Here is a 72089-nt window from a genome sequence, read left to right as displayed (position 1 = left end):
GCAGAAGCAGCACAAGAGCAGAAAGTAGCATTCAGCAAACACCGTGACCTAGTCCACTGTGCAAGCACATCTGCAGGACATCAATTAAAAAGTCAGCAGTGTTGGCAGACTCACACAGCAGCTCACCGCACTGGTCAAACAGAGTCACTGCATCACATGTGTGTTTACAGCACAAACAACTTTTTCCTACCTCAGAGAAGTGGAACAGGCCCCGGGAGTAAAAGCAGAGCCAAGCCACCTCCAGAAGAGTCCCGAGGGTCACAGAGCCTTCAGCCGGAGCAGCAGCGAGGACCGAGGCAGCAGTGATGGGTGTTTTTCTGTAAAGCAGTGCAACAGCTGGAGGAGTTAGGAGATCAGAGCAGAGTGATTGACAGGTTACATGCTCTGCCCTGCTGTTCATTTGATATGCTGTCCTGCGTTTTAAATTAATCATGTGTATATATTGCACAACAGTGCCATCAGAGTCCCAGGTGCCAGTGTACCTCAGAGAGAAAAAGACATGTTTGATTTATTCATACTGACCAGAAAGAAGAAATAAGGCAGTGGCTGCCTGGAAGGTGGGACACCAACCCTAAAATGTCTGGTCAGCACTGATGCAGATTAAAAGCAATTTCTAGTTAATGGGCTATAACGTGCAAAATTACTGCCGTTCTCCATTTTCTTATCATGTATAGGCATGTAATGTAGCCCACCAACATTTTCAAATGAATGGCCATATTTTTGGAAATTGACTTTTACTTGCACAGTGATAGTCTTAGAGGCACTGTTTCAATCAAAACAGACCGTCTGTAAGTGCCTTTTAGAGCCACATAAAAACGCAGGCCTGTCAGCTTGAAAACTCCTTCCTTTTTATGAATGAGCACCATATTTACACAGTCGGTGTGAAAAGGGCCCTCACAGCCGCCAAAGTTTGTCCAGCTCCTTACCTCTCTGCTGTCTCTCCCCATCAGTCATCCGAGCTGTCAGCACCACATCCAAGACACATAATGAACACGGAATCCTTTCCGCGAATTTGTCCAACTTCGCCAACCGCCATCTCTTAATCAGGAAGGAGCCTGTGGGGGTGTAATGTAGACATAAATCTTTCTCTAAACGTAGGCCGCAGGCTGACAGAGTAGGTCGCCTCTCCCTTCAATCAAAGACAGTCAACACACGTGAAGCACACGCACTCACATATGGGCATGAAAACTTATGGACGCACTTATGAGAAGATCCATTCTGCTTCCCATGCCTGTCTGTCATGACACTGGCATTTGGGAGCATTAAATAAAATGGCATGCCTATGTTCCTCTATGTAACTTAATATTATAATATACAAAGATATTGCACAGATGCACTCCAATTTAAGACTCTATAACCTATTGGACTGTTACTTTGGGTCACAGCAGGAATTTGGAAAGTTGTCTTCGGCTTCTGCTATATATATATACACACACACTGCAGTACATCCAACAGTATTCACAGTGTGTCGTGGTGTGTTTAAAAATTCTGCCTGACAGTACACTGGCCTAGTTTTCAACAAAGTTTGGACACACTAAATATGACCCCACAACGTAGCCATCATATGTTAAACGCATTTGCCCAAATGCTAAAATTAGCAACGAATAGAACAACTGATCACACGCCCTACTTGTGAAGTTATTACACTTCCTGCAAGTGCGCCGACATAATTTACCAGAGTGATATCGAACTCCAGTATGGGTTATGTCTTTGACTGTTTACTTAATGGGCTTGCTCTGCTTTTTCACCACCTATCTGTTATATATCACCCTGTCCCTGTCTCCTTGTGTCCCCGAGGATGTGATTAGAAGTGTCTGTGGTCCCGGTGGGAAATCACTAGTGTTGCTGCTGAAGTGTCTGTAGTGACAGTTCTGGCCCAGCACTCACAAGCAGCTAAATTACTTCACAGAGCTGACCGGTCCATGGAAAAGGCAAGACGAACAAGGAAGAAGGGAAGGAAGATAGATAAGAAGCCAGAGTAAATGGAAAAGGAACAGGAGACTGATGTGAGTAAAGAGGTGTCCACTCAACAGGGAGGGAGTAGTAGAAGAGCAAAAAAAAAAAAAAAAATCAAAAGGAAAGGCGAAGGGATAGCAAAAGAAGATAAGGATGCTGAGAAGAAGGGAAATATTTTACTTATTGAATACTTTGAGCCAGAAGGAGAAAAAGAACAGAAGAAGTGAAAAATGGGACAGTGGAGCTGAGCAGAGGAATTTGGCCATGGTGATAGAGAAGCATATTGATTTCAGAGAGGATCCGTCGCCAGGGCATATTAGCAGTTTACACAAAGATCAATTTTTCCACAGTTTAAAATGAATCGGACCTCTGACTTATAGCCGTTTGCATTCATCATGTTACTGTAATGCCATCTATAGGTAATAGGTTCATTTAAGTGTGCTGCGAGAAGTACTCATACTTTTTGAGCATAATGTCTTTTTAACTCTCGACCTTTAAGGAGTTCACTCAGCGTAAATTCACTCTCCACATTTTTGAGCAATTTGCGGGTTCCAACAGCGAGCAATTAATGCAAACATGCAGCTCCACTTGCCCTCTGACTGAAAAACAGGAACATTCATTCTGGAGACAGCTTCTGGTGTTAAGGTTTACTGTGCTGTTGGCACCGAATACACACACTATACTGTAGAGATCACACTGGAGGAATTTGAGTTAATAAACGTGTCAAAGTCTACCTTTTTTATTGTTGATGTGGCATGGGATGGAGGAAGGACTGGTCTGCATTCAATTTTATATTCATTTGTTTCCATCTCTAAATCATCTCTTTCTGCTCATGGAGAATGAGGTGATGGTCGCAGAGATCTCGAGATGCTTCGGTGTTTAAATGCTCAGTAACGCTGACAGCTGGTTTACTAGGCAGCTCACAGATTTAAAAGTGTGTTGCCGCTCAGGCTGAACAGAACCCCCCCTCCAGAAAAAAAGTTAAAAAAATAAAAATAAAAATAAAAACAAAAACTACTGATGTTTGTACAGTTTTAAAGTTGACTGAATGTAAAAATAGATATAGACTGCTGAACAGTGAAGCAAATGCTGAAGAACAGCAATCCTGAATTCTATCACATGCCCACCGTTCGACTACTCCACTGGTCTCATGTCTCCATTTAGGAAAAACAATAGACCGTAAGGCGGGGGATGGATTAGGGTGTGGCTAATGTGTGACTGACAGACTGTGCCACACGCAGTCTACCTCCACCTTAAACTTTGTCCTGCCTTAAGTCAGAACTAAACAAATGTTTTCACAAAGTGCCTCTGTTCTTGATTCAACACTTTGGGTTAGGGTTGTTGTTTATCTTATGGCCCTATGTTTGACTGTCGCTGTGTTTTTCTACTGTGCATTGTGTGTACTGGTCTTTTTGCGGAGCACTTTGAAACTTGTGTTTTGCAAGCTGTTATATGAATAAGTGTGAAAATGAAACAAAATGAAATATGGCTTCAAAGCAGCAGTTCATAAACCAGTGGGCGACATCATGGAAAACAAGCACATTTCCTGAACACTGGAGAATACGGTTTACAGACCAGGGATTTCCATAACACCAGCAATATCCATAACATTTGTATTACACGATCAGCGGCCCGGAGAGCTCACTGCACTGCAACATGAGCAAAGATCGAAAACATCTTCAACACCTGACAACAGAAAGAAAATGTTGCAGTGTAGTAATAGAAAAAGAAAGAAAATGGGAGCACTATACATTTTTGTGTGTTTTATCTGTATGGGTGCGAGTGCCTGCTAGGCGCTGTGTGTGTCTGCGGTCAGACATTGGGCAGTAGAAGAACTGTGGAGTAATCCAGTAAATCTTTTGTTTGAACATCGAGAGACTGAACTAAGAACCATCCAGTTTGCTAAGTCCTGTTCCACTGGATCAATTACTCCTCTCTCACTTTCTGGTCATGACACCATTTGCAGTTAAAAAAAAAACCACAAACAAACAAACAAACAAACAAACAAAGAAAACAAGAGTATGTTTGCTCCTCAATATTTCTTTCCCATTTCAGTTCCAGGAAGACAAAAACAGGGGTACGTTTCTAACCAAAGAGCTGATTTTGTGATTTGACAACTGCAGATTTGATCAGATGTAGCTAATGAAGTTAATGTGCATACTACTCTGTTATCTGATCACATTACTGTTAATCTCTACAGCCAGGCAGATTTAACTTCCCCAGAAAAATCACTTTGTTCCTTCACACACAAGAGCCCTTTCGGAAGTCTCCCACTGTTGTGTTTATTAAAAGGTAAAAGAGCTCCCACGGGTAAAATGATGAATAATTGCATCTCGTTGATACATGGCAGATTTCTGCTTCCTCAGCTTGTCACTTTAAGAGCTCCTGCTGATCTGTGATGTTTTTTGCAAGTACACGGTGAACGAGAAGGAGAGATAGAACGAGAGAGAGAGAGAGAGAGAGAGAGAGAGAGAGATGACTCAACACACGCAGTTTGTAACTTGCTACCTTCCTCGTATTTCCACTGATGAAGAGTAATGATTGTCGGACAAAAAGATGATGCTTCAGGAAGGACATCACTCCCATGAGGGTGTAAGTGAAGCACGTGATTGAAGCCCCACACACACACACACACACACACACACACATTTAAACTAAAGAATATTTTTCTCTAACTACCGTGCTGTGTGTGAGTGCTTTATTTAGCCAACAACACAAAACATACATCCTGGGATTGCATCACTCTGGTATGAACTCTTCCGTGACGGCCGCCTGTTCACTGTAGATTGAACTGTATTGACCATTATATTTTGCTGGATGAGTGAAACCTCTGTCTTGCTGTCCATTACTTGAGCATTTTTCACAGCTCAAAAATGGACAAAGTCACAAGGGAACGACAAAGCCTTTTGTCCTGAAGCCATAAAAGCAAACGACGGCGCAGTATTATTGAATAATGTACTAGTACTCACAGGGACCATAAAACACTTCTCTGATGTTTTATGTCTTTAATCTCAACTGTAATTAAACACCTTAGCCTGGTTCATTGTGAAAACACAAACCCCACAGTTAATATAATCATCATCCGCCTTTTTGCCTTATTTTTTTATATTTCATTTTTCATAATTTATTTTATTGTTTTTTTTATATGCAGCTTTTCAGGGGCATCTTTAATATCAGGTAAGTGCACAAATGTTGAATGAATAATCAAAGTTTATATCAAAATATAATAAAACATGAGTTTCAGGGTCATATTAATAGGACTCAGAGTTCTGTATTACCTCAGTAATTTGGGATTGACAGTGATAAACTGTGAGATTATTACAGATTAAGTAAATACCGTTGTTTCGTTGCTAGTTGTATGTGATGTGATTCAATCTGATGTGCTTCCATTGGAAACTCATACAGCAGGTCTGACATCCAGGTATCTTTTAAAGATTTGGAAAGTTTAGTTTCTGGGGGAGATATCTTTAATAGGTCAGGTGTTCATCACGGTCAATTTTTACTCCAGATCCCACATGAAAAACTTTCCCTTCCATAGCTCACACTCATCAGCAGTGAAGATTTAAAAGCCTTGTCTGTAGCCCCCCCAAGGGACTTCAACCATGATACCAATTTTTTATAATAAAAGTTGCGGAACATTTTTATGATTTTCAAAGTGTTACTTCTTTACATCCTGGGAAACTTTTTCCAAGTATAAATTGTATGAACTGCAGCTGTTCATTTAGCCAGAATCTTTGTTTTGCTGCCACAATGTGGCAAAATAAAATTCATACAGACTGTTCCCTCTACAGCAGACACATCCATCATTAAAATCCTTCCCAAGGCGTTGATTGGCAGTTTGCTGGCCCACAGATGGAGCGAGAATAGCACTGGAAAAAGAGTGGGTCAAAGTAAAACCTAAATCTTACCCTGATCTTGTTGAATATGGCAGGTGAGTTTCATTTGATGAGCTGACAGGCTTGTGACCCTGAAGAGGCTTTGGTTTGGCTTTACACCAAGTGGCAGATAATAGCCTACCAATTACAGGTAAATCACAGCATTACACAGCTCTTGGTGAGTAAAGGAACAGAGTTGGATCCTGAACTTGTAACGTTTCTTTCTTTCTTTCTTTCTGTCTATAAATGGTGGTTCATGCGAACAACATGAAGCAACAACAAAACTTACTAATAGTTCCTTCAAGCATTATACTATGAATTGTCACCTGTTGGCTCAGTGGATGTTACTGTCTTGGTTTCATACAAAATCACAAAATCATAGGCATGGTGGTGAGTAATGACCTTCAGAAACAATGCCTTACATTTTTGCAATAATAATTGCAGGGTGAGAATGGAAGCGGATGTTCCTCGCTTATGTATTTTGTTATGTTTGTATGTGTTCTCAAGATGTCATGTCACTTTAGCGTGCACCATGAAGGGCTCTTCATGTTCCAGGATAATTCTGATTTTCCTGTTATTTCTACACCAAGTGCACTATCGATAGATGCATATGTGGATCACTCATGGCTTAGCAGTATTATGTGAAATGTCAAAAAGTGCTGCTATAGAGAAAAGTAGACTGGAGCCTAAATATGTATTTGGAACAAAGCATCACTGAAGTCTTAAAATGCTGCCAACATCTGACTAGTAGTTTCTCAGTTTCTCGTTCAAACCAGACACTACTGGTGTCTGGTTTGAAATTGTGTCATACGGTTATCTGACTGCTCAAAAAAAAAAAAAAAAAAAAAAGGGCAGTGAAAATAAACATCTTTTTGACAAAGCGTGAAAATAGGTTTCCCTGCAATTACCACTGAAAGCACTTTTAGCTCTCACTCCCTCTCACCCACCCTTATTTTATCGGGCAGCTCCTGACCTGAAAAGGCGCTCAGCTGACAAAAGATTTATGAGACACTCCACAACAGTGATCTCTATAAAGCTTTTAATGATCAGTGGACAAACAGAAAAACTTCATGTGCTGCTTCTGGGGTTAATAATGAAACGGCTGTAATGAAGACACTTTAAGCACAGATTTCTGGAGAAGGGAGAAAACCCTTTGAAAAACTGCAGTCTTCAAACTTCCCTGGAGAGCTTGGGAAGCATAATGTCTGATATTTAAGAGCTCCCATCACACCTCCACATAATGCATTTGTATGGAGTCAATCTGAATTTCTAGCATTATACAAGTACTTTGATACGAATGATAAGATAAGATAATTCTTTATTAGTCCCTAAATGGGGGAATTTGCAAAATGAAAGTTTTCAGTTTCCGGGTCGTGGGGGTGCTGGAGCCAAACCCAGCTCACATTGGCCGGGGGCAGGTACACCCTGGGCAGGTCGAGACGAACAACCACTTAATTAACCTAAACATTCATGTCTTTGGACGGCAGCAGGAAACCCACACATTCATACAAGCACATTAAAACCCCACACAGAAAGGCCCCAGGCCGGGAACTGAACCTGCAACCTTGCTGTGAGCGTGCTAACCAATATGCCGCCGTGCTGCCCACATTCACAGTTATCACAGGCAATAATTTCACTTCAACCAACATTGACTCTACAGATTTATCATTCAGCAAGACAATGACTCCAAATCACTTGTCAGATTTCCTTATCTTCTAGGCACTCAACCCCCGATTCGCTTTGTGAGGGAATCCAACAGAAATATTAATGCTATGTGACTTCCCCGACCAACACTTTTATCACAGAAATGAGTGGATGTGCTTCATAGCTTATAATATGATTTCTCATGAGTATGCCTCTTGTTTCTATATTACAGGGAGGTTTTTGTAAAGCCCTTTCTAGCCCTCCATCGGACGTTAAGACTGACATGTTACTCCCCCTTTTCCTTCAGTCAGGCCAATTTAAAATTGAAAGAGCTTGTAATTTTCAATGGAAAAGTGACTTTCTTTTGCCAAGAGCGATATACTCTGGGCTCAGCCCTGAATTGGGGCTGGTAATGGAAAAACAGTCTGCAGCAGAGGACTCAGCCATGGTGTCATGGTGAAAATAGGTTATAATGTGTTTTAAATCGGGAATACTTTGTTAATCCCCGGAGAGTAATTTTGCTCTTTGGTAGCTTATCTTCCAATAATTAAGGAGTTAAACTCCCCGACAGCAGAAATGGCAAGGAAATGAAATTAAGATAACTCTTATTAGCTATTTAGTGAATGTGGGTTAGGTCCTGTTCTTGCTTGCACGTGAATGTTAGGACAGTCCATGCTTCCCTGACACTACACGCCGGCGAGAGACTCCTTCATCTAAACTCAGTGGCACACTAACAAATCAGCAAAAAACAGTGCAGGACTGGAGCATTAGTGTGGCATTGTATTCATTCAGAAATAGCGCTAATATTCAGTATCATAGTGTCTGCCAGTTCTCCAAATGCTGTTATTTTTTCTTGCTTTTTTTCTTTTTTAAGTAATTCTGATTATTTTTGCTTTTTCTATGGAATTATCAGTTTAGAGGGAGACAGAACTTGCTCACTCACTTACTCACTTGTTAAAATCAAACCCTGTGTGTTATACGCTGATCTGTCAGGGCACCCGCTTACACTTACCCTCATGCCTACTTTGCAGGTTGTCACAGCTCTTCTCAACACTCCAACCTCCTCCTTCAGTGTTTTTGACTTACAAAGATTTAATGCTTGATTACTGTATATTTACAATTCTCTCATTGTGTATCGCGTTTCAGGGAAATAATAAAATCCTTGTTGATGCTCAAATTGGCACTTTAAAGATTTGTATGACTGAACTATATTAAGCTGTTACTTTCTAGATATGCCTCAGACTTACATGACCGTCTGGTGTCTCATTTATAAATATATCAAGAGGTTTGCAGCAGGAAAAAAAAAAATGGATCCCTTTTCCTTAGGTCCTGTATATTTGCATTTGCTGAGCTTTGCAGTCATTTGTACTAAACTGGAGAAAGTGAGACCCTGGAGAGAGGGAAAACATGCTGGTTTGACTCATTTTCACCTCGGGAGTTCCATTGAGATCAGAAAAATAAAAAGATTTACAGCTGATTAAATCCAAGCTCCTTTCAGTCTTTTGTGATTTGGGCAATTAAATTAAAGAACTACATGTAAACATGAAAATAAAACATGGAGCCAAGAGAAACAAGACGAGTTATAAACGTGGTAGATGGCTCGTTTGTGTACGGGTGGGCAACCCCCAACCCTCAAATATGTAATCAACCACCAATTTTGTTCCCATGGGGGCTAAAATTAACTGAGCAGATGCAGGCATACATAGGCCTAAGAAGGATAAACTCTGGGAGTGTGTCCTATAATCCAATTGCCTTTTAAGTACAATTTTAATTTCTACTACTTGAATTGAATAAATTCAACTATATAAACACATGAAACACACACGATTGCTAAAGGAGGTGTAAAAATAGCTGTCCGGAAAAAAAGAATTGCTGCCGACTGAAATAATCCTAATTTAAAATCATTACAGGAAGAGTTGCGGTTTTATGAAAGCCTACTGTAGTAACTTTGACTGGGCTAATAGGAGTGAATCATTTTACTAAACTACCAATATGAACTGCTCTATAAATGCATCTGAAAAAATGTGAGTATAATGTCATATTTGAGGCCATTTCATTATCTGGTGTTTGTCCAGAGCGTTTTACTAAGTTCAACGCAGAGTCTACCAGGAGATTTCAGAGGATTTCATGCTTCTGTCTGTTATCAGGTTTTATGAAGATGTTGAGCACCTGCCCGCAGGGCCACAACTGCTGCTAGTTGGTTTGCTGACCATGATATTACTGTTATTAGTGTGCTTGACTGGCCAATGAACCTGCCTGACCTGAACCCTAATGGGAATCTCTGGGATATTGTCAAGAGGAAGAAGAGGAACACAATACAAAGGACAATCTGGGCGACAGCAACACCTCAGCAGAGCCACGGCCCCACATGACATGCAATGGCAACACACTTGAGCATTTGTGTTTTGTGTATCACATTTCGATTGTTCTTAGGAAATGTTCTAATATTTTGCGACACTAGATCTTAGTTTTAATGAGCTGAAAAGGGTTAATTATTTAAGTTAAAACAAAGACAAAAGCTTGAACTATTTCGATCAATGTGTAATTAGTCAAGAATATATTAAAGTTTCACCAAAAAAACAAAACAAAACATAACTTTTCCATGATTTTTGAGATGCACCGGTACACGCCAAACTGATGGCAGGAATTTTAATAAAGGCTGCCACAAATAAATGTCTGTTACCTTCTGCAGTAGAAGTAAAGGGCCTTGTCATTATTCTAGGAAATGCTTCCGTAAACACCTCATGATGATGTAACAGAAACTGGTCATGGAAAAACACAAAAGCCCTGCTTACTGCCGTGGCACTGCTCTCGTTTTAGTCTGACACTTTTAAGTCAGTGGTAACACAGCAGGAGTTGGCCGACACAACTGTGACATCGCTGATGGGGTTGGAGTCTCACATACTTAACCTGAGTGCAGTGCAGCAGTGCTGATGCTTTACTGCCCTCGCAGCCAAAATCATGCAACGTGATTGTCAAGCCGAGCTCTCATAGCAGCTCGTATTTCAACCAAGAAAAAAAAAAAAAAAAAAAACAGAACAAAGAAGCTGTATCGCCTAAGGGACACGCCCCCTCCCACAGCGAACTCCACACATGTGTATACGATTGATAAAGGCTTTTGCAGGTGCAACTGCTGATATAAAATTTGGTATGTTTTCACCCAGAGCAGACAGAGTCGAAGCCACTTGTTTGCACCGCCTGACTAACAGCCTTTGGGCTGCACCTCAAGGGGTTTGCGCCTCTGGCAGGTGTCACCATGCACAAACAATTTTCACACCAGGAAGTCAGATACGTTTCATCGGCAGGAGGAAAGAGGGTCAAAATTCTGTTTAACTTCTATTTTTCTACATTTATGTGTCACATGTCGCCTTGTCCTTCTGCATGTGCTCTGTGGAGCGGGCTGAGTAACTGCACTGGAAAATCTGTAAGTCAAAAGTAAAAGTAATAAAGCAAAAGGCTTATGTGCTGTATGCCAAAGTCCTGAGGCACGTGAGGTTGTAATGGAGCATAGGCTATCATTTGCTATTGATCTGAACAAATATCAATCAACCGCCAGAGGTTTAAAGTAGCATTTCAATGTCGTTTCCCTGGTGAACAAACAATTGGGTTTGTCTTTGAACATACACTAATCGTTATTATTTATACTAGATATTAGAGAGAATGAATATTGACCTTACACCCGTGAACCGGACACAAACACAACTCCAAACTAATGATTACGTTGCGTCATACGTGCAGGATGAGGGGCAGTTTGCGGTATTCACTTAAAAGGTAATTATATATAGAAGTGACAAAATATGTTCCTGCAGCTTTAAAGGCCAAACAACAAGCTGACATGTCGATTGCTTCTCCTGTCTAAAAACAAGATCTGCCGTGTTTTTATCCTTTTCTTCAGGTACACTAACAGGATTGAAAGGCATAAATCAGAGATGCCGGCTCCTGTCCCACCGATCATTCATGTTCATTTTTCATTACTTTATACCACCATACACAAAGAAATTGAAGATATATATATAAAACCAGAACTCAACCACCACAAATTAGCTTGGTCAAATGTACTTTCTCACACATTCCATTTACTATGGAAGAATCAGTATTCAAAAAAGGCTCAAATTCCTCATTCTGCAGTGTTTGTACCTGAACGGTTCAAGTTGTAAACCTGGAGTTGGGATGCAAGGATGTACACTTGATTTGACATCTGTCACTCAGTGCTGTGCTGCATCATGAACTGCCTGATTGCGTGTATTCTTGGACAGCTTCTCCTCGCTGCCCCTCCCCACCTGTCATCCAGGATCTATCCTGCCCACCGGTATCATATCATGACAGACAGTGTGTCACACATTTAAAGCATGGGGCTGGAGTGACACGTGTGTCCAGATAAACTAAGGGCTGTGGATAACTCATGTATGAGCTATGTGGACACTAAATCTATATGATCCATGGTAGCTGCCTCATCTTTCCTCAAAGCTGTGGGCATAAGAAATTGCAGAGCAGTAGTGGCCATGCTCCCAAGGTCAATGTCAGAGAAAAGGGCAGTAGTGAGGGAGGATGGAAGGGTGCTGAAGTGGGAAGGAAAGAGGAGCAGAACAAAACAGCAATGTGATGTGGGTTTACAAAATTAATGTGGAACAAATGATTGTGTAGCCATTGCAGTACACACTTTGACACAGCAGTAAGCCCCTTATGTTTGTCGACATTTCGTTTCTCTCCCCTACGCTCGCTCTTGTTACACTCTCTGCCCATTTCCTGTCCTTAACTCTGTGAGATGGCATGTTTTCTGTCTCTAACTAAATGTGGCAGTTCCTGTGTAACTTACAGACACAAATTTATTTATATTCCACTTATGGATTATTTGAATGTAGGCATCATGTCAACGTAAAGTAAGCATCCAAGCCGCCGTCATCTTTCTGTGGGGCAGGATAAACAAACCATATGTTCCGATTCCAGAACTGATAGCGAAACAGTGACAACTGGAACGGAGGAAGTACAAAGATTTATAGAAACAGTCCACTTCCACATAACTTAACGACCATCAGAAACAAGATATGATCATTATATTATTCATTCATTCATCTTCAACCGCTTAACTGTTTCCGGATCACGGGGGGTATTATATTAAGTTGCCGGAATTTCTCTTAAGCTGTTGTATCATGTCTGCAACTTCCCTGCCATCACTGCTATTTCCGGCTCGCTTACCTAATCAACAGTACCAAGGAAGGTTATGTGACGCTGTGAGAGGATGACAACTTCATAGATTATAGGTACGTAAAAAGGAGTTCCAGTGTATATGCAGGACACTGATTTTCAACTAACTAACTAACTAATCTTAGCAGAATGCTGTTGATGGATCTTGTTAAATCTGATTGGAGCTGTACTACACATGGTTACCTTGGATTTATATTTTCCATAAATGTTGGGTGAGAAATACATTTCAGTCAGGGCCACTGAATCCAAAAGTATTTTGTTTCAATAATTCCAAATCCTTGATTAGTTATATTTGACAGCAAGGTTCTGCTGTGGTGGGGGGAAACGCCTCTTACCATGAAGAGGAGAGCAGGCGCCAGTGACAATAGAGATGACATGAGCATGAGATGCAGTGTGAAGAGGAGGTGCTGCGATGGAGGCAGGCTGTGAAAGCCTTTGCAGGGGAAGCAGGATGGGTGGACAAGCTGCAGCAGCTTAAACAGAACAGCCTTGATCAGATTAGCATTATTGAAAACATCGAGTCGTCAGCTGATGTGGGCGGCATAGAGATCTGCTGCCATCAGCTGATGCACTGGGACTGTGGGCTGAGCTTGATGTGATGGCCTTTCTCCATGAAAGTTAGGTTCAATTAGTTTCTGGGTTGGAACTGCTACTGGACATATTCTTTGAACAAATACTACAAAGACATCTTTTAGCTTTGCCTGGGATCCTATTAACACGTCGGCCGGGGAACAGGGCAGTCTAGCCACTAACGCAGAGCTGCAGCTTTAATAATTTTTTCTCAACTCTGATTAAAAAAAAAAAGTATAAAACTCTCTGCCAACACTAAATATACCCAGCAGACACAAACATTTTTGTCAAACTGGCAGCATAGTTACCGAAATGTTAATGTCAGTTTTCACTGGTTTGCAATGAAATTCAGCCTTCGACCTTCAACTGTCCCCTGAGGATGAATGTGACTGATTTAAGGAAATCCTCTGACTTTAATAACCACCAGCAGGAAGCTCTCACTTATGCTGCAACATGTCTTGAGGCACAATGTTATAGAGATATTCATGTTTCCTAGGTGATAAATACTAGATGATATGCAGACCAGCCTCTTGGGGTTTTGTTGTTGCTGTGGTTATTTTTTGGACAGCTGTTTTTTGTTTTGTTTTGTCTTTTCTTTTAAATGAGGAGGACAACGACAGTGTGGTGTAAAAAGAAAGGGGGACGAGAGGCAACGAAGGGCCCTCAATCTGGACTCAAACCCGTGGTGCCATTTGTTAGCATTTGTTTAAAAATGGTTTGGACATTTTCAATGAGTCTTCATCCTTCATGTGATTTTGAACATGCTTGTAGTTATATTAGTATTTAGGTTGCTCTGCCACAATGTTAATTTATTCATTCATCTTCTACCACTTGTCCATTTCCTGGCAGAAGGGGTTGCTGGAGCCAATCCCAGCTCGCCCTGGACAGGTCACCAGTCAATCACAAGGCCAACACACAGACACAGACAGAGACCAACAACCATTCACGCTCAGACCTACGCACAATTCAGAGTCACCAATTAATCCAGACATGATGTCTTTGGATGGTGGGAGGAAACCCCCACTGGCGCAGGGAGAACATCCACACAGCGAGGCCCCAGGCCGGGAACCCAACCCGCAGCCTTCTTATTGTGGGGCAACAGCTCTAACTCCTCATCAGAGTGAACAGTAAGAACTGAATGATCTGTTGTCTTGCATCAATTCCAGGTGAAATGGTCAGCTTGTCTAATACTTGGACATTTTCATCAGCCTCAGCTGCGATGGGGACGTTATCAAATTTGAGTATGCCAACAACCTAAATTCAGATGGTGAACCCGGTTAACATTAGCCTATATAATAATGCATGGTGGCGATGATGAATCCTCAGCCCTGCGGTGACACAACAAAGCGGTGAGATGAGAAAGTTTCACTTGGAGCAATAACTTGATAATAATTATCTGTGTGTGTGTGTGTGTGTGTGTGTGTGTGTGTGGAGGGGGGGGGGGGGGGGGGTTAACTAAGTTTAATTGGCTGCTGGGTCCATAGTTTATGGTTTCTAACTGATTTTGGGTGTAGACCTTGCTCATTAATTGCAGAAGACACAGGAGACTTATCACTACACAGCAGTATCAAACGCAGAAACATAAGCCATCTTATTGGCACGACTGACCAACCAGCAGTCAGAAAGTTTATTTCATCGCTGATCGAATGAGAACTCAAGGAAATTGTAGTATTGCACTATTGCCACATTAATATATGACACTCACCCCTTAGTAGGCGACCAACGTCCAACAAATACTATGACCACATGCAGCCAGCAACTCCCTCCACTTAGTATTCATGCTCTGTCTAAATTTTACTACTAATGTTTTGGATTATCACATGAAGAGACGAGCAGGCTAAGAACCATAAAACAGCATTCTGGTAGCACCTCTTCTCTCATTTACACAAAACACAGATCTGCTGTGCTGACCTCCGAGCCCCTTTTGCATTTCATCTTTGTGGGCATCTCCCAAGAGTGCAGTCACTGAGTTGACCTAAAAATCCAACTAAATACCAACTGCCCAGTTCCACTGCAATGATTAAATGGGGATGGTATTCACTATACAACCAAATGTCTTAATTCAGCCCAATTAGGACTATATGGGGAGATGCTGTCAGAGGAAATGTCGCTGTATAGTTTTCACGGGCAATTACCTTGCTCCTGTGTGACAAGGGGGTTATTTGCTGGGAAGTCATTTGAACAAACCACGAGGAGAAAGAGGAAGTTTCCCCATCTCATTCTGTAATTTTCGCACCGTTGTACGAAGTCAAGTGTAGCAGAGTGCAGATTTTTAGCAGGCCATGCATAATTAAGGTCACTGTATTAACATGAAACGCAGGTATTTGACTACAAGGATTTCTCTTTAATTACCAAGTAACTTCTGACATTTTGGCCCGATGCTTGACTCCTTTTTCTGGCGGATCATATTTTGGGTGTCTCTGGTGTCTTGTGGAAGTATTGCAGCAGCATACTGTTAAACAGAAAGCAACCAGGAGACTCGTGCTTTACCTACTGCCAGATGCAAATGGTTCTCTTAGGAGGTCATTATAGCACCTTTGTATTTAGATGTTCTGCTTACTCTTACTTTAACTTTTAAGAAGTGAACACTCTCAACTTGAGACTGTCTAATGAAAATTAGAACAAACTGTTTCTTCCTCAAAATAAAAATAACTCATTTGGCATTTGGTACACTTTATCTGCCAGACGTGTAAATTCGGTAGCAGACGTTTAGGTGCACTGGCCATGGTTGGGCAACATTATGCTTGTTTGACTCACAGGGAAGCCAAGCTTTAGTTTCACAGGCTGTGCTTTCTGCAAAAGGCTTGCAGCTCTTTTCTGTCTGTGGACAGCATAAGGGAAAATGCCCGACACACATCAACTTTTAGCATTTTCGCAGTTCCTCATTATTCCAGTCTGAACTTGCTATTTTTTTCAGAGCTGTCAGAAGGGAAAAAATTATTACATTTTTACAGATAGAATCAACCAAAATGGACTAGGAAAAAAAAAGAAACTATTGGACAATGGAAAATCTACTTAGATTAATTTCCCTTGTGGGAAATCAAAAGACATTTGGTATATGCCAAATGTCCAAACATCTGGATTTCAATGACAGCCCAGAGTCATGCCAAGTTTAGATCTGGCTACAATGAGAGTTATGCAATCCCTCCAACGTGACCTCTTCACCATGTTCTTATGCAAAGTGACACCAAATTGAGTTCCTTGGAAATTTCATCTTTAACATGGGAGTGACTCAGCCTCCAGTGTGTGGCTTAATCCAGACCGTGAATCAGTGCCTCGCCGCTTTGTGTCAGATTTCCAAACACAGCAGAGCCTTCTTGACATGCCCCTCTGTATCAGGTAATGAACAAAGGATAAAATATAAGTTTGACCTATGAGTATCATTAGCTCAGCTAGAGCACCTTTCCCGTTATGCCTAGTTCCCATTTGTATGGTGAATGATCGAGAGTTTATATTTACAGTTTTGGTGAAGGAAATGAATGCTCAAAGTTTTAACCTCTTAAATCATTTTTAATTATAACAAATAATTAAAACAATAATTAAAATGCACAACACGCCAGAATAAACAGTTAATCAGCGAAGCTGCCACTGCACCACACATCAACACGAGTCAGACAAGGCGGTGAGTCTGAATTGTGTCAATGAGATTAAATTAGACTTAAACATAAATGAACTTCACTTATAGAGCACTTTCTAATTTTATCGACCACTACAAACACTTTATACTACAAGCCACACTCTCCCAGTCACACACACTACACACACTACACACACACCACACACACAATGATGCAGCAACCATCAGAGGCAATTTGGAATTCAGCACCTTGCCCTAGAACAAACAGCAGTATTCTGAGAAGTGAATGTCCCACTCCACCTTCTACTGTAAGCCAAAGCCCAAAAGTTAAAATGAAAATATAAAATATAAATTACTTGAAATCCAGATACATCACAATGTCAGCAGTGCCACAAATTCCCATAGCTAATACATCAGTATCTGTGACAGACAGACCCTGAGAAATGAACATTTTTATTTTACATTCCTCATTGGACACGCCAATGTGGAACAGTCTTATATGTTTTCTGGTGTTTTGGTTTTTAGGGACAGATTTTATTTCATTCTCTTCCTGTTCAATTGTAATTTCACTGTAAAAGAACTTAAAGCGTCCGTTTACTGTCTTCACCAGAGCAAAATGTATCACTAAGGCTTTAGGGGAATTTCATCACATCTGGTATGGCGTCCCTCTGGACTCTAGGCTGAACCAAACACCACAGTTTAGCCATAACTCAGTTAATATGCTTATGAAATGTGATCACATTCCATGAGACTATTGGTCAATGCAGACATTGATTCAACAACTGCAACAAAGTTGCTGGAGGAAAGAAAAACAAATCTGAAGTGGTTTTCCACTGAAATCCAAATGAATGGGTTGTTACATTGTTAATCACATAGGCTGTTCCGTTGCGGCTAATTTTGATCACCTCACTTGTTTGTGACTTGTGCCAGCAGGAGCAAGTACGAGGAGAGCTCTTGCAGAGGCTTCAATCACAATTTAACTTGATTCTAAGAAATTAAGGCCTAGATGTGGACATTGTTCAGCAGGAGCTTTACTTGGCAACAATAGCTTTCGCACCTAAACATCCCACTGGAACTCATTAAGAGACAACAGGAGTTGATCCACACTTTTCTCTAGTCAATCGACTGGAGAAGAATCAGTTAATGTGCCAGATACTGCAACAGCCACCGCCAGCTAATTTGTAAGGTGTTTCAAGGATCAGACTAAACAGCCTCTCTGTTGGTGTACTTTCTTCCCCTATTTGACTGATTTGGCAGCAGTTTTTATACCGGATGCCCGTCCTACAACCCTCCATGTTTCTCCGGGCTCGGGACCTGCACAAGCCTAACACTGCTTTGCTCTGTGGCTGGGGTTTGAACCCAGGGCCTATGAATGCAAACCATGTGCTCTACCGCTGAGCTACGTCCCCCACAAACAGCCTCCCTGTTTGTGGATGCAACTCTAAAATCTCAGATGATGAATTTCATCATGTTGAGAGGCCAATAAACTGAAGAATGCTCCACTGTGGGAAAGGGGAGCCGTCAGCCCGAGGCTGCTGCCAGCCGTGGCATAGGGTGAAGGCTACTATACAGCAGGGTGGGAGCTGGATGGGGGCGTAGGGTTCAACTTGAATTTGTAGCTGGCAGAAGCTACTGTGTTCCTTTACCACAGTCCTTGGTTCTTATAAACACTGACCATAAATTTTTCAGTTGAGTGGCTCCGTCTGATTCTCTCTCTCTCACACACACAAAAAAAAAAACACAAAGAGATAATTTCTTCTCTCCCACCTACACATGTATCTACCTCCACAAAAACAGAAATACAAGGAACAACAGCGTTATTCTTTGGGATTGCTCAGCAGTTTTATAACTGTCAGTTATAGTAGCATACAAAGATTTAGTTGTATTATTGCAGCCGTTTTACTACAACGCCAAGATTCTAGGTCACGTCTTAGCAGACTCGTGCTCCATAGAAATAATCCAAACTTAGTGTGAAAGCACAAAGAACTCACACTCAGCTGTTTCCAAATGCTAAAGCCGGAGTGGTTGATACAAACGTTTTCATTTGCTTCACGTTGTGATCAAAACTTGGGTCGACCCAAATCTCAAGTGTCTCTACACTGTCTGGTTAGAGCTGCCTCAAAGAACTAAAACTGCTTTGCATCACAATCACTTGTTGCAAACTACAAATACGTACAGCATATGTTTGCAGTAAAATGTAGACACGTTACAACAAAAAAAAAGGAAGCATTTTATCAAACCTTATCAATGTATCATATTTAACAGATATATTAAGATTATTGCACATACTTTAAGGTCAATCTGTCTATATAAAATAAATAAAGCTATGTACTTCACTGGCTCAAACACATACCAACTCATTAAAGAAAAGTATCTACATCAGAGTATTTCGAGAATCACTGCACGAGTTCCCGTTCTCCCCTCACAATTAAACTACGACACATTTATTATTCAAATTTCAACCGAGGGGAAAAATATCAAACTGAGGTTGCCATGCACATTTTTGCACCACTGTAGAATAGAGGAGGAAAACGTATCGACTACACATCGAACGGCTCCTTGGCAAAGATTCTGCAAGTCTCATAATTTGACTGACAACAGAGACTCCTGTGGTCTGTGTTTTGATGATGGTGGTGGAGAATTTTCTATAAAACGTCGATCCAAGATCTCCCATAGGTGTTCATTTGTGCTGAGATCTGATGACTGAACGCTATTGCCTATGATTTACATCATTTTCATCCTCATCAAACCATTCAGTGAGCCCTCATGCCATTTTTTCCAACACTCGGCATACTTTCTTGTTTTTTGTCCTGTGCCAATCACACGTCTCATAGATGTTTTATGCATTTTCTTCTCCTCAGAATTATCATCCTGAAATTCAGTCGTATGTCAAATCCCTGTCTTCATTAAAAAAAAAGAAACTAATGTAAATGTCACAGTGATGAGACAAACATTCAGGATTCTGTCACTTAATTTTGTATGCTAAATGGTACTCTTATTCTCGGCTCAAAAGCTGAATATTTTTACTTTTTTTTTCCAGCCCTTGACGACTTTGAGGATCGGACAAAAATAAAAATACAACCACAGGCGCAGCATATCATTATGACGATTATTACTGTATCCATGGATATAAAGCATTGCAGTTGGTACAACCCACATATTTATCATTGCAACCATGACAACTGAGGTCTAATACACCTGCCATGATAAGGGTGCTCTGCCAGGAGACACCCTTCTGGTTGGTATCAGTGTTTTATTTGTTGAACATCTTCACAGTGACCATGAGCAGGAATGAGGTAACCATAGGGAGATTTCTTATTGATTGATGTTTTCTTTTTTCTGAATGTGTGATGGCTGGGGTGTAAGATATTGCTTCTTGATGCTTAGATTCTTTTTTGGTGTGTTGGTGGCCGATGGGTTCATTTTGTGAAGAATGGATAGTGCTGTAAACATACATCCATCCTCAGTAACATGAAATGTGAAAGTGAGAGTCCTAAAGCTGCACCAATCACAGAACCTACTCCCTCTCTCAGAGGCAAATACCTCAGTTATCCAACTCATCTCAAAAGCAAAACAAAGTTACATTTTGAATAGGTCCTCTGTGTACCACATTTTGGGTTTTCACTTTATTTCACATGGAGGGACAGATGCTTCAGGAGCGCAACCATAAACCAAATCTTGCACTCGGGCTTGAACATGAGTGCAATTCTCAGGCATCACGGGGAATAGGTGTTAAATCAAACTCTTCCTGTAGGGGAACAATGTGCAGCGTGGTTTCCTCCTCCACAGCTACTTCTGATCATATCCCGCTATTTCAGGGGGTGCTGCAGATAAATCTCTTTCATTTCCGCCAGCAAAAACGCATTCCAAAGTTTTTCACAGCAGGTTCAAAATATAATTCCATTACAACGTGCAGAGGAGTTGCTTTGTACAGATGCCAGTGATGTGCACTTTTAAACAAGCTGGAGACCTAAAATTTACATCTGAATTATGAATTTTGAATGGTTTTTATAATGATGTCCTCGACAACGACAGCCGCTTGATGAGTGTGTGTGCCAGAGAAAGGAAGATAGGCCACCCCTGCATGAATCACGTCTTCAGGCATGGAAAGCCTTCTCTCCCCCAGACCCGCCTGCTTGTGCTATAGGTCCTAAACTGGTGCGGGGGTTGTGTCATCATTTTTATTATTTATTTTTATTTTTTTGTGAAAAAGAAAAACAAGATTATATGGCTCCCACTGTTTGGCTATTATTGCTGGCTTATTAAAAATTATTATTGACCCCTTCTTCGCCCATTGCCTGCAAGAAAATATGAAGAAGAAGAAAAAAAAAAGAAAGCAATCTGCAAATAATATCTCAAAGTAAACAAACAGAATTTCACTTAATCTTGCTTTTAAATGTTAGACCTCACCAGTTCTCAGCTCAGGGACCAACCTCGTAGTCACTGTATTCACAGCTTCTGTATTGTAAAAGTTCACCCCTGACCTCAAAGATCAGCACCAACCAAAGCACCCTATCTTTCAATATCATTTACTGTAGTTTTGCTTGTCAAACACCTACTGAGCTGCACCTGATGTTGGTGAGACGAGTCTGAAGACAGGTGTCACTCTTATCCACTACTGGTGCTGACACTCAACTCTAAGTAAAGCTAAAATGTGATGGTTTGGACAAATCAACTCCTAAAACTACGCCAGGGAGCGCATTATCCATCAGTTTCACTTCTGCTCAGCTCTCAGCCGGAAAGTTAAAGCCTTGGTGACGTTGCGATGTATTAGCCAGACCATAATTTGTTACAACAGTCCACTTACTGGCCTGTCCAGAGCTGTTTGTGGGACACCGAGTCCGACTCCTGAACTCATTAGCCAAAAGGGACACACCTCTGGTAAGTTCTGCTCTGGTGTTTATCAAGTGTTATTACATTATACTGACACAGAAGTGATTCCAGAAGAGTAAGAGGGGGCAGACCCTGAAATGCTTAAGGTGGACTTTTTCTTGTTGTTGGCTTTAGAGCATGGACAGTCTGATTGGTCTGCCTCAAGATCTCCATGCGACTCCATGCCCCCACCTTACAACCAGAGTGTGCCCCCCACCCCACCACACACACACACACACACACACACAACATCCCCCTCCCAATGCTGAGACGTCAGCTGAGAGGGGGCAACAGAGCTTTAAACAGGGACAGACAGGGAAGGTGTGGAGACAGGGGGAGTGCGCATTGTGGACTGTAGACTACCACACGGTGGAGCAAGGCCTGAACAAACTTTTTTTTTTTTGATACATATTATTTCCTGACTCCCCCTTCCTCTGGAGCTGAGACAAAGTTTAAACAACCCCATCAAACCAATTACTATCCCACATTCCTGCTCGGCTTTACTTTCTCACAACTTGGTCGCCGATTTCTTTCAAAGCACCAAGTGTTGCGGACTTCGGCATCAACTGTAAAGTCTCTCTCTCTCACCCAAACACACACACACACACACACACACAGATAAAAAGAAATGGCAACGACATATTAGCCGCTCTTCGTTGCACCTTGGCTGCCCACTGTGCCATGATCGTGTCCAACGTGAGCCTGAGCGGGTGCGCAGGGGTCAACAGCGCTCTGTGCGCCGGAGCCGGGGAAGGGCACCTCGGGGGCGGCTCACACCGGACCACCCTCAGCCCGACGGGGAACCTGGTGGTGGCGGTGTGCCTGGGCTTCATCGGCACTTTCGGACTTGTGAACAACCTGCTGGTGCTCGTGCTGTTCTGCCGCTACAAGATGCTGCGCTCCCCCATCAACCTGCTGCTGGTGAACATTTCCATCAGCGACCTGCTGGTGTGCGTGCTGGGGACTCCGTTCAGCTTCGCCGCCAGCACGCAGGGACGCTGGCTCATCGGGGCAGGAGGATGCGTGTGGTACGGCTTCGCCAACTCCCTCTTCGGTGAGTAGACATGAGAAGGGGGGGTCTCCATTTGGTTTGTGTGCTTGTGCATCTGCAGTCCTGTGTGATGTGGGTGTGAGTGCCGTCGCGCCGCACGCCAGGACTCCTCTCTGCGCCTCTCCTCTTAGACCTCACCAAGTTCAGCCTCGTTCCTGTGGATACTACAGCGCATTTCGACATTTGCGTGTCTGTGATGAGCTTCCTTAGAGCCACGTCAAAGTTTGACAGAGAAGCCTGACAGCGGGCCAGTAATGCAGCAGATTCGGTGAGTATTAACGGGACCGTTTCGTTAACTGTGGGTGTGATGGTGCTGCAGTCACGGCAGGCAGCACTCGCGTCTTCTTCAAGTGCGGACAATCCGTGTTAGTCGTCGTTGGAGCCGGAGCCCCGCGGCGCTGATGGAGGTGCCCGGGGACGCTTGGCCAGCAGGTCGCGCATGGGACCGCCCGGCTGTGCTGAGTGAGTTGTGGAGCCCGGCAGGTCGTGATCTGCTTTCGGGGCTGTCGGAACAGACTGTTCAAACACTTCCAGCCACTTGGCCAAGCTGCATGCGCAACATCGCTCCGGATATTTTCCAGAGGACGCACACACGGTGCCATTAGGACGCCCGACACGTCGTGGAGGCTGGCGCCGTGCAGCCTGCCGCTTAATGCCGCTTAATGCCGCTTAATGACCGCTAAAACGCTCGTCCGCGTAACAGCCCGAGGCGGAGAGCTCGGTCCGCCGCAGACGCATCGGCAGCAGTTTCAGAGTAAAAATCACCCCGGGGAAATTAGGAACGAGGGACGAGGCACTGCTGATATCGATGCAAATGTAGCACAATCATGCGGCTGACAATAAGGCGACCTGGAGTCGAACCGTGTTGGGATGCCTGGGGCAGCCCAGAAATAATTCCACAAAACAGAAAAAAAAAATGTTTGGACGGGAAAGGATTGATGATGAAGTTGTTAAATCAGGAGTTTTGCACAGAACTACGCGTCCAAACGCTGTCCCTTCAGCGTGGTTTGATTGAAATGATGTGATGCTGACCTGGAGGCTCATCAGTGCAATAAAGACAAATTACAAGTCCTTGGCCTTATGCCTCAGTGAAGGTTCTATAATGAACAGTCTCTGCTGCCATCCCATCAACCTTTGGAGACAGGCCAGTCTGAGATCTTGGGCTCTGAAATTTCTCACTAATTCACCTCACTGACAGGAACACAAAGTCATAACATTGGGAATTCTGCACGTTTAACATGTTCTCTCCTCTTGTCCAGTCAGAGTGGAGCAGAAACCGTCTTTAGAACCAGGCTATTTAACTAAAATGTTAAAAGCCATTCAGATGGTATGAAAGTAACTGAAGATATGAGCAGTAATACTCTATGCACGACTGAGCCTGAAATGGATATCCACATGCAGCTTATTTCAAATTCACTGCATTAAATATATGTACGGTATCTTCAAACATTAACAGACAACTCTCGCTGCTTTAGTCTCGTTTGAATAATTTATGTTTTTCATTGCTTTTCCACTTTGTTTTCACATTGTAAAATCTAAAATGTTGACTTTACTTAAAAAAAAAAAAGAAAAAAAGAACACAAACTCATTGCCTTAGAAAAAGTTCAATGAACTTAGTAATGGTAAATTACTGCAGTTTAATTATTATTAATGAGTAATACTCAAAATAATTACATACACAAATATCTTCTTGTAATTTAGGAGAAGCGCTTCAGGCATTACGACAGAGAATTCCCTTAAAATGAATGACGCGCACTTACAGTTGATAGTGAACCTCAAGTAGAAGTGAATCTGAGAAATGCATGACTCTCTGGAACTATCTGATTCACTAAAGAGTCATCTCCACAATGTTGCTGCAGTATTCTTTGAGCAGAGAATTGCAATAAGGGCTGTGACAGCAAGTACATTTGGTTCATCTGCTCTATAACATCTTGCAAGGCATTTTCAGCGGCATTACAAATCGATGACATTTTTAGAAATGGAGAAGCTACATTATGTTCTGGTTGGGGTTTTTGTGCGTGTGTGTGTGTCTGTCTGGATTTGTCCTCTCAGTTTGACACCACAGGGTGTGTCAACTCTTTATGAGAATGATGCACTTTTAGTCTTGCAGCTAAATATTTTATGATTTCAGTGTGTGTGACCATCACCAGCCCTCCCTGGAAGTTGGTTTGTGGATCTTTATTGAGCGGAATGACATTTGTGTGGCAGGGAGGGAATTGCTACACCTCAGTGAATACAGGGGGGAACAAAGGACAGAGAAGATGTGGAAGGGAAGCAGGTGGTGCTCGGAGGAACTAGTGGAGTGAAGGATGCTGTGCTTTTCCTGTCACCTCACTCACTAACTGTTTTTCTAAGTCATCCACATGTTCACAAGGCTCAGATCCCTCCAACTCAACACCGGCTTCATCCAAATCAACATTAACAGAAGGTTCACTGTCGGTAGTTTGAATTGCCTCTCAGTTTGATACATGCACTGAAGGTGGAATAAATTTTGCTTTGAAAGTGACAGTCTTTGTGTGAACATGCAACTACTTGCTTTAGCTTCAAATGAAAAAGTCATTTTCGCTGCAAGGCCCCAGAAAGTCACACAGCTGAAAATGAAATCCAGATATAACTACTTTCCAAGGATCTTTCTGTGTTTGTCATGTTGCTAAATGTACCTTGAGTGAATTGAAAGATTTAAACGTGCATAGTGATTTCTTATGAAGGCACGGGAGAGGTGATGTACGAGTGTGGGACCCATGTTTCAGTAACTGGCCTCTTTTCAGCACAAAAGGTGCAGTAGTTCCAGGTCTACTGCATTCAACAGTTTGGTCTTCTTGACGAACCTAGAAAGGGAGAAGGGATCATTTTAGCACAAAGCACAATTAAAATCAGTCAAAAGATAGTATACTCACACTTCCACAATTCCATACCTCTTGCAAGCAAAATAAATTGCGTTGATAGGAACTCCTGATTTAGTTCTCAGCAAATGACTTTCAGGAAATATTGCTGCAAATCATGTTTCAGGGTCATATGCCACGCTTTGCTGTGCTTAACATGCTGCACCAAGTCCTGATGTGTGAGTAATGTTAAGTGCTCTGCTAGCTTGTTAAAACGTTTGGGGCGCTCAGCTCACAGAGCTGCTAGTCAAACATAACGCTAGAATACTAAAATAATAATAAAATAACGTTACATTTCATTTCGTCCTTTCAAGCGAACAGACTGACCCTGTGGGAAATGTGTATCTAACTTAATGTTAGCTTTACCTAATGTGAGCTTATTAACATCCAAAAGAATAAGGACCCCCGTTAGCCTGATGTTAACAACAACCTCAAGCTGGTGTTGGAAAAAAATGAGAACTCAAGAAAGAAACACAAAATGCAAAAGTTAAAACAATTAGGGCACTCACCAAATCAACCTGTACAGTCACGGGACTCCAATGGCGGTAAAAATGTCGCTGCAGCTGAGGAGACGTCCGATCTGTGCTGCGCTGAAATGGGCTGTTCAGCATCTCGCGAGAGAAACAAGCAACTGGTTTTTGGAGACAAGCCCAAAAAAAGCCCAACCGGTGATCACATTGTGTCAGAGAGGCCATTTGATAACTATATATATATATATATATATAGTAACCACACCTTTCATCTCATGAGGTCTTTGAACATGCATGAGGCAAATGCATGATTACTGGATTTGGCATTTTTACTTCTTTATCAGTCGAGGTAGAGCCAATTGACTCACAAGATTATCCTCAGCACTGATGTGTGACAGCCTGTAAGTGGCTGTCTTCAGCTCACTTGTTTGCGCTGACTCATTTTGTTTTAAGACAGTGAAACCAGTGTCCGTAAGCCTCGCTGATGAAAAAGCTGCAGAGTTTTGTTTTGTTGTTGTTAGTTTTATGTTTGTTGTTGCACTTTTCTGTGCCGGTGCGTGGTAACCAATGAACCAGGGTTGTGGACAAACTACAGCATTTTGGCTTTACTGTGGAGAGCTGGGAGAGAATCAGGAGGAGTTCATACAGTCAGCAAAGCAAGCACGAATAAGCAGCTACACTTTACAAAACAAGCCCCAAAACCCGCAACCCGCAAATTACAATATTGGTAGGTGGCTTGACAGAACAACATTCCCTTATAGGAAGCAGACCTGCCACGCTGTTCCAGGCAGGCACCAGAGAGGCCTGCACATGCCAAAGTATTGAAATGGTGTTTTGTTAGTAATCTGAACCTAAAATGTCTTGATTGGTCCACATTTTTGATCCCAAGCTAGATGTTGCTCATATGAAAGTGTAAGTGTTCCTAACAGACTGATCAAAACTAAGTTAATCCCACGTACTATTTATTATTACATTAAATGTAAGTATTTACAGTGCAACAATACTTCCCACATCAATTAATCTTAGCCGCTGGACTTTAATGTAGGCTTCTTCTAAAAATGAGATCCTAAAGTTCACTGGCCACTAGAGTAAAAAATAAATAAATAAATAATAATAATAATTAAAAATATTTGATGAAGGGCAGCGTGCTGGCATAGTGGTTAGAGCTGTTGCCCCACAATAAGAACGTTGAAGGTTCGGTTGCCGGCCTGGGGCCTTTCTGTGTGGAGTTTGGATGTTCTCCCACCGTGCAAAGACATCATTTTTGAGTTAATTAGTGACTCTAAACTGTCTGAGTGTGAGTGTGAGTGGTTGTTGGTCTCTGTCTGTCTCTGTGTGTTGGCTCTGTGATGGACTGGTGACCCCGCCCTCACCCAGTGTGAGCTGGGATTGGCTCCAGAAACAGACAAGTGGTAGAAGATGGATGAATGAATGAATGTCTGATAAAATATTTTGAGCTGTTCAGAAACAGAGGAATCCAGCTCTTTTGAACATTGAATTCTGATTGTCTGCAGTCAGCAGCCATGACTTTCCTCTGATGAAGTTTGTAAAAAGGTCTCATAAATCTTGCACATAGAGTTCCCTCTTACTGACTTCAGCGCGTCCAATCTCCTGACGTATAAATCCATTACAACGCACAAGCCAAACATCAGGCCCTGTGGTATCCAGGGTAACTTTGGATTTCAAGCATTAGTTCCTATCAAGAGTATCACCTGCTTCAGAGTCCAGCTTTTTGTTTTTACTTCTTTAACATCTTTTGTCGCAGCTTTGTCTCTTCGTATTAATCTGTGGACATTTTATGGTCAAGTTATGTGCTTTTTTTTTCTTTTTTTTTTTAATGAATTTGTGGTCACTCTACATTTCTCTGTGCCTTTACTGCAATTTTCAGTCTGAGCAGTTTGCATCACTTTATGATGTCGATGTTGTTTTCTGTGCGCCTTTGTGGTTGCTTTGCATTTTGTGGTTGGTTTTGTATCTTTGTTGTGTCTTTGCGTCTAGCAGTTTTGCGAGTCTTTGCAGGACAAATCTCTTCACAGCCATTTTGTCTCTGCAGAACTTTTATGTCTTTATAGAAGAGTAGCTGTTTTGTACGTCATTGTAGTCATTGTGTGCCAGTTTGCGATTGTGGTGGTTTAAGGTTTGCAGGTGAAGCCGGGTTGCGGGATGGGAGGGCCCATTGGGCCCCTGGCTGTTAAAGGCATCCATGCAGCTGAGGAGAGAACTAGATTCATACACATCAGACTCAATGATTAAGATTCATGCTGCAGGCGAGTCTCGCAGGCTTTTCCTTCCCTGGCTTTTGTCACCAGACTGTCTCTTTGTTCGCCTTGGTCTACCAAACCATTTTCACACAGAATGTTCAACTTAACTAAATTCAATTTCCTGTTGCTTAACTGACTCTTGAATCCGTCAAACTTTTAAATTAAAAACAGACTGCTACTTCAGCTTCCTCTGGGATAAGTTGACAATTTCCAAAACAGAATTACCTCATTTCAGTCATATTGAGGAGGATAAAGTGAGCCTCCATGGCTCTCAATATCTGGATGTACTCTGTTCCCACTTTTCGCTTACTCCGGTTTTATTCTGAGATTAAACACGAACTGAAGATGTGTAACTGTAACATCCACAAGGAGCCAATTTATGAAAATCTAACATCTTTGGCTGTAAGAGAGACTTGGCTTCCAGACGTCATTAGAACACCCATTGGTTGTGGGTGAGTAATTCCTCAATGGGCTCATAAAGGCTGAGTGGAAGGCAGAGTGACGGAGGGTCAGAGAAAGGAAAGTGAAATTGATTGTTTGGATGAAAAATCCAGGCTGCATTTCTTTTGACAAAGCTGCAGTGTCTGCCTTCACCAAATCTTTATAAAGTTTTTCAGAGTGGTTAAAACACTGAGTTTTTGCTCAGATATTTCTGAGGGTATTCCTGCTTCGTCTCTCCACTGATTTCCCCTTTTTGCTCACAGTCTCTTACTTTTAGCGTCCAATGTCTTAAATTTCTAAAGACGCGCCACTTTGACTTAAAGTCAAGAGCACAAACTGAAGACAATTTGTGGCAACTTGCACAGACCTGTGTGTGCTCACATCTACACTGTATTTCTTCTCCTGTCATCAGCCCCTGGCACCCATTTAGCTGCTTCACTTCTCCTGCCCACCTCTTTGCACTTTGCATTTTCCTCTCCCTCTCACAGAGCTTTTATTGTCTTCCATTACATTGCGGAGAAACAGGAACAAATCTTTTTTTTTTTTTTTTTCCTTCCCTGTCTTTATTTGATACTAGGTCTGCGTGTCCCTGCATACTGTCAACTGCCTCCCTCTGCCTCAAGTGATCTTTGCACACAGTCACTGGATTAAGTTTGCACTGCTGGACCCACCTGCTGCATACTGAAGTCAGACTGCCCTCCTTCATACACACACACACACACACACACAAGCGCAGATATTGATAGACTTACAGAGGATGCATATGCATCACGGCGGCACAGGCAGCACCTGGCCTGAGTGATTCTAATTTGTTATGACGGTGAGGTAAAGAAGGTCTCAGCAGGGAGAAAGAAAGCAGAACAATGCTGCTCTGCATTAAAGGTCAGAGAGTGTGAGCCAGCTAATCTGTTGTGTAATAGATAACTAATTAAAGATCTGTGAAAACAGACAAAAATATGTTTTGTGTTTGTTTGTTTTGATAGGTGCCTATTCTAATATTTGAGTCATGCATTGATGTGAATAATATTTACTATTATAATATATTATTATTATTGTTATTATTATTATTATTATTATTATTATTATTATTATTATTATTATTATTACTACTACTACATTTGATGACTGAAGTCAACCTTTCCATCTCATAAAAGACTTCCTTCTTTTTTACTTCACAAAGACTGCAAAAGAAAAATGCTCTTTCCTCTCCATTTCAGACTTTATCAGATCATAAGATGTTTTATTTTAGAAAATAAGATTCCACAGCTGCCTTTGATCTTTCCTAATAACTGCTGGAAGATGGATGGAGTGTGAGTTGACTGATTTCACTTGGAGTTAAGTTACACCCAAAGTTGTGCATGTGTCTGTCATGCCGGCTCGTATGAAATTGTTAGTCACAGAGCATGTCACAATAGAAAAAGTAGTGGGCATGTGATAGGATGAGCTGGTATAACAGTTTTTAAAAGTGATAAAACTTAATCTACTATAACAGTTATGAGCAGCCAGCGGCTGGAGGCCTGATGTTGGTATATTTTCCTCTCTATGGGAGTCATACTGAGGAGGACAGTTGCTATTTAGCCCATTTTTGGAATGTGTGATTGGATTTGGTTCCTTGTTCAATGCTGGATGGGAACAATGTAGACATTTATAGATATTATCACTCTGTCCTCTCCAAGATGTGCTGCACACAGACTCCCAAGCCGGGTTTGGGGATTGAAGCCTTCAGATGATTCAGATTTATTAATGTTGTAGTATTACTTTCTTGCTCTGTTTTCTACTTCTATATCAGGAAATCTGGCTGGGACTGTGTGTTTTGCTGATTCTATTAGCAATGCACCGATTCAAAACCCTGGATTGGTATCAGACCCTATATTGACCTTATTAGGCATTTATTGTGCTGGTCAGATGTGACTGATCCACATTAAATACACTTGATTTCATTTTCAAATCTAGTTTTTAGTCTTCAAACCCTTATTGCACCCCAACCAGCAGGAACACGCTGTCAGTAATTTAAAAACCGGAACATGACCCTTGCAGAAGGATTCTTATGATTCTTATCAGTCAAGTCCTTTTGAGCTTGAAGCACAAATTCAATTCTAAATTCAAGAAAGGTTGTGGTTCATTCAGTAAACAAATTGCTTCGTTAAAGTTAATGCGGTGACGGTTCAAATAAAACCGCAGTCATTCTCAGAGGGAAATACTAAAAGTTTAGCAGTAAATATGGAAGTATAAAAGTCAAAGATTTATATTTATGCTGGGAAAGAATTCACATCATCTGAATTCATCTGAAGCATATTAAGAGTGAGGGACACCAGTGAAACTTCAAGACAGCAGGAAACCTTGGTGCAAGTCTTAAGCATTAAAACATTTTTTTGAAGCATGCTAATGTTGACGGTTTTCAAGATAGTCTTGAATATAGAAAGGAACGCCAATGCTCTAATAGCTTTTGGTAGCTTGTTCTGCCTCAGGGAAACAGCCAGAGATCAGTCTGCTTTGTACGAAGGGTTGGCAATGCTAGATGACATTACTCGGGGGAACACAGTGGCTGACAAGGAGCATTAAGCTGTATGATTGAGTTCCCAAAAGTTACTCTGAAATCAAACATTAGTGGCTTAAAATATGATAGAGGTGGCAGGTAGGCACTGCAAGCTGATGAGTAGTGGAGTGATGTATTAAAGTGCTCAGTCCGCAGCGTCGGAAGCCAGTCATGTGCTCATGTGAAGGCTTCCTATAGCATGTGTGGATTTGTTGGTGCTAGAGCACAACACCCGGCGATAAATGTGTGAAGCTCACACCATTCAGTACACGTTAAGAGAGCGCAGTCTTCCTGCTGTTTCATTTCCAACTGCAGACAGAGCGGCCTAGGAAGAACGACAGGCTGGACGAGATAGAGCGGTAATGAGAGCGGAGATGAAAACATCTTTTGTCAAAATACACAGTGAAGTTGTTTGGACTGCTATCAGAAGACTGCCCGCTTCAAACAGAAGCACGAGCATGATGTCATAAAGCTGCGTTGATTTTGTAAAATTGCAGTAAAAGAGGTAATAAAAGACCCGAGCTGAGAAGTCTGAGCAGCAAAAACAACATGACGACAATACCTGAGGGCAAAAGACAGGTATAAAACACTGCTCTAAACAGACTGCAGGCAGAGGGAATAAAGGCGCAGCACAAACAACTCCACATAGCTCAAAATACTGTCACTTTTATTCATTCATTGTGAATAGTCATAGCTCTGTTACCTTAAAGAAAGGACTGGACTATTTAAGAAACCCCCAGTTTAAGTCCACTTCATTGCCAAGTGAAGCTCGATGGCCATGGATGGATCACTGTGGCTTTACGAACCACCGCTAACATTATCTAAAGGCTGAGGGGTCAACATGAACACTGAGCTCGAGACTCCTGCTGCCCTGTCTCTGAAACACTGAAAAACATAAACAGAGAGACACAGTTTGAGAACCTTTATGTTGCATCCATCTGCATTGCTTCAAGTAGAGATGTTATTGGTAATGCCACTGTTTCTGATTTACAGCAGCGTGTATCTGCTGCAAGCTCTGGCATGTGAACTGAAATATTAGATGATTACCCCACTGTGCTTGCTAGAGTTTTATTACGCTGCACATTTCACTCAGGCAATCTCTTTTTTTTTGTTGTTGTTTAAATCATAACTAGGCCTCTTTTTGAAGCCATAAACCATAAAGCTCATTTCAGCTGTACTTGTGATTCCAGCGAAAGCTGTGGGGCTTAAAATCCCACTGACTGCACGTTTCCCCTCACCAGAGTAGATAAACATTTGGGAAGACTGCACATTGTGTGTATTTGATGGCCTCATTATATGTGATGTGCAATAGTCAATGAATTAAAAGGACAGGCCACACGGAGCTTGGTATGTAATGCTTACCTATGCATGTGTTTACCTTATTTTTCCTGCTCCAGGCATCGTGTCCCTCATCTCCCTAGCTGTCCTCTCCTATGAGCGCTACAGCACCATGATGGCCCCCACTGAGGCAGACCCTTCCAACTACCGTAAGACCTCCCTGGGGATAGCCCTGACCTGGGTCTACTCCTTTGTCTGGACCTTACCACCACTCTTGGGCTGGAGCCACTACGGTCCTGAAGGTCCCGGGACCACATGCTCTGTCGACTGGACAGCCAAGACAGCGAACAACGTCTCTTACATCATCTGTCTGTTTGTGTTCTGCCTCATCGTGCCGTTCCTGGTCATTGTCTTTTGTTATGGGAAGCTGCTGTGTGCCATCAGACAGGTGAGTCCATGGGGGAACGAGGAAGACTTCTACATTTGCATAATTGTCGAGCCTCATCACTGCAGGTTGAATACACAATGCACCTCACGCCTGCAGGAGTTCAAATTTTAAACCCATATATGTTCATAAACCTTGGTACTTAACAACACAAGGTAGTTAGTGCAAGAAAAAGCTTATATGTATTCTAACAGGGCAAGATAGTCAGAGCATAGATTTAGAAATATGGATGTAGGAATATTATACCTGCTCTGCAGTATCTTTTTCTAGGTGCAGCGTCTCACATATATTTTTTGTGGCTGCACAAACATGCAAGATCATCTTACACACACAACACAGGGAGTGTGGACCGGGCATGAGAGCAGCTATTTACAGAGTACAGAAGCTGGAGACCATTTTGTCTCTGGAGCAGATGCAAATAAAAACAGCTACTCTGGACTTAAATTTATCAGGTGGTAGCTGTATGTACTATCAATGCATGCATGGAAATAGAGAACTGGTTGTTTACAGATAGTCTATATATTGGTATTGTATTTACCACTTGTTGCCGCAGCCTCAAGTGGCCAAATAGAATGAATTAAATTTTCAGAAAAGGCTCACTGGACGGTGTTAACACTAAAGTACCAGATGATCCCTCAGATGTTGGTAATCCTGCTGTGAGAGCTTTAAATATTAGCTGCACTGCATCACATCTGAAGAGGAAGAAAAACTAAATCAGATCAAATCTGATGTATATGACTATAAATGAAATAAGCTAAATAAAAACAAGAAACATCTCAGAGCGTGCTTAAAATAGGATGGGAGACAGATTTTTTGTCTTTATTAGGACGTGCATTTCAGTCTGCTGCAGGAACAATGTGTGCTGGCACAGTTCAGAATTTGTATCCTGGGATATTACAAATCTTCATTTCGATCTAAACAGATGTAAAAAAGTAAAAAGGATAATACAGCCACGTAGCCAGTAAATTAAAAATGTAATAGAGGACTAATACCGTGCAGCGGACAGAGTGCTAACTGTTTATGTGTCATATAACCCTCGTATTTATTTGTCCTATTGAGAAGGAAACAGCTCACACATATAATATATTAAGAACTGAATGTGCATGAAAGTAACTACGAGTGTCCTCTAAAAGCTTGCAGAGCTTTGTCCACTTTAAGCAGCGGTTAAGCTGTGGTTTGGCTATTAAAATGTAATTTTTTTTATTTATTTTTTTTCCGGTTCAAACCACTGAACCAAAACCTACAGCTGCCTTACGGACACTTTACGCAGCTGATTTTGAAGCTAATTATATGTTTGCATTTTATATTTACAATCCATTCAAACAGCTGAACTAATTATGGTCATGAACCATAAACTGTAGTGGCATCACGCTGAAATTACCATAGCTGTTGTTGCTGTAGGTTCATAAAGTCGTTTTGATGTATTGGACCACATACAGACACTACTTAATTTGAGCAGAGTAGAACCTTTGTTTATGCAGCATCTCAGGAAAGGAAACTAATCATCCAGCCAGATTTTTTCAAAGCATTTGAAAAAGTATTTTGGATCCTTTCAGGGGTAGGAGTAAAAGTTATTTGTTGATGATCTTTAGTAACCTAACAGCCCCAAGAATAATGTTTTTTCACAGACCTCCCATGGTCAGAGATATATCTGACAAAGGTGACAAAGCTATAAAAGAAATGATATATGGCAGAGGTTGTACACGTGAAACTAATAAAATGGCCTGTGAGAGTACTGGACAGTATATTTCCCAACGCCAGGTAACATTACTGAACTAAACACGCTCCCTCTTCAATAACAATGTGCAAGTTACAGAGTGTGTTGTACAAAGTAAGGTTACAAAATTAAACTAAATGTAATCAGAATCTCAGAGTGGTAAGGGCAATATCCAAATTACACAAGCTGTTATTATTTGGGTGAAGGCAAAGTGTGTTAAAACACTGCTGTGCATTACTGGCACCGTGAGCCACGAAGGCATTCTGATCAAATCTTATTCTCCAAATGTATAAAGGAAAATTCTTGTTAGGTCGAACGCTCAACAAAAATCCCACCACCACAATGATGATGATGAGTCCAGTTGCTGCATGTGCAGTGTTAGACACGCACACTCTGCCCCACATTGACTACCTGAAAGGATATCAGGACAGACAACATGCAGGGCACGGTGTACTCTCTCTAGGAAAACCACACACACACAGCCGTGCAGCTTGCAGAAACAAATCCCACAGCAATTTTTCCAGGATTTCAACTCACTCAGACTCAGCGTCATGTCCTCTCAGACAAATAATGCATTATGTTTTGTGTGTGTGTGTGTGTGTGTGTTTATATGGGTTTGCGTGACTATGGCTGGGCTCTGTTGTCCCCGATGAATTGCACAGCAGCTGGGTGTGTGACAGTGACAAAACTGGGAGCAGAAAGTACCAATTAACCTAATCACAACAATACAGTCTCCTTTTAGTTTGGGTTTGATCCAAGGTGCTTTCAAATGATCTTATTCCAACTCTGTGAAACTACTGGAAACTGTCTCCATTATGTGAAAATCTGCTCTTTTTTCTGTGAAATTATGCTCCATCCTGTCCATCAGATACGAACCGAGAGAAGAAACACAGTAAGAGAGAAGACAGGCTGACAGATGCTCAGGCACAGCGCGTCTGTGCAGGCTTGTAAGTATCTGTCAGCATTGTCAGGGTTTTTTTAGTGCGCCTCCTCTCTGAGCAAATTGAAGCCTATATCAGTGCAGAGGACAGACGCTATGAGACGGGTGGATTTGTCCTTCCAAAGGCACTTTAGTCGGATAACATCTTAAAACAGACCCATGCTTTTATGGGCTACTTTTTATTATTGCTATTGGCCATTCAGAAGCCAAGGGCTTGACTATGCTGCCAGTTTCCATACCCAAACAGATCATTCTTCAGGGTCTGTAACACATGTATATCAGATCAAAAAATATTCTTGATGCAATAATACCAATACCACAGCTAAAGGTTAATTCAACTTATTATAGAAAACTAAAGGCTGTTTTAAATCAGCAGTGCAATCAAAAAAAAAAAAAAAAGGCAACCAGCTGCCTTTACTGTGAATTGTGTGTGTGTGTAGAGTTCAACAACACAATTTACAAATATGTCTTTCCCTTTTTTCTACAAATCGCTGCATGCGATTCTGTGTAAACAGAATAAAAATGAAAGTTTTGATTAGCCAGAACCAGCAAATTATGTGCAAATCACGAAGAGCACACTCACATAATCTGCTCCTGGGAAAGTGAAACTGTTCAAGCGTCACAAACAGGAATAAACCAAAACTTGAAATGGATCTTCATGCTCTTGCACTGACATTGAAGGTGCACTTTGAATATTGACTCACTGTTCTCATTATCTCATTATTGTAGCTTTTACAATCAGGTTGTGCAGGCTGATAAGGTTGTAAAACTGCATCTGTTGTCTAAATATATTCTGAGGGGCACTTTAACTGCAACATACAAATTTAATGTAACGAAACCACAAACACAATGAACTTTGGTTCACAGATTCTGCTAGCGCTACTTATTAGTGTGACAGCACTCAATAACAGTTGAAATGACCCCTTAAAGGCTAAACCTTCAATTCTTTCTATCTAGTGTTCTCCACTTGAGCACCAACTTTGGGATATGGTGACAGACTTTGCATTCTGGTGCAGCAAAAGCCACAAGCAACATACGGAGCAGTAATGGCCGTGGGAGTGATTGGGAGGACAAAATTACGTGTCCTAAAGTTATAATTGGAGCTTTCTGTAAAATGGCCACAGTTCTAAGCGGTTTTAGCCCATCAGCTCATTAAACAATCTAAAATCAGAAATCACACTTAAGTACACAAAGAATGCTCTGTTCAATCTGTGAATGTGCACATTGTAACTCTAGAGCTGCCGTGGTACACATCAAAGTGTGATGTGACTACATCACCTCATTATGACTAATCATTGGTGTGATTTTGCAGATGATTGTTCAGATGGAACATCCTCATCATGTCGGATACGCAGACTGTATGCTCCATCTTGTACTATGAGCTGATCATTGCGGTGGTCCGAACAGGTCCATGATGCTGATCACTGTCAATATTGTACACAAGAATTGCAGTGGCATGAATGAGGCTGAGTGTGCCTCTCCTCCCACACTGACACATTCACACAAATCACCAAAATAACTAAAGCCGGGGATGAGGTGGCAACATCATGGGGCCCCAAAATAGCAGGAAAATAGCAGCACTTTTCCACAGCAAAGCCACATTGTGCTGTACACTGTGCACTTCCATGAGAGTAAGGCCATTTTTGTAAAGCTTGACAACGCTGGAAAAAAAAAAGAAAAAAAAAAAGAAGATTGCTTTTACAATATAACATAATTTGGTGTCAGGATATTTCGAGTTGAACTAAGATATGAATCATTGAATGGGACCAAAATTTTGATTAGATAACTCCTAATTCCTTGCTTTGTGGCCTGAGGACAGTGGGAGCACAGTTGTGTGATGATTTGTGACCCAAACCAATGCAGTTCATCAAAGCTACTAAATTTCCTGATCCAAACAATCATTGCCCAGTAAATCTTTCTGTCAGTTTCTATTAGCAACAAAAGCATCGAAACAAACAGAAAGTAGCTTTTCATGGATTAAAGTGACATGGACACAGACCACTTGAAATTGATTGGGGAAAAAAAAAAGAGGATAAAATATGCACATGCACATATACAGACAGGTGAAGGAGTCTTTCGCTAGATAACAGGCAGTTCCTTCCCTTGTCTAAACATCTTTACCCTTGGTCTGAATTTATTATGTGACTCCCTGTGGATATCTAGCAACGCTCTCAAGTGCTACACTATTTCTCCAACGTCCTGTAGGACAAGTGGCAGCAAGTGGAGGCGGGGGTATGAACAAAACAAGAGGACGTCAAGGAGGTCAGGAGAGGAGGAGGAAGGGGGAGGCACGTCTAATCAAAATTTTGTGCTGGCTCAGTGACCTTGCACTGGTCATGTGGTAATTGTACTGACTTTTTTCCCCCCAGCTTTGGTCATAGGGTCATTTCTTGACCTGTTATCATGTTTCATAAGAACACTAGAGGGGAATCTAAATGTACATTAAGAGGTAAAGTTTAGATAAGGAAATTACACCCACCTCCCTCCACCTACATTGCTGCCACCCACAAAGGTGCAGTAAAAAAGAAAATTCCTATTGAACTTTAATAGGCAAAGCTATAGCTGTACTGCTGCCCATCAGACAGTGGAAAGACTGCCTTGAGGCAAAGGCTCATGTTTAAGAAGCTATATTACTCATTCTTCTACTGCTTCTATTGCTTTGAACATGATTAACATTGTGAACAAGCGACTGTAAGTGATACTGTTTACATATTTTTCAGAATTTCAGATTTGAAGAACCTCTGTTTTGCTTTCTTTTCCATCATTCCGAACTGAATTTCTGACTTAATTTAGCTAATATCGTTTAATATCATGCAAAATAGGTAAAATAATCAATTTGTTAATTTGTTAATTAATCAATAATAATAATCAATGTGCTTTCATCAAAAAGCTATGAAAAGTTCATCTGCATTTCTGTAAAATTAATATCAGAGATATGTTTACTGATGCATTTACAGATTTTGACTCCAATAAAGTGTAAAAAAAATATATATTTTTTTAAATTCATAAAACAAACAAACATAAGATATATTTTTATATATATATTTATATTGGTCGACCCACTTGGCTAAACAACACAAGAGCCCTGAACCAAATTAATTATGTAAAAATTAGCAAATTAAATTATATGATAATTAAGATAAAATTAAGTCGCAATCCTACAGTATATGGCTAACAGTATATAGCTAACAGTATAATGTGACAACAATAAGCACTATGTGCATAAATGCAGAAAACTGGTGAAAAATAAGGAAAACTTGCTATTATGAGTTGCACGTCTTCAACTGTAATAAAAAATAAACAGTGAAACAGCCTCCAAGATTTCTGAAGACTGGCTGAATGTGAAATGAATAACAGCTGCATCGTGAAAACTTAAAAATTGTTTTGCCAAACTTAACCGACATGCACTGCAACAGTTATACAAATAGCAAATGTATACCTGGCCAAATGTAGCCAAAAGAAGTTAGTGTAGTTTTTATTTCTTATCTTGGTAATAATGTTACTGTACGCTCCCTGAAGTCCAAAATGTCCCCAAAGGCACCATGGGAGATAGAGTCATCAATGATACCAGAACAAGCAAGGAACAAAAATTTAAATGTTACCCTCCAGGTACTCCAGCTTCCTCCAAGGACTAAACAGGTTCACATTAAGTTGAGTTGAGTTGTGTGCACGTGTGTGCGTCCACCCTTACCCAACTGGTCTAAGCCCCTCCCCTGACTTGCAATCCTGTAGGAATAACTGTTAGAAATGACGGACAAATGAATGAAAGCAAAGAAAGCAAAAAGAACAACTCTGCATATATAAATATAGAAAAATCTATCTACTTGCTAAAACTGTTTATTTCATGGGTGACTCAATACTCATCACACTCACAAGCATGACAGAAACAGAGAGAGGTAGCTGTGGAAATATTTGGAAAAGCACCTCTGCCTGATGTGAGCAGTAGGGGGAATGGCAGAATGCTGGAGTGTGCGGCTGCTGTGCTTTAGAGTAGCCGGCACACTTAAAACACAAATTAGTTCTCCATCAGGTTGGCCCCACAAAGGTCTTGTGCCCTTGTGTGTGGCCAGGGAGTGTCCTTGCTCATTGTGTTGCTGAGTCCTTTATGTTTTTTTAAATGCCTTTTTCAGATCTGTATTTCTTTGCCCTTTGAGAATTCACCTCAAAATCAATTTAAGTCTCTTGAGTCTGGACTGCTCTACCTATTTTGTGTGTGTTCTTCATTCACTCATCTCCATACATTCACACCATGATTCTCTGAATGTGAGCGCACACACACACACACACACACACACACACACTATTACCACAGCTCATTTCACTCGCTGCAGTCACTGCTTTAGCCCGCGCTTTCTCACTTGCTCTCATACTTTTCAAAACTCTCTTTCCTTATCTTTCACCTCCTAGTATGTCCTCGTTTCATAGTCTCTCCTTTTCAGTGTGCCATTATCATCTGTCTTCTTCACCTTGGTTGTCTAGTTTGCCATTATCATCCACATCCCATCTCCACCCCTCATCACCTCTCCAGAAAGCAATGCGATATGTGCAGCTTTTGTATAACAATGAGACAGATGTTGACATATGATAACACTTAATACTCACCACAAAGTATGACACAACGTGTGGATACAAAACACAACAAAGTGAGGTGGGATGGTTTTGTTTTGAATAATGTGCATATGCTCAAGTGCTCCGTTTTTCATATCTTCCCATTTAACAGAAACTTCTTTGGGAAAATTCATAGTTACATTTCGCAGGTTTTGCAGTAAATAAAACAAACCACAAAAGAGTGATAGCATTTCTTTTGCAAAACTTTTGGATGGAACGAAAGAGGTCAGCTTTACTTCCCAGATGTCAGACTGACCCCTCTGAAAGTGGCGCTCTAACCCGCTGTCAAGAAGCCTTGACCAGCTCATCAAGCAATTGTCCTGTTACCATTTATCATGGAGACACAGCAGTTTTATAGATGGCTTTTATGGATGGAAGATCCTCAGTCATGCTGCGAACATGGTTAAAATGTTGGGGTTTTGTATATTAATGTGGTGTCTTTTCTTAGTTCCAACAACTTGAATTAAATGTCAAACATTTGCTTCCAATCTTTAAAATAGCTTACTATAATGTTTTTCATTAAGTTCATTCTATCTGCCTCTGTTACCATGATCCATTGAAAAGCTAAAAAATAAAATGATTAATAACAAGCAGAACAAAAATACTAAACTACAAACACACAAGTAAAACAATATTCTAGTAAAAGGAAAGCAGAAGTACAGTCTTCAATTATCATGATGCCAGTAACTGCAGGCACAGAGCATCTTTTTACTTCAGCTTTGGGGCTCCTTGGCATCTGCTAATCCTGTGTTACCAATCTTGTGCACATGTGGAGAAAACATGCAGCTCTCACATCAAAACTAGATGGGAGACGCTATTAACTAGAGCCTGCTGATGCTTTCAGTGATAACCTCACTGAGGGAACACTTCTGCCAAATCACAGTCAGTGGCCTGCTAAAATCCCTCTTGAAAACTAAGAAGGTGAAGGTTAGGCTTCTTTGTATGTGTGTCCCACATTCATATATTTTATGTCATTCTGACACTGACCTTTGTCTGTGTAATCAGTTCATTGTTGATTCCAAGGGATTCCAAATGCTCAATTTTCTGTCATCTATCACACTGAGCCCTGTTCAGTGGAGGCTTATATCTTTGAATATAAGGATTGGTCTCTTGATGTGTCTTGTATAATGGTGTTCAACAGGCCATCTGCTGGATTGATTTTTGATATTGTCATAAGAGGAATCAGATCTTAACTATAAACTCTGAACTGATATTATATCATTTCCTGGTTTGATTCTGTGTCTATAATAATGTAAAGCTCCTAACAATAATTACAAATACATTGTCTATTAACAAGTGCATACCTTGAAACCATTCAATGTGTGTATTATAGCCACACAAAAAAAAAGGGGGGGGGGGGGGGGGTGCGGTTGCAGTATGCAGTAATCTTACAGACGAAAGATAGGTATGAAAACATCTATGTGTCAAATCTTTGCTAATCTTAAAAACAGCCTGGAGGTTGTTAACCTTTCCTGGCTCATGTCTTGACTGCGGATGGGAAACACGGTGGAGACTTAAATCTTAAGGAGCTGTAGCTTTTAAATTACTACCAAACAGCACCGCACATCCACAGCTACACTGCTAGCTGCTAACTAAACCCTCTGCTACCACCAGCAGCCTCTCTGTCTCTCCTGCTATGTGCTGAGCTATTCCTGGAAGGAGCTGCTCTGCTCATTTGACAGTATTCAGTTTCAAACTTCCTGCAGGTGCACTGAGAAGATAAATCAGCGTAATTTCCCTCGTCTCCTTATATCTGGGGTCAAATATAAAGAGATCACTTCCACCTCAGTATCCCTCCAACTGATGTCTGTAGTTTAGCCTTAACTAAGCACTGCTTGGCTTTCCCACCCTAACAGCAAAGGTACAAACCTCACACCATCCTCTATACATGAAGCTCATTTACATGCAAAGCACCGTCTATAAATCTACACTTGACATTCTTGTTGCTTCTATGGCCACACAATGACTGCGGTTCAAGCTCTCGTGGCTAAAAATTGCACACCTCTGTTTCAGATCTCAGGCTCTGAAAAGCAGCCTCATAGCCACTTATTCTACTCCAGAAGCTGAAGCTGAGCTTGATGCATTTAAAAGGTCTTATTGTTTTAAAGGCTGCCATGATAGTAGCTATTAATGTACTGAAATAGTATGTCTTTTCAGTAAGTAAGCCTTTTTCAACTCACTAACATGAATAGTACTCGTTCATTTCATCTGACAATCTTTTCATATATGATGTTGTCTGGGAAAACAATATGCAAGCCACAGCTACTACCCATGCGTAAAATAGGACCAACCAAAAGTTTGATCAGTAATTTGCCCCCATGGTTTTAATTTGACAGAAAAAGTTCCTTCAATTACCCACTAGTATCAAATGTCGATATGATCTGAGCAAAAACAAAGGCTTTACTGAAACCAACTCGAATTGCATCTGCCACATGGGCAAAAATGATTTAATTATACATTATTACCACATTAATTATTGACACTTGGCCATAGACTTTCGTGAGAGACAAAGTTTTGATGTCATCTGATGGCTATATACAGCAAGAGTGCTCCCGGTAATTCCCATTTGCCTCAAAAGCAAACTAGGACACATTGATCTGAAAATATCAACCAGGTTAGGGTTTTTGGTTTGGTTTCATTTGTTGGGGGGGGTTGGTTATTTATTTTTTTTTTTTTTCCCCCCACAATAATATGTTTTCGTGTGATTTCCAAAGAGGAAAACAAAATGTAGGCGCCAAAGTCACCATAAAGCAGGAAATCACCGTGTAAAAATAGACACTCTGCTTATTATGTCACGCAGCGCTAATTGCAGTTCTATTTGTGACGCAACACAGCTGGTTGTCACAAAATCAATGTGAAATTTGCCAGGATCACAATGCAGCACTTAAAAATTACAGGTCCTTGAAAACATGCAGGTTGTTATCTGTGGTACAATGTTCTTGGCTGAAAAGTTATACAGTGACTCTGCAGGACATGCAACACAATTGACACCAACGCAGTCACAGCAGGAAATGTCACTTGCTTTCGGTGCTCAGGAACACGTGTCCTGATACACGCAGGCCATCAGTCTTGGCATATTTGTGTATTGAGGGCTGATGATATATTTCCATATCTGTCTCATAAATCTACTCGGTGCAACCTCACACATACTGCAGTTTCTCTAGGGTAGTCTACTGAGACCGTTTCATCTATAGTGGCTTTTTCATTGCTCCTTTTAATGTGACATGAGGTGGATTTAAGATATGACTGACATATTAGTCTCATATTTTCATGTAAAAGCAGGTGAATAGGACTTCCTCTCACCCAGCAGGTCAACCCGACAGCAGTCTGTGCTCTTCACTGCTATTCTATTATTTGTCTTGTCTTATCTGGGGAGGAGTTAAAAACGTGGTGTGGGGTGCGAAGCCAAAGCTTCGGCGCAATGTGATTTGTGGCAAATGTCTGATCACTTCCCTTTCCCTCCATGCACGCAATTATAGATAACTAGAATTAAATTTAAACTGAATTAAATAAAACACAACCACTGTATAGTAATTAAGGGCAAAACAAGATAGAGACTGGCCTTTACACATTTATGAGTCTGAGGACTGACTGAATTTTGGAGCTGGGCTCTAGCGGTCATTTAAAGGACTGCAATATTTGGCACCTGGTTGGCTTCATTTCTCAGCCTCAAAATTGAATGGGGAAGCCTTGTCAACCCATGACAGAGTGTCCTGTCATCAGATCTGGACTTAGAAAGAGTAAACCCCAAATCGTGATTTAAGCCTGTTTTATCAAAGCTATGACTAAAAATGGCAGGATGTGCTGTGATGAAATTGAAAGAATATGACTGTGGCGCTTCCTGGAAACCCTTCAAACTCTTTAGGTTGGAATGTCATGTCTTTTTAAGGAGCTGTCTTTGGCTGGATCTAAATGGTGCTGACACTGGCAAGCCAGAGCACATTAAGACAACAATACAGACAATAAGACAGTTTAATTTGGCCGATCCCAAGGAAACAACTTCAGGTAATGATTATCGTATGACAAATTTCAGAATTACTGTTGATGATTGAGTTGTAGTTGCTGTGTCTGTACGGCGGCCAGATTTTTCCACTCCGTCTGTCCTGACCCACTAAGCCATGGCCTAATTGGAGAAATTGTGTGGGAGGGAGCCTCTCTGGCACTGCCACCCGTTGCAGTCATGTGTCTGTAGGATGTAGCAGCAATTCATTGGCAGCTGTGACACGCACGCAAATGCTCATTCATTCAGCAAAGCAGTGATGAACATCGATGCCTTTCTTGAGATTATTACAGGCTTTCATTGCCATACTTCACAGCCCACAGGTTAACTGAAGATGACTTCCCGCTGTTCTAACAGCATGTGCCTGACCCAGCTCCGCCTCGCCTGTCTTTCTCCCAAGGATATAAATCTAAAGTACCTCTTGAGAATTCTACATTGGAAATAGAGCAGCGACCACAGATATATTATAGCTTTGATTAGATTCTTTGTGACCTACTTCCATGAGTTCCCTCACAGGTCCTTCCTAATACATGATGTAAGCTCAAGAGAAATTTCTTTGTTTTGTTTTTTTTAAAGTTTCCCTATTCTTATAAACTATCGCCCCATAAAATTCAAAGGCTGTGTAGTTTCCTGCTGTTTAACATTTTAGCCTATTTGTACCTATCATTTTTCTTAATCATCATACACATCTGTCCTTTGAGATCTGGGTCACATCCTCCTAGTTAATAAAGCGTCGCATCTGAATGCTTTGCAGGAAAAAGATTCCACACACAGTACTAAGAGGCCTCTAAAAATTCTGCCACACGGTGGGATTACTGCCAATGACCTGCATCATTATGGCTCCCACCAGACTCCTGCTCCGCACGCTCACTTTATACTTTGTCAGTCATGAAACAGAAATGAATCTGTAATCCAGAATGTTGAAGTTCACATTTGTACATTGCTATAGTCTACAGTCAAAAATAGAACTGTTGCAGACAGACTATGTTTTGTTTTCAGCACACTGAGTTAAGTGTCAGAGGAGAGTATAAAAAGCCTGCTGTACAGAGGAGAACAGATATCAAATTGAGAAACCGATTGAGTTCAAGTGATTATTTTTAGGCCTCGAAGTGTTTAGGCACCAGCCTATGATGAGATTTCCTGCAAGATAATATCAAGGCTTGGTTTCTAAGGTCTTCTGAACAGAATTGGCTGGTTCATATTTATTCAAGAGAGCCACCAATATCTTTATAAGAGAGTGTATGCTGTTTTAAAGTCAAAATAAGAAAGATGATCTTTTGCTTACTCTGCAAATCATTATTTTGCATGTAAATATGACACATTTACAGAAAAGCTATCATTAATATATGTGTTAAACGATTTTGTCAGATCACACCATGGTTATAAAATGTGTATGGCTGGTTAAGATATTTCGATGGGTCACAATTCAGTTATTATTTCATAACTATCCAATTGAAAACAGAAACAGATTGATATGGCAAGCGAAAAGCTATATTGGAAATTTTGCGTAAGTCTGAAAGGTCTGAATCCGGCTGATAACTTAACTTACAGCACATTTACACCAGTAAGAGATCACCTTTTCATGAAACAAAACAATAGCATCTACTACTTCCTGGTGTTAGCCGTTACATTTTTACACTTTAATTAGTTGCTCTACACATACGGTAAGGCCGTCTGGTACAGTTTGGTTATTTCAAAGACAGGTAATAGCCAAGTGAAACAAGAGCAGAGATTGATTAATGCACAGGACTGTGTTTGCAATAAAGAGGCAGCAAAATTAAAATACATTCTTGGAAACTATCAATACTGACAATGGTTGGAGAAAATGGAAATGTAAAACATCTGGATTGTTACAGCTTTGTTCGTCACTTTTTCTTACCCTTTATCAAATGAAATATTCATGTAGATAATTCATTTACTTTTAGAATATGTCTCCCTAATGTATTAAAATGGAGCCATACTGGGGCAATCTAGATTACTACTGAAAGGTGTTTAGGTCCATATGGAGAGGAAAGCTTGCGGTGTGTGTGTTTGTTTGTGTTCTTTTAGGCAGTTTTAGGACACAGTAAGTGATGAGTTTTTATGCTCCTGCTAATAAATGATGAAACACGAGGACATAAACCGTGTTATTCTGTGCCTATGCATGTACACGCTTGTATACACGTGACAGTGTTGTGTTTGACAATATAATGGTGACTGGAAGTGTGATTTTTATTGAATAGATTGGTTATAGAGGCTCTTGTGTTCAATTTAGGCGTTAAATGGCATTATGGGAATTATCGATATACAGTGACTTTGGAGCTGGACTCACATGGACCAAAGATTAAGATATCTCCACCCCTGCTGTTTGACTGTGACGTTTTGCTTGCTTAATCTAAGTCCATCTATGTGATGACAATACAATGTTAAATAGCCTGTGCAACAGCTGGCACGTTTATTCTGCATAATCAAGTAAAACACAGGTAGTAGACGTGCCCTCCCACTGCTTTCCAGTTTGTGTCATAACACTGGTAGAACTAGCTGTATTCCTTGGAAGCTACCTTTCAAAAACTAAGCAAGTCTCATAAATCTCCTGTTTGCTTGATGCTGCCAAACTTCCCTGTATTGTGTGTCTTTGGCAGTCAGTGCGTACAAATGTGACAAATTATAGCATGATGCCTCTGCAGAGTCCAAAACAGTCTGGACTTGGACAGAAATTGTACCTCATTAATTCTTCACTGATGCCAGTTTTCTCATCTACACATTTCATGCTACCTATGTATCATAAATGTCGACACTGAAGGGCCTTGGGTGTCTCAGCACCATGAAAGGCAGTTTCTGTAATTAATTCAGGTAAGCAGCGTGTGTCCATGACCAATTGCATGACTTTGTTTATACTCTCGGTCGCCACTTGTGTCGCTGTCTTTGACTGAGCCATTTGGCAAATGACTCAGGACAAATGCCTCAAATAAATTTAAATAAAAATGCTCAAGCCTCAAAGGACTCAATTTAGTGCAGTGAAGTGACAATTTCCCCGCAGATTTCAAACTTATATATAATTTATTTTCTTGTGGAGTTCTTTTCTTCAATTTAACAGAGGTAGAGTTCCATGCAGAATGTTTTAAAAAGCAGATGTGAGGCACTCTTGATGTCAAAAATGTCACTTGCGTTTGCCAGAGACGGAGATAACTGAAGGACTGCTATGAACTCGTCTTTGACACCTTGCTCACAGCTGGCTGATATGACTCATTTTGTTCCTGGTATTTGGCGAATTTTACAAAGACTTCAAATACTGGCGAGAACATCAGTTCTCTGATTGAGTCCCTTTGGAGCTGGAAGGAGGCCGGACAACAGACAGAATCTCCAGACCAGAAGCAATTCAACCCCTGAGCTCCTCTATTCAACAAGTCAGTTCCACATAACTACAGTTGTCCGCTCTCTGTCCTCTGAGAGCTCGTATTCCAAATGAAAATGAATGTCGCAGCATGTCATTTCCAGCATACAGACACGTGCTTGCATCAGACTTCCATCACTCCATCCGCACCTTAATTCTTCTGGCCGCCTGACGGACGCTCACCCTCAGTTAGATTCCCGCCTCCCTCCTTTAATAGTTGCTTGTCTGTAGAAAGCAGCGGGTGATGCTCATTCCTATTCAGCACTTCAATAAAACTTATAATAATGGCCCTTATTTTATTTTTTTTTGCACAACCTTGCAGACTCATCCATGTGACAGCGAAGGGGAAGAGAGATGGAGCAGGTGGAATATAGAAAGGTGTAGGGGGAGGAGGAAGAGGAGGACAGCGAATGTTTGTATGGCGACTGCACAGAGCGTTGAGGATTCTTGCTGAGAGGCCCTTTGATGGGCGGCAGACTGGCGTAGCATTTGGCAGGCCGCAGGAGCTGATGGAGTACAGGACAAATGCAGCAAACACAAATCTGACCATCAATCATGTTTAACAGCCATCAACTGTACTCTGTGTGTGTGTGTGTGTGTGTACTGTGGGAGTCTTTATGTGGGTTGATGGAAGGAAGAAAAGAGTAATCACAGTGCTGAGGATGTAGCTTTTGAAGGCTCATGTTATGGCATTCTGACTCAACTGAGCTTTGATATACAGTTTGAGCTGCCAAAGCCCTGCCAGCGGAGGGAAATACAAATATCAGACAGGAATTTTCCACAACTTTGTAACTTTGAGATGCCTGAAACAAAGTGGGACGCTTTTATTGCATTTACAGTTGTATGCTGTAGGTCTAATAAAACTCTGACTTTCACTCAGATACACGATATACTCATGTTTAATAAATGATCAAATAAAAAAAAAAAAAATCTCAGTCACAAGGAAACTGAGTTTTTGCGAGGGGGTGTTGCGAGAGTTGAGAGCTGTGGCATTAGAAGTTTAGAAGTTTCCCCCTCATTAACTCAAATTTAAGAGAGTTGCCTGCAACTATCATAAATTTCTTATTTTGTTCCTCTACGCATCATTCATTTCATTCAACAGTGACACAAAACGACTTGGGCTCTCAGCATTTCCAAGAGTGATCCCGCCGCATTAGGGACGTGAAAATTAGAGGGTGTTTCTGGAGGAGATAGAAGGAGATGTGCAGTCTGAAATTGCAATAAAGGCTCTCAGAAAATAACTTCCAATCTTTCGTTCTTAGTTGAGGTGCTGTAGCGCTGAAAAGTTTTTCTAGCTCACATCTTTCAGGAGAATTGACAGCGCGTTCTGCTCCCAGTCTAGCAAATACTAATTACATTAAATGGTTTGGCTGAGCTCCCCATTTTTCTGAAGGGTTTTCTAAGGGTGAGCATGTTTGAAGATGAGTTGGAGGTGGTTATTTGAAGGGGCTTGCTTCGGAAAGTGCACTTAGGTGACAGCCTTCTCTTTAAAGGTTGAGTGAATGTTTGTGTAACTGGCAGGGCAAACATGGCTGCAGCAGCCAGACGTTTCTCGCGCGCCTGATTTGGGTTTCACAAATGGACTCAGAAGTCTTCAAATGAAGTCTCACGGCCCTACTTCACGTAAGCCAAAATTTCCCTCCAGTCACCTCTCTTCTCTCATTTCTACTGTTTCCATGGACTCCCTCCCTGTTTGTTTCAATCTCTCAAACATTCTTGTGTCTCACCCATCTTTGTCTGTCAGCCTTCACTGTTGTGTCTGTTTCCTGTCACATCTCCACTGCCACCACCAATCTAAGGTAAATAGCCTGTGTTCGGTGCCTGCAGCAGCTGGGAAGGGCACAGGAGGTTCCCTGAGTGCTCCCTGGGCGAAGGTGATTTCCTGCAGTGAGTCTAGGAGGCTCCCACTCCATCAGTGAACCCAAATGAACTGATTATGTGGCTTCATTATGAATCCTTGGTGTGCTAAATTTTGTTTTCACTTCAATCTGCAATTCATGAGATTTATTATATTTGTAAAGTCTATTAATTTGTGATTAAAAACAGCAACATTTGAAAAGGAAAGAGAAAGAACTACAGGAAACTCAAAGTGGAGCGCTGATTCCGGCAGAAATACAGAGTATGTACAGTAGATGTGTAGGTTTAGTAATGACTACACCAGGAATTATGTGTTATCTACTCTTTGAGTTGTTTTCAGACATTGAAAAGGTTTTTGCCTTCAACAGAGCAGAACCATTAAAACTGTTCCATTTTCAGGATACACCCACAAGGGTTAGGGTTGCATCAGTTAGTAACTGATGAATGTGAATATCAACATTTTTACAGAAATATCAGATAGACCATTAATATTCAAAAAGGGGAATTTTTTGGAAATGGGACATGCAGTCAAGAGCTGTATGTTGATTTAATTCAGCCTCCTCTGAGCACTGAGTCAATACGGCTGTCAGCCTGTCGCACCATCCAGCTGCAAACCAGTTTTATGTTCATTTGGAACACGCTGGAAGTGACTTCTCCTCACTGGGGAGCTCTGCATGCCTGCTGGCTTGGCATCAGACACAGACTGATGGTCTTCCCCTGATCCTCCTCCAAATCTACCTCAACACTTTCCTCGCTTTTGTCAAACAGATCCTTCTAATTCCACTGTCCCTGTAATGCCCAGCTTGTTCTTATTGGGCTTGTTAAATATTAACTTTAGTACATTTGTCTTTGGATGTCTCATTCTCGTGAACTCATGAAATGAAAATATTTTTATAATGAAGATGACTTTTTGCCATTCAGAGGCAGCTAAATGACGCAAGAGCCACAGTTTTATTTCTGGCTGCAAAGCCTTCAAAATATTTTATTCTTTTTTATCTTCTCCATGTCTAATTCAGTAACTATGGTCTGCAAGACATGCTAACAATACGTTGTGAACCGCTCTCCTTGAAAACTAACAATGCTGAAAAATTGATAGGCTGACCCATATGACTGCAGTCCTCCACTACACTTTTCCATCATCCCTGACAAGGCTATAATGACTCCTGCCTGTAACCTGCAAGAGACCTGACTTGATTCTAGACAAGGAAGTGCCATACTAAGTCTACAGTGCACCCGCAACTTGAGTTTGTTGGCTTTTCTCTCTCACAAAAATCCATCAAATCTGAATCTCCCACGATTCCTCTCTGTGGGATGACCTGGTCACCAGGTTTGGCTCGGTGTCTGCCTCTCCCATTTTGCATCCAAAAAAAAAAAAAAACAAACAAACAAACATTTTTCCTCATCCTGAAAGTAAATCATGCTCCTCGCTAATGGCACATTTTACACCTGTCAAGTGTCTCTTACAGGTCCTCTTTCCAATAAGAAACATGAACAATAGCTACAGTAAAGTGCACTGATAGAATATTTCAAGCGCACAATCTGGTTTTCTCTCACTTCACACACCATTATTCTTCCTCTTGCATGTGATATGCTGTGATTAGAATAGATGGTTTTACCTACAGACAGGAAATTCCTGCACTACTGTAGATGTTACAGTGACTGCACATTGACAACCTTTTGATGCGCACAAACAGCATAGTTGACAATTATTCAGCACAGGTTCTTGCTCACAACTTCAGTTGTAGCTAGTACTTACTGGCAACAAAGAAAAAAATGTGAGATGAAGCAATGAAATTAGGAATATGGATGTTATTAGAAATATGGACAAAGCAGAAGCACAGATATAGAACCAGCAGATCGAGCCCATCAAATGTGTAAATCCCTCAAGAACAATTAACCCAAGACAGACTGGAAACTCAGAGAGCACCATTCATAGCACATACAGACAGAAGACAGTATGTTGTGACTGAGCCTGAGTGCTATTTGTCAACGGCTGAAGAATGTTTCTTTTCTTTTCGGTCCCTGTTTTTTGTGCATAAAAAGTTGGTGTTTTACTGTTGACACCAAGACAACATATATGCCATTTATCATTCATCAATATTTGCAATTTCCACATATACTAAAATGCACTGAAAGGAAAGGACTGTCCATCCATCAATTACCTATACCACTGATCTGTCAGGGTCACAGGGGGCTGGAGCCAATCGCAGTTGACATTGGGGGAGGGCGGGGTTCACCCAACAGGTCACCAGTCAATCACAGGCTGACATATGGAGACAAATAATGGTTCATGCTCACACTGACGTGCAATTTAGAGTCACCAAGTAAGTTCAAGTTGCATGTCTTTGGACCAGCATATTTGTAGAGAACCTACAAGCTATGTGCTGTGAGGCAAAGGTGCTAACCACTGCACGACCAGAGAACACACACAGAAACACATTGCAAAGGTGCTCAGATATTTCATGTCTTTATTCTATTTCTATGAAGCTGCTGCTTGTTTAGCTCCAAACTATAATTTTCTCATCGCATCACTCTGGACAAATGATCTGTCTTATGAACAGACAGCCTGCCTGGGACCGAGGTAGAAACAATGCTCCTTCTGTCATCTCAGAAAAAATAAAAATAGCCACTGCAAATCTAATTAAGTCCGTGATATTTGCTTGACAAACAATTTCACATCAGACTTGTTCTTGACAAATTCTGTTTTGTGCATTCACAGAGACACAATATATTCATAATAATTATGTAGCTATCGTGGCTGCTGCTTAGCATATGAAATAGTTACTGTGTAAGGACAGTCAATTAGAAAGGGGGTTCCTTGGACCCGCCTTTGATTGCAATCATTCCAACACTTACTCTTCATTCTCCCTTAATTGTACTGTGATCTCGGCCACTTCATGTACTTAATCAGAGCCAACACTGACGCTTTTAGCCACCTATTACACACTGAGAATGGAACTAAAGTGGAAGTAAAAACAAAACTTTTATTTGCAAAAATCATGGCTGACCTAAACAAGGATAATTATTAGAAAACTTTCCACTGAGCCTGAAGCAGCTTAGAGAAAGACAGGAGTGTTACAGATCTAAGTCAATGTGCCAAGAAAAGCCACGTACAGATGGTTGTGACATTTTGGGTTTTATACCAACCTCTTTCTAGCAAACAAGGCAAAAATCTATGTGTGTTCTGAAGAACTTGTTTGCTGGACTTGCTGTCCTGTTTTTCTGCCAAGTCGGAGAGCTGGTGGCAGACGAAGTAAAACCTATATTTGGTTAGGCCCAGTCAGTGAAATAGATTCTTCTTTAAACTCGGCTTTTCTGTGTCTGTCTATTGAGTTTTTACAAAATTTAATCCTGTACAGTAATTATGCTATAAAATCTTAGCAACTGCAGATATGCATATTGAAGCGTTATGGATAGTGTGATAGCGATTCACTGTAGAGTCCTTCCAAAAACAAACCACAGAAACTACAGTGTTGTGTTAGAGGCAGAAAATGCTGTTGTGTTTTCTTAAATTGCAAAGGTTACTATTTCCTCTTTGGTTTGTGAGGTAGTAAGCCAGACATGCTAAGATACCATAGATTTTATACAACATAATTTTTTTGGTATCTTCGCATGTTTTATTAAAAAAAAGGCTCATCTGGACAAAAAAACAAATAAATAATCCAACAGTCTCATATTTTTCCTTCATATTGGAAACAGAGTTAGAAAGAGTGCTGTGCCTGTATTCAATGATTTTGGTGAGCTAATTTCCGATTGTTGGAGAATAATTTACTTATATTAGTAGTAAATGTAGTAGATTAATGTTGAATTCATGTTGCTCTACACAAGTTTCACGTCAGCATCAGCTCCATATGGCCAATGGCAAGGCCATTCGTTGCTGTTTTAACCTACCCCCTCTGCCACCTGCCCCACACACACACACACACACACACAAACTGGCATCTGGGGCAAAGACCTATTGACCTTATGTATCTTTTTGCTGCAGTTTCATGGATAGATTCATTGAATGAGAGCAGAGGGGAATTCTGCAATACATAAATGCAAATAACTGACTTTAGTTGAACTTTGTTTAAACTCAGACCATGATTAAAACAACAGCTTAGAATAACTTATTAAAAGGCCTATAATTACATTTCTGTTTGACGTTGGGAAAAAAAAAGAAAAAAATCACTAAAATAACAATTTAACACAAGGCAGGAAACATAACCTAGGTCATCATAATAAACCATAATGTCAGGCCATGAAATACTGCCATGGACCTACTGCAAAATCTTAGTGGGCCTGTGTCCTTTCCATTAATCAAGTGCTCCTGCCAACCCACCACACAGTTTGCCTGAAGGAAACTGAAGACACAAACAACAGTAAAATGGCAAATTAGGATGCGCTTGGTCAAAAGATATCTTAAAACTGGGGATCTCAGTTGGCGATAAATGAGCTATATGTTAAGAGGTTGTCTGTCACTGGCTTGATTAGTCTGCCATAGTAGAGAAGTATTTGTCGCATTGTGACAGCAACACAGACTCTACTTGTCTGTCAAAAGCTGAGCACTCTATTAATGTGTGTATTCATGGAAATGCTGCAGTGTGAGTGACAGCACAAATATGTCAGTTGTACGTGATGGTCAGGACCATGTCAGCTGAATAATGCAGAAGAATGACACCCAACCATACATATCCACTCAACTAATCCCTGTAGTGTGCAGGTTCATAAATAGAAAATATCTGCTCGAAGAAGACTTGATAAGCTTGATAACAGGCGAAGCAGTCAGAGTCTACAAGATTTTCTGCATGACAAGCTTTCATGAGAGATATGTGTGTTCACTTAGCCATGAGGGTTTTTTTCTTAATGCAACTCCCTCTCCCCCTACGCACACACACTTGTCACAGCTTGATTTCTTCTTGAAGCAGCTTCTTGTCAGGATGTGCGTCCGTGGCCATGTAACTGAGTGACAGCAGCTGACACGGGGCCATCATGCAGAGAAACAAATGGAGACAGCTCAAGTGTGTGAGCATGAAGGTTTGTCAGTGTGCAAACATCCAGGTGAAGGTAAACACACATACACATATACTGCTCCCGAGAAAATGAAGAGACCGCTTTCTCGGACTTTTACATTTATAAGTATGTGTTTTAGTGAAAAGAAGATTTTTGTTTTACTCCATAAACTACTGATACCTTTTCTACCAAATTTCAAATAAAAATACTGCCATTTAAAGCAATTTTTGCAGAAAATGACAAATGGCCAAAATCGCTAAAAACTATGCAGTGATCTCACACCTCAAATATTGTACAGCAAACAAGGTCATATTCATTACTAAACAAAACAATACAAATGTTTGCACATAAGAAGACCGGTCAACATTTGCCGGAATAATCCTGATTTTCAATCACAGCTTTCACATGTCGTGGCATGCGCTCAACCAGTAGTTCATATTGCTGTTGGGTAAATTCAAGCAGCTCAGATAATCCTAACCCTCTCCAGGTCTCTGTCTAACCATTAGACGAGCAGGTGTTGAAGCTCAGACTCATCAGAGAAGATGACCTTACTCCAGTCCTCTACGGTCCAATCCTTAGGGCTCTTCTTCGCTTCTTATTGATCAAGAGCTATTTTCCAACTCTACACAACTTCTGCCCTGCACCTGGGAGCTAGTTTCAAACTGTTCTCGCCACATTTTACCCCAGCTGCCATTTTTCATTCTTTTTTGTAGGTCACTTGTTGCAATCCCACTGTTGGTGTGGGATAATCGACCGAGAGAGCAACAACGATCAGAGATGACCGTCGTTGCTCTCTGCCGGTTTGTAGCTTTGTTGTCCCTGTTGTCTGCTGCTTGACCTTGTTCTTATGAACTGCTGTCCTAGAAATTTCAAGGATGGAAGCAACCTGATGATTTTCAAGGAATGTGAATCCTTGGATTTGTGTGTGAAATGTGTCTTTGGGTATATTTGTATAATTTTATTACGATGGGAAAGCTGGGGCTAAACTTGTGATGATACAAATTTATCCCTTAATGAATGAAAACCTGACTGTGACCATCCATGTTGACGACTGTTCGCATTTGTCTGTTGTTTGAGGACTTCCAGGAAATGCAATGACAAATGAAAGTGTCATTTTCTTCCACTGCCTGTTTCTCATTAGACTCCATCTGTCTATTCCTGTTCTTGCCGCCTCTCTGAATGGTTTTCAGTCTCTAGCTTCAACCTCTCTGACCTGCACTCTATTCTGTCACTCCTGCATTTTATTTCCAAGGCCTGTTCCAAACAGCTCTCTCACATAGGATAAAGTTCAGATGGGTGTCTGAACAAACTCTGCCATCGCGAAAGCTAGCTACCTCATTAAAATCTCATTCCTCTCCCTCCCTGTCTTTACCTCTCGTGTCCAGGTGAGTGGGATCAACGCGTCGATGAGCAGGAAACGTGAGCAGCGTGTGTTATTCATGGTGGTGATAATGGTGATCTGCTACCTCTTATGCTGGCTGCCGTATGGTATCATGGCCCTGCTGGCCACCTTCGGGCCACCGGGCCTGGTCACACCTGAGGCAAGCATCATCCCGTCAGTCCTGGCCAAGACGAGCACGGTCATTAACCCGGTCATCTACGTCTTCATGAACAAACAGGTGAGAGAGATGAGAGGCTGAAGGCTGTTGCTGAAGCACAGTGACATAGCTGTGGGCAGCAGTCATCTCCCCCACTGAGACCAGTGCTCTAAATGATGTGCTTGTGTGTGCCAATAGAGTGTTTTACATCTGTTTGTGTAACTGTTGCTTACACTTTCCAGCTGTGTGGTGCAAATTCACTCTGAAAAAATAAAACAAAATCCTAATTCACACACCCTTCTACACATGTAGCTGATGGATGTCTGCCTCTGTAATAAGATATGAGAAGTTTATCAATAAGCATTGCAGTATTTAATAATTCGTTAGTCCATGAGATCAGTAGAGAAGGACTTTACTTCATTTTATTGTCCTCAATGGCACTTGGTGCATCTCAGGCTATGGTAAACAAATCTAATGTACTTTTCGAAGGACTAACTCAAGCCTTGCGTGTGAGTTAAACCAATTCCTCTTACCTGCTGACTAGAGCAGGTTGTAAACGTCACAAAAGCCCTCATTGTATGAAGTGATGATAATTAAACTAACTGTAGGTCTCATTTAACTTTGGCTAACACCTTCTATAGACAATATGATTTTATGAAGTAAAATGTTTGAGAGCTAATTCTCATTTACAAACATGGCCTTTTTTATGCCCTTGTACGTCACTGAACTGTGAGATGATGACTCAAAACTAACATAATGACCCCATGACACTGACTATTATTATTATTAGCAGCAACTGCTAAAACCTTTTATTTCAGTATGTTGACACTTCGATAACATATACTTTACAATTTCTCACTTGCCTTCCAACCAATCATCTATATTTTCAAGTATCAACCATTTCCCTACATTTAAAGAACACATGAACTTAGCAAAAAATGCTTATTCACAGTCTTGTAAAATTAAGAGGAAAAGATCAATATAACTCTCATATCTGTTAAATAAAAGACAGCATTTCTCTTATGTGTATTTGGCAGTGGCAGGCGGGTGCTGTAAGATTATTGCCACTGCTGCATCATCATGAAGTTGCAATTACACAAATCTGCAGAGGCCTATTAATTTAAAACAGCATCTAGCCAAAACAAGCGAGAGAGAAAGAGGAGAAAAAGACGAGAGGGAAAACTATTGATTCAAAACTAACATTTCATTTCTTTTTATTACTGCCAGGACCTTTGGCATACTAGGGTTAGTAGGTTTAGCCATACATGGGCCAACCAGATATTTTAATACTATCTTTGGTGATCTACTGTGGCATTTTATATTTCAATTTACCTTTCTAAGAGAAAACATGGTCAACAATTTCACTACCTCACTTTATCTGTGAAATGTCAGTGGAAAGGGCCCAAATCAACATGGGAACAGACATTTGCATTGTAATAGCTAATGTGAAATAAAAATGGGAGTGAAGCAGAAGACCTGTTATCTTGCTGTTAAAAAATATAGTATTAATGAATGCATGGAGTACATTAACCCTTGTCACTGTACCATGTTGTCATTTCCTTTTCTAATGGGAAGCTTAACTTGCAATTGTTGGAGCTGCAGTGGCCACAGCGGACTCTTGTTGTCCCTCACCTGGAGACGAAAGTGTAAATGATGCGCACACACACAAACCTTGTGCATGCCACATCCTGCACAGAGGTCCTTATTTATGAGCAGAGAACGTGCAGTGAGGCTGTAAGCACCACAATAATTCTTTTGAGCTGTGCCAACACATGTTTTAGAGGTTGTTTTAAAGTGAAAATGTAAATCGAGAAAAGACAAATTCATTATAAACATTTTGCAGAAACAGACAACTTCACTAAGCTGCATTCATTACAATCATTATCAGCCTCAATGCAGCAAGAACTAAATAACATTTCATTAAAAGGAAAGGTTTTATTCAGCGTTTGATATTCTATCTGCATTATTTAATGCGAGTCAAGTTGTCAACTTTTTCTGTAGATCTTATGTTAATACCTCCATTGTCTATGGAATGAAGTTAATAGAAAACAGAACTGTTGGTTAGTGTACAGGTTTACTGATGAGCTCTGATTTCTTGGTGAGAGCTTGCATTTATTTTCATTTTATGGCCAAATATAGTGGAAATGTGGCAAATGCACATGTCTATAATAAGGGAGTTTTATAAATTGAACCACACATATGCTCAGTTTTATAATTCTGAGAAAATGATTACATATTTATGGTTTTGAGCGTGTATGGTTTAGTCCTGACTCTACACAGAGACCCTGGGGTCGTACATGTCAGATAGATAGTTACTGGGCAATAACTATGAACTTAGCTTCAGATGTGCATAAACCAATTTGAAGCCAGGTTTCGGTTTTGGCCACCCCTCATGCTCATCTAGTGCGTGGCTGTTTTAGGACTTCTTTAGTTTTGAATTGGTCACAGTGTTCGGGTAATCAGCTATGAAGTGTGGATTCATTCAACTAATATGTCAAAGCATTTTTCTTTAAAGTAATTTTAATGATGTGAACTTTTATGGACCTTCTGCAAAGAAGCATGCTCCTTTATTTCTGAGAAATATGATTTGTAATCCACAGTGTTTCGAGCACCGCAATGCTTCTGCTGCGTTAACAGTGCAGAACAAGAAGGATGTGACTGAATTTGGGCATTGCACTTGGCTACGGTGTAATTTTAGTTATATTTTAAATAGATTTTAGAGTCCTACTTTGTATTGTATTGGAAATCTCAGAGACAGAAACAAGGCACAGACAAGGTAAAGTCAATTTTCCGCTTATTTAACTTTGGCAGTAGCTCTGAATCTTATGAAAGAAAGTACAACCACTGTATACTGCAGCATCATCCACAACAGAACATCAGCCCGGACTCTGCTTTTTGGGTTCAGCAGAGTTTACTCTGGAGCCCTGCAAACTGTGATTTTTTTCTATGAGCGGGGAAAGTGCATTTTAGCGTCACCATTAAATATATAATGCACGTAGCTTTTGTTGTTGCTTTAAAGCCTCTTCAGTTGTATCTGTTTTCCTTTTGTTTCTCAGATTCATAACTGATTAGACAATGTAAGTGAAAGCAAGGCAGCAATAAATCAACCCACAGCTGAAGTGCTGAAGCTTTTCTTTGAAAAGCCTAGGAAGATAAAGTGCATCAAAATATTGTGTTAAAGGTCACATGGATATGTTGTATGTCACATGTTGACAGACAGCTACAAGCACAACTGAATGTCAGAGCTGTGGGAAACATTGGGTTTTGCACTTGATAATTATGAGGTAATGCAAATAAATGAATTAGCTTTGAAGTGGCTGACAGCTGATTTTTTTTTTTTTTCCCTTCAGGGTGAGAGCAGTTCTTCCTTTGTACTGAGCTAACCCACAGACGCTGCTGGCTTTAGCCTGATGCTTAAAGGCTAAAACTCTCTAAGCATTGAACTTTGATCATTGATATTAGTGAAAAGAATAGTTTGACATTATGGGAAATATGTGTTTGCAGTCAAATTTTTAAATAGAGAGTGAGAGAAAGAAAATATATTTCGTAAGACACACAAGGAAATTCTGCCCATGTCAAACCAGAAATTATATAATAACATAACTAGCTGTGAGATTTGCCGCCACACTTGGTAACATGAGTATGGCAGTGGAGGAACGACTGCAAAGACAATGAAAGGAAAAGACAGAGGGTTTTTGGCCAACAGTGATTGAAACAGTCAGTTCAGGCCCTACTAGTGGAAGCCAGAGAGGCAGGACAGATGAAAGCATTCAGGTAGCCAGGGTTGGGAAATGAACTCCAACATCAGTTTCATATTATGCCTCTAGTGGCCAATATGTGCAGAACCATCTCTGATTACAGCTGTATACACACCAGGGGAAACAAAGCCTGTTGTCCAAATAATTAATCACAGCAGACCTTAAAAGCAATGTCACATTTACCATGTAACTCCTTCATGTTGGTGTTATTTGATTCATTCCACAGACTGATGAAAACAAGTGTGTTTTTGTTGAATCTTTGAGATGGGCCCTTTTATTTAGCCATTTCAGGTTCAGTCAAGACAGAGCTAAGAGTCCAGAACAATGTGAGAAATGGATCTGAAATTCTCATTCCTGGAATTTAGATCAGGCTATTTCCAGCAAAGGTCTTTGGTGAATTCCAAAACATCAAAGTTAACACATTGCTTAACAAGTAGGACTACTGATGCAGTTTTGCCCCAGAAGGACATGAGGAGATACTTTTACGAAAGACTTCATTTCCAAGGGTTTTCTAATATTGTAACTATAACTTGCTACCTCAGGAATTTTCTTTTTACCTCTTTTAAAAACGCTAATCTAAATGGAACTATACTGGGATATAGGGGGAAAAAAAAGCTATGTATGTTTAAGTGTTGTCATTTCTAGTAATTTGATCCATAACAAAAGCCAAATATAAAAGGCAACAAAAACCTGATGCCTCATTCAAAGGGCCTGATACCAGTAATATATAAGAGGGAAACCAACAGTGTTCCCAGCTCATTTTTGCCCTGGTGGCCCCTTGGCACATTAAACTGACATTTGTTCATGTGCTTCTTCATTTACTAGGTAAGATTGACAACTTCTAAAACACTTGGTTAAGTGCAACACCCACACCAAACAATTTCACTAGAGTTCTTATTTATGTAATGATTTCTCAACATCTGTGAATATGAAGCAGCTGTGTACCTTATGCAGTGCATTAATAGTCAGAAACTGGATTCCGGGTTTTACTGCTGAGGCTTCATTGCTGGTGAATGACAGGAACTGTGCATGAAGCTGTGAGTTGAGAAAGTGAAGTTTCACCAACTCGGTTGAAAACAGCCAGAATGAAACTTCTGTTTTCTCTCTGTCTTTGAGAAAGCAGACAGAGTATGTTCACAGATGGCAGCACATTCTCACACACTTCATGTCTAATAGTTCAAGACTCCTTTTGACTGCAAATTTCATCTGAGATTTAGTTCTATTAAATGTGTAGATTTCCTAAGTTAACTCAACATTGCACTTTCTTATTTATACTTCCTTATCTAGTGTTTCCTCCGAATAACTTTTTTTTTTGCACCAAACAAAATGTTCAGACTTCAGATTTAATGTGTTTTGTTCCTTTCTGAAACACAGTTCATCACTGTGAGAAAAAAAATGTAAGATAACAAGATTGTCCTTCACTCCCACTGGGTCTGATCGATAAAACTTCTTTTCGTCTGTGTAATCTTTATCATCTCTCTTTGTTCTATTAAGTAAAGCACAAAATTCTGCACAAGGTTTTAGAAAATGTTCCCTTCAAAACACAGAAGAATTGCACATACTACACAGAGAATTAAGCACAGTACTGAAGAGGAAATCTTATCAGTTTCCAAACCCAGCCAAGTATAATACTTAGTTTTGAAGTTTAACTTTGCAAGGTTACTACTTTAAGTAATTTTATTGTAAAGTTGGAAATCAACACAAAATTGTGTGCTGTTCCAGATGTTGCCATTTCACGAAAGCCTTCATTACTCTGCTGTCTAACTAACATTCCCTTCATGCTTGAGCTGCCACTGCAGCTAAATGACCTTACAGGGACATTTCAGCTCACACATCATCGACCTCATGACAGTAGGAGAGAGAGCGAAAATGGGGGAGAGGGACACCAAATGTCCTGTATGTCATTTTCAGTCTTCAATTCCTCCCAGCCCGTTACTATGGAAACTGTGAGTTGAGGCGAGTTGAAGACTAAAAATGCTGTACAGATACAAGTAGCAGCTGGTGTGCGTTTATCCCGTCAACGATCAGCAGCGGTCACAGCCATGAGGACTCAGGATGGGTAAGTTAAATCCAACTGGTCTTTTCTTCTCTTGTGCTTTATGTCTACTCTCAGTTTGCAAGTCTTTGCTGCAAAAATTGATCTCTATAAATCTTCAAGGGCACACAGAGGAACCATTAGTGCTGCCCTATAAACCGAGAGCCGATTTATAATTGCCAAAAGTTACTGGCTCTGATTTTCAGACCTTACCATACGGCCTAAATGGAACTGCACGCAGCTTTAAAAAAAAAAAAAAAGAAAGAAAACACACACAAAGATACTCACACACAGAATTTAGAACGACTTAAAATATTAAAGGAGGGGTTCGACATTTTGAGAAACACTCTTATTTGTCTTCCTAGTGATAAGTGAGAGTCAGCATGGTTACCTCAGCCTGACTCTGTCCAGTGATGACAACATGTTCCGGCTAACTGAAATAGTTTTCCTAATTTGTGAAGTAGAAGACGCTGGTCAGATGGTCAGAGGTGAATGTGAGAGTTTTTTTCCATCTAACTAAAAAGAATAAAGGAATAAAAACAATGAACACGTTTTCCCAAATCTCAAAATATTCAACAATGCTGCTAAAGTGAGTCACATTTTGTCAAGCACCAGTCAGGAGTAATTGTTGGCTTTGAGAAAACACAAGCTTCCCAGCGGTGCTTCAAAATGTAAATAAACTGCATGAGCATCGTTTCAAAAGATTCCATTATTACATACTGTCAAAAGGAACAGACTCAAGCTGTGAAAATATAGCAAGCAAACAGACAGGTGGTGTTGTGTTGTCTGACTCGCCCTGTTATTTTCTAAGTCATCTGCTCTAAATAAGTGGGTTGGTTAAAGTCAAATTCTTGTGAATTCTCACTTAAGTCGGACACGTTTTTTTCACCCCTGTTCATTCTGAGATTTGTTAACTACTCTTTCTCATTCAATTTTCCACAAGGAAACTTCCATTTGGTCTTCCCAATGATGATCAATAAGAGACTCATCTGTCAGGGAAAAAAAACTATGATGTTAGGAAGCATTACAGCAGTAGAAATGAGTTGTTGCAGGAAATTAAAAAAGTGGAAACTGATTGTTCCAGTGAATGATTACAGTGTGATGAAATGATTGATACACACAATATAAACACAGTGAAGCCAGAAAATCCTGAAAGGAAATCAGATGATTGTCATTCTGTTCACACGTTTCTGTGAGAGTCGTCGTTTTTCTGACCTGAGCTCTCAGATCTATAACTTGTGTTTTGTTTTGTTTTTTTCATTTCGCTCTATGGCCTGCAGAATACTTCAGAACTCTGGGGAGTTTAATGGATGAAAGGAAATCACGCCATTGTTAAATGAAGTAGTGGGCTATCTGCGGATGCCTCTAAAAGAAGTTTATTCCTGCTTTACTCTTATTTCATTTGGTATAATGTACTGAAGTGGTTGACGGTGTTTACAATCAAACTGCTCTCAAGTTGTGATGAGAAGACGGCAAAGTTTTCATTATTAGTGTCACAAAGAACTCAATTAAGGAGTGGAACCTCATTCTCTTTTGTATCCACCTCTGTAGATTGGATAGAATGAATTTGAAAAGTTGCCCAGCTCAAGTATTCATTTTTGATTGTGAGGATATAGACTTCTATAGAACAAACAGAACTGATGTCTCTTCTTGCAAAGCCAACATGAGTAGGCTGCCAATCTCTGCCCAAATCATAAAAAGATTCCTCCAAAACTGATATGGCCACTATGAGATGACCCTGTCTGAGTCACCTCCAACCTTATGTCCAAAATACTGCCAGTGCATCTCGCTCCTACCATCTCCCTGTCATGCTTTATCAATTCATCTGTCATTGGCTTCACCTTTCCCTTGACCTTAGCCTTGATGCCTGTGTCTTAACCAGCGTCATCCTCTACTTGTCTGTTGCATCCGTTTCTTCTACATCCATCTCCTCCATCTTTTGAGTGCTCTCGACCTGAGGGGAGCTGGGCGTGAGCATCATCACCGTGTTCTCTTACATCTCCTCACTAGCCTTCACTCTTCGATGACCTATAGGTTGCAGACACACTGAGAAGGGAGACATTGTAAGGAGAATTTTAAGTTAAGTCCTGAGGCATCTCTTGCTCTTTCACACGTCTCCTCATAACCCAGGAAGCTTTTGACGGACAGCAACGTGCAGGAAAGACTCTATGTCAGGTCAATGGTTACAAAACAATTGATGAATTTGTGTCACAAATTTGTCTGAGATATTAAACTGAAAAGGACTTAGTGATATAGTTTAAAAGAAAACGCTGCCAAAATTCTATATTTTGGTTCTTCTTTGGTTTTCTCATTGGATTTGTGTGGACCTTTCAATACTGTTCTACTGCCTCATTGTGACTTATTACTTATTAAAATCACTTTCATAACATTAGATTTATTATTGGTATTATATTGGTGGTTTTTTTCAGCGACTGCAAACCTATTGTTAGATTTTGCAGTGCATTTTCATTGTAATCTATTCAAATCTGTGATGATCTGTGATGAACTTGTGTATCTCTTATGCTGTCTTTTTATTCCTCACTCTCACTTGTAACCTAATATTGTTGTATGGTTGATGTTACCATACTGTGAGAAAGCGTCATATTTTGCACCTTGTGAGAAAATGTAGTAGACTATAAGTATACATAAAACTCAAAGTATACTAAGTATACTACGTTTACTCAAGAGTGGCCTTGTGCCGGATTAACTGAGTCAAAGAAGAAAACATTAAAATGTGTTAAAATGTGGTCTAGTGTTTACTGCTGTGAATAAGTCTTGTATGTGGCTGGAAATGCCTAGAATGTAAAGTTAAGCCAAATACCCTGAATGCATTGTTATGCTTTCAACCTGCTGCAGGGGTTCTCAATTATTCAGAATCTTCCTAGCTGTCCATCAGCTGCTGTGGAGCAGCTCCGTTAGTGTCGAGGCTGGTGTAAAACAGGAGGATCTGCATGTAATCATAATCCCGAGATGTACAGATCTGACTCTCGGATTGAAAAATGTATCCAGGTATCCATTAACTATTTATTCGACCTTGAAAGGCGGTGTATATACTTCAGGTCATTTCCTCAATGCCGTGGATGCAGCCAGTCCTCTTTTCCACATTAGATTTTGCCTGTTAGTATACATAGTAGTAGACCTGAAACTGTTAATATAGAATCACTGGGACAATGTTATCAGTTTGAGGAAATGTGTCTAGGGTAATAATTTTAGCCATCTGGTCTAGGGGTTAACATTTAATCCAGATGTTATCGAATGCTGCAATGCAAAACTCCCTAAGGAAAAAAAAAAAAAAAAAGATAAAGTCAAATGTGTCACAACATACTGCTATGAATGAAGCATTGTAATGCTAAAGCGATGCTCTGGCCCACAAATCATACTTCCCAGATATGTGGGAACATGCTTGTTTGGTGCTGACCTCAGACAATGTACTGCATGTCAGACATATTGAAAAGACAAGTACATTGATTCTGGGCATTTTTGTAAAAGCTGGTGAAAATATCTTGGTAGACAATAAAAATAAAATAAATAAACACCTTCGGAAAATGAGTTCAAGAAGGAACCGAAAGAAGCAATGCTTCTTTCTAGTCTAATCTAGTCCTGCCTCTTCCAATACAAAAATCATACTAAAAATGTTTCTTAGAAGCTAAGTTTCAAATAAATATGAAAACATCCAAAAGAGTACATTAACAAATGATTTACTTTTCAAGATCCTTCATCTTCTACTTGTCCAGGAATGAGTGTCTGTACCTCTAAATTGTTAAAGATTCATTTTTGTTGGCACCTCAGGTCTATTCCAAATGGTTATCTCATCACTTTCTGCATGTAACATGAAGTTTTGCTCATAGGATGTATTGATATGTATTAATTCACGAAAACCATGTTTGGTGGCAATAAAGACATACAAATAAACTATCTAGAGTTGTGCAACCCACAACCCCAACCTTCACTCCATTACTTTCTGCTTGGCTACATAAAGGGTCTCTCTTTCTGGTGATGACATTAAAAGTTTCCTGCAGGCATAAATGATGAGGTACAGAACCAGGAGTAAAAGGTTAAATTGGTTAGAAGGTTAAAGGTTAAAACAGCTAAAATGTTCCAGATAGTCCAGCTGACATATTTTGCTCTAGCCAGCAGAATAAAACGAGTAAGAAGAGGCAATGCTACAGGCCGTGGATAAGACATAGGCAGGTGGAAAAATGAGATGGTGAGAGGAACGTTGTGTCAAAAGACGACTGTGCTACTAATATGCCAGCGGGACAGCGGGATAGTGAATGACGGTCTGAGTGGGCTATTTATCTGCCAACAGGCCATTTGAAAATAGGAGCTGAGTCCTGATCATGATAATCAGGACCGATGATGCGATGTTACTGCAGTCAGTTTGGGTTGTTGCTTTAACTGAGGAGCAGCAGGGCATGCTTTGGAAGACTGTTAAATCTTACATTGTTCAAGTACGGTCATTAACATTTTCGAGCAATGATGTAGGACAGGCACTGCAAGGCATAAACATGCGCTTTGGTGCCCATATTTACCACTGCTTTGAAGGTGTACAATGGGGAACGAGCCTCCATCTGTCATTTCCACTGCACACTGAGCGGCCACTGAGTGTTCACCTAACACATTTGACAACTTGAATTTCTCACCATATTCCAGTTTCCTCCCACTGTCCAAAGACATGCATGTTTAGGTTAATTGGTGACTCTAAATTGCCCTGATTTATCATATTTTGACAGAGTAACCTAGAACAGCCCAGTATGGTGTAACTCTCACTGCTCCCATTTGGACTGCCAGAAGAAAGGAGCATCTTCTACTTCCTCCCTGTCATTACATTCAAACAATGCTGAGTCACCCAGTACGGCTTTTCTTCTGTCCCTTTATAACATCTTGGGTGATACGGACATATGGAAACATCCAACAACTCTTCAATGTCTCATTTCAAAAGGGGTGTTGTATCTCGCCACAGATGCTTCTTGGCAAGATGCAGAACCAAAGAGACACTGATAACTGCTGCCACTGGCAGTTTACCGCCAACCACAGAGTAGTTACTATACTGAGAGAGCATGAGAGCTCTCATTTCACTGTCACTACTTAATACAGTAAAGGCCGATACACCAGTGATTGAAAAATCTTCTTTTTTTTATGTGCAGTTACTTTAAAATCCATGGGGCTTCAGGCAGATAGAAGACTTTTTGGAATCTCAAACTTTGTGCTGACATTGCATCGCAGGGTAAGCGGCACAGTGCTGTGCAGTTGTCTGGATGAAACACAAACACCCTGTGCATCTAGACTAGACTTACTAAAAAGTCAAAAAAAAAAAAACTTGCATGTGGCCAAAAAGCAATGTAAGGTTTTATTTTCCAACTTTTTCACTTGACTTCCTCTACTGATGTAGGATAGACAGAGGTCTGAATTGATTATTCAATTTATTCATTCATTGATGATGACCTTTGGGCTGCAATTCCATGCCCTCTTTTGATTTCCTCTGCTTGAGAAAGTATGTGTTTTTAAGTAAAGTAATGCAGTGGTGGGATCTTTCCAGTGGTTCAACCCACATTTGTATTCTTGACATAGGGTGAATTATTTCTCAGCACAATGCCAAAGGAAATCCTAACAGGGGACATTTGAAATAACTAAGATTAACAACATATGAAATGACCACATTATTTCTTTCAATTTTCAACAGCCAATTTATAATCTATTTCTATATTTCAGCCCATACTCCAAACTCTTCAATTCAGAGCCAGTCTCTCCAAGGACCTCTTCAACAGCATTGTGCTTTGAACATTTTAAAACAAAAAGAAAATCAAGGGTTGTTATTTTATCCAGAAATAAAATGAGGGATTCTATAGAAACAGCCAAAAAAGAAAGGGCTGTCTTGAAATCTCAGTTTCCTAATACACTCTATAAGCAGAGCAATGGTACAAGCAAGTGATTGAGAATGTAATTATTAATTAATTCATTCATCTTCAACCGCTTATCCGTTTCCGGGTTGCAAGGGGTGCTGGAGCCAATCCCAGCTCACACTGGGTGAGGGACAGGTCACCAGTCCAGCACAGGGCCAACACACAGAGACAGACAGAGACCAACAACCACTCATGCTCAATTTAGAGTCACCAATTAACCCAAATATGATGTCTTTAGAAGGAGGGAGGAAACCTGGACAAAACCCACACAGGCACAGGGAGAACATGAAAACTCCACAAAGAAAGGCCCTCGGCCTGGCAATAGACACCACGACCTTCTTGCTGTGGGGCAACAGCACTGCCACTGGGCTGCAAAGAATGTAATTAGTTAAATATAAAAAATAGATAAACTGACAAATAGTCAGTGTCCCCCGTGTCCCCATATTGTTTTACATGGAAAGGAGGGGGCAGCCAACAGGGCAGCACTGTGGAAGGCTGAGACATGCAGGAAGAAAGAGGAGGAAATTAAATACTTTTAGAAATAACTGTGACCTGAATCCAATAAATGTTAACAAAAAATGTCTGATGTAACATTTACATGCAATATCTTCAGCCAAACGTTGTCCACATGTATCACCGGTTTCCTCACTCTCTCTGTTATATAATACATTTCTGATCACGTCCTTGTGCTGTATGCTTGCAGTTTTACAGATGTTTCCAAGCACTTCTGCATTGTGAGACTCCCCAACGAGGCTCCAGCTTAAAAAGCTCCTCCAAGGCTGCTACCAAGGCCATGAGAGGTGTTGCAGTCAACGGTCCACGACGAACCAATGACCTCCTGTTTATGGTTGCATCCCTGGGTCAACCGGCTGCCACACTGCCCCAGCTGGGCCCCTCCTATGAACCCACCATTGACATCACAAAAGCCCCATCTTCAGACATCAAACCTGTCGTAGTATCACTGGTTGCACACTTTGATGGCTGATGATTGGGGACATTTACATGGTTACAGCCAATGTTCCCTGGCAGGAAGTCGTTAACAATAAGAGCAAGATGGTGTTACTGAAGCTTAGAGAGCAACTGTCCAGGGCAACTGCTAGTACGTAGGATTCATCCCGGGCCTTAACATCAGCTCTGCAAAGCTGAGAAAAGACGATGGTCCAGTAACAAAGGATGATCCAGGACTGCCTCTACACAATGTGGGTAGAAACCAGAGGTGGTTTACCTGGCGGGGGCTGCAGGGTTTTTTTGCAGAGCAAGAAACTTTACATTGGTCTTGCTGAGACTGAGCGTCTCAGGGACTTTCTTTTGGATGAAACACAGGAACTGTATGGATCATTTATTTTGTGCAATATCTAATGCTGAGTGAGACACTCCATCATATAATCAAAGAGAAATATGTTCAGTGCAGGAAGAGGAATGAAATGCAACGATCAGTTACTGAGTGCAGTCAGAAAGGGAGGTTGGAGAACACAATTTGTGTATTATCCAATGCATTTTGAAGACTTTGTTGAGTAGGGAAGATAAAAAAAATAAATAAAATAAAAAAGCATTCAAAAAAGAAATTAAGTGAGTAGGCAGAGTAATGAGAATATACTGGTAATGACTTGAACTATCAGTGTTTTTCGCTTTGATTGCCTGCCACTGAATTTCATTTCCTTCATCACTTTGAAACGTGTAAGTGGTTTTTAATTAAGTGGTTTATAAAGTGGTTTGTTGTTCATGTAGCATTGCTAGCTTGCTAGCAACATTTACATAGGATTTTTTTCAGGGATCGTGACTTTAAAGTCAAATACATAAGTGCATGCTAAAGAGTTATTATATAGTTCTTTCAGTTAAAACTGCATGTGAACTGTTTAATACAGTTTAATGCACAAACAAGGATGAAGAAATGAAATGCAATGGTTCAGTGAATTCTGTTACTGTAACAGATACAACTTGGGGCTGATTCCTTCATGGTTTTTAATTAGACATTTAAACATGTACATACAACTTGAAAAATTTTGTTGTACTGAATTTGCATTGTCCCTTGCATTTAAAAAGCTTGGGATGTAAGACTCTTTGATGTAATGGACTAAACCTCAAGCATCCTTGAAATTACTAAGATTTCAGTGCCTTGCTCATGGGCACATCATCAGCAGTGCTATGGACAAGTAGCAGTCTCATATTCAAATGATATGCTTTCACAAAAGTCACTCAGTTTTTACTGGTCTTTGAATGATTGCGATCATCTCTGAAAATACAAAAGCACCAAACAAACAAACACAAAAAAATACTTTTGCACTTTCCAAGAACATAATAAAGTACTTCATCTGAGCAGCATAATCTATTATATTGAATCACTTTGTTCTGTACGTATATATATTTTGTAATGTGTTTGTCTGCATCAACACATTTTGATAACTGATTTGACGCTTCTCTCTTGCAATACAAGGATACAGTTTCTGAAAGCATTGTGTTGGTGTTGTGCTGTCAGTGAATGTCTAAGCTATAAAGTGTTGTGGTACTTTTGTCTACTGCATATGATCACTTTTCAAGATCAAGTCACTTTTAGCACACAAATTGTTTTCTATGTGTGCTGTCCAGACCTATGGATTAATGTATAGTTCATTACATTGAGTTAATACCAAAGGTAAAGAAATCTTTAATATTTTTGAGGTGTTCTTCGATAAAGTCAATAAAGTTTTTTGTTTGTTTGTTTGTTTTTTTAAATCAAAATCAGTGTGCTATGCTTTCTTTTGATGAAGCGTTGCTTGAATAGTAGGGTGAAAAGAGTTAAAGTTTTCAGGCAATAATAAATTTAATTCATTGATTAATATGTCCAGCTAACGAGCCCAATACACACATTAAGTGCACATCAAGCATACGCTCAAGAAAAAAAAAAAATGCTGAACACAAAATGTAGTATTCATCCTTCAAGTAATTTCTCTTGGGGTACTACAGGTGAAAAAAAAAAAAAAAAAAAAAAGAACACCACCATAAGTATCGAGGTTTTCCTTATGAATTTTCCTTATGAATCCTCAATTGGTGAAGATATCAAGACACCAAATTGCAGCAAAATAAAGGGATCAACTGCATCTCCTCTTAAAACTGGTCAGCACGAAACATTAAATCAGTAGCAAATTATGTTTTCAACAAATTTACTGAGTAAACATCAACTTTATTAAGCAGATGACAAGATCTGATGAAATAATTTGAACCCGACTTAGTTCTTTTTGAACCTGAGGCTATTGTGTGTGTGAGAAATGAGCATGACAAGGTTGACAGGCAGAGAAACAAGAATTGTAGTGTTTCCCACAGAATTTTATTTGATTTCTAAGAAAGGGGCTGGAGGAAGGTCAGATCAGGTCAGTTAAGGTTAATCTAATCTAGAGCGGTTTAGGCACACGCACGCAGCACACTCTCATCGTACACAATGAAAGGGGCAGTAAAGAGACAGGTAAGGCCCGTAATAATAAAATAGATCTGAAAACCCCTGCACCTCTGTGCTCTGATGGCCAGTCTGACTACAACTAGAGAAAAGAGTCAATTGTCAATATTTGTTAGAGAGAGAGGCAGAGGAGTGAAAGTGATGTAAAAATAATTTCTGAAATTAAACAGGAAAAAATAGACTGTAGTGACGAAAGAAAACAAAGCACATCTTCATTTGAGTTGTATCAGACAAATAAAAATACAATTATTTAGTCAGCCAACCCATGTGAAGAAATGTACAATCCAGTGGTATGTTTACTTAATGTAAATAATGAACTTTCCATAAGTAAGATAAGAACAGACTAACTTGAAGGTCACCTGGGTTATAAAGTTATTGCCTTTAATGTAATAAACATTTGTTTTCCAAGGGGAATATTGAATTTCAGCCTATTTTCTACTTTGTCATAAGTCCTCCCCTCCCCACTGAGGATTCTCTATGCAGCTGGAGCAACCTCTGAAGACTCCAGCTACTCACACAGAATCAAAGCTGGAGTCCTTTGACTGATCTGTCGAAGCCAATCGTGGGGTCTCTTTCCCCACTCAGACTCCTTTGGGACACACAAACAGTACTTTTCAATCTATTTTACTATTATTTCATGTATGATGGCTATTTAGAAATTAAATTATGTGTTACAGAGCACTACAGCACTTGAAATAGAAAATTGCCTGAATATAATAATTTTGTAATAGTACACATATTAGAAAAATTGGTAACAGCTGTGACATGAAATTAGAGTAATAAAAAACAGGGAATATGACAAGCAGTCACTCACCCAACTATGATTTATTCATGGTTACACTTTTGCCCTTATTACATCCATTACATTGTTTTAA

General features: G+C 40.5%; 1 protein-coding gene across 1 annotated transcript; it reads left to right on the top strand.

Annotated features, from left to right (window-relative positions):
- The first annotated feature begins 22380 nt into the window (after positions 1-22380).
- On the top strand, positions 22381-68769 carry tmtopsa (teleost multiple tissue opsin a). Its single transcript, XM_029524904.1, has 4 exons — positions 22381-22753; positions 32738-33066; positions 55936-56169; positions 68488-68769. Exons 1-4 carry the CDS (start codon positions 22381-22383, stop codon positions 68767-68769), a joined length of 1218 nt encoding a protein of 405 aa, XP_029380764.1.
- Positions 68770-72089: the final 3320 nt, after the last annotated feature.

This window comes from Echeneis naucrates, chromosome 17 (genome assembly GCF_900963305.1).
Source record: "Echeneis naucrates chromosome 17, fEcheNa1.1, whole genome shotgun sequence".
NCBI lineage: Eukaryota > Metazoa > Chordata > Actinopteri > Carangiformes > Echeneidae > Echeneis > Echeneis naucrates.
The sequence above is the reverse complement of the archived record's forward strand: the minus strand, read 5'-3'. Positions and strand labels throughout refer to the sequence as shown.

What these genes read in the sequence shown, in the direction of transcription:
- tmtopsa (XM_029524904.1), top strand. Translation starts at nt 22,381, where the DNA reads ATGATCGTGTCCAACGTGAGCCTGAGCGGGTGCGCAGGGGTCAACAGC. An exon ending in TGCTGTGTGCCATCAGACAG is followed by an intron (nt 33,067 to 55,935) that starts GTGAGTCCATGG and finishes TCTCGTGTCCAG; the next exon opens with GTGAGTGGGATCAACGCGTC. An exon ending in ACGTCTTCATGAACAAACAG is followed by an intron (nt 56,170 to 68,487) that starts GTGAGAGAGATG and finishes GTATGCTTGCAG; the next exon opens with TTTTACAGATGTTTCCAAGC.